General features: G+C 41.6%; 1 protein-coding gene, 2 long non-coding RNA genes and 1 other non-coding gene across 6 annotated transcripts; 1 reads left to right on the forward strand and 3 right to left on the reverse strand.

Annotated features, from left to right (window-relative positions):
* Window positions 1-1859: 1859 nt before the first annotated feature.
* On the reverse strand, window positions 1860-11898 carry LOC132430988 (uncharacterized). The gene is made up of 3 exons (XR_009520602.1): window positions 11764-11898; window positions 10965-10998; window positions 1860-2523 (listed from the first exon to the last, which is right to left on the reverse strand). It is a non-coding gene; the product is annotated as an uncharacterized lncRNA (long non-coding RNA).
* A 244-nt stretch (window positions 11899-12142) lies between these two features.
* LOC132430987 (uncharacterized) lies at window positions 12143-15904 on the reverse strand. The gene is made up of 4 exons (XR_009520601.1): window positions 15800-15904; window positions 15330-15532; window positions 13770-13800; window positions 12143-13178 (listed from the first exon to the last, which is right to left on the reverse strand). It is a non-coding gene; the product is annotated as an uncharacterized lncRNA (long non-coding RNA).
* Window positions 13644-13714, reverse strand: LOC132431457 (small nucleolar RNA SNORD93). Its single transcript, XR_009520758.1, has one exon. It is a non-coding gene; the product is annotated as a small nucleolar RNA SNORD93 (small nucleolar RNA).
* Window positions 15905-35858: 19954 nt separating the features above from the next.
* On the forward strand, window positions 35859-43639 carry TOMM7 (translocase of outer mitochondrial membrane 7). Of its 3 annotated transcripts, none has more exons than XM_060020397.1 (3): window positions 35859-36027; window positions 39609-39657; window positions 43395-43639. In XM_060020397.1, the coding sequence occupies exons 1-3, from the start codon at window positions 35925-35927 to the stop codon at window positions 43408-43410; spliced, it is 168 nt and encodes a 55-aa protein (XP_059876380.1). In that variant the 5' UTR covers window positions 35859-35924; the 3' UTR covers window positions 43411-43639. The 3 variants fall into 3 exon arrangements, with proteins under 3 accessions (XP_059876380.1, XP_059876379.1, XP_059876381.1); XM_060020396.1 differs by lacking the exon at window positions 43395-43639 and adding an exon at window positions 41249-43379; XM_060020398.1 differs by lacking the exon at window positions 43395-43639 and adding an exon at window positions 41261-43379.
* Window positions 43640-72089: the final 28450 nt, after the last annotated feature.

The raw sequence follows: 72089 nt of genomic DNA on the forward strand, positions 1-72089 counted from the left end.
AACAGCTATGTGGGTACAAGCCAGGTGACATGGTGTTGAAAGTGTCCTGTCTCTGGGTAAAAGAAAATCTTCCTGCTTGCTGTTAATTAATTTTAAAGAAATCTAAAATAAAGCACAGATTCAGATCTGAGGTTTATTCTAATTTTAAAAATCATCTTGTAAATATGTTCTTTAATGATGGTGGAATAGTTAAGAGAATAAGCTTTAGGGTCAGACTGCCTAGGTTTGAATCTCTGCTCCACCATTTACCTTCCCTGTGACCTTAATTAATTTCACTTCTTTATGTCTCAGTTTCTTAATTTGTAAAAGGGAGATACTACGGACCCCTTAGAGTTGTTGCGAGGGTTGAGTGAGATGAATATGTGTAGAAGGCTTAGAACTATGCGTGTGGCAAAGAGTATTCAACTATTTCTGTCCTTCGTCCCCTGTTTTTTCCCTCTCTGTCCTGTCAACGTGTGAGTCATAATGGCTATTAATACTATTGTTGTTCGGACAGTGGGATGTGATAGAAAGAGTGCTGAGACAGGAGTTGGAATAATTCCAAGTTACCTAATCTCTCTAGCCCTCAGTTTACTCCTTGGTTAATTGTTCAAATTCCAACAGAACTGATCTCAAAGGTCTTTTCCAGGTTGAAAATCCTATGATTAATCTATAGTCAGACTAAAAGGGATCTTTCCTGTTTTCACTGCCATTCACCCAGTGCGGGCTCACAAATCTAGCAAATACACGACATTAAATTCACCAGGAGGAGAGACTCATGCACTGAGTTGCAGTGTTTCCGTCCTGTCACTTACAGGGATGAATGCAGCTGTCTGGCGGCTGGACCAGATCATCAATATATCTGCTCCCCTGTTCATGGGCCAGGTGATGACATGGGCATCTCATGTGATCGGTTGTGGTTTCATTCTTGGATGGAGCTTGGTTTCACTTCTTGTTGAGTTTCTATTTCTATCCAGGGTTTTTCAACTAGTTCCCCAATTGGCTGTAAAACCCCAGTGACAAACGGGGGCACTTCCTAGAAAGGCGACAGGAGGCTGTGAACATTCAAGGCAATGCAAACTCAGAGACAGCGCTTGCTTTTTTTTTTTTCCCCTCCTTTATGTCAATGCTTCATTTCTGCTTTTCAGAGCTTGTGTCTAACTATAATCTTAATATTCTGTCTGCAAATGTGCCTCAAACAGTGAGAAGTGAGAAGACTCCAATAGTGCCATTTGTTATTCAGTTCATATGGTTGGTGGAAGCAGGGGGGTCTGCCATGTACAGTTACACAGATTGTACACTACACAACTCCAGGGGCTCCATTAAGTGAGTTTCCACTGTGAGTAGCACTCCCTGGGGACCGTGCAGTTTACAGCCTGCAAAACCTATTCCATGGTCCTTAGGGCATACTCCTTCCTATTTTATCATAAGCCTCTTTCCTAAAGACGCTAAACTAGAGAGACAACTATGTCAGGGAATATGGGCTGTTTTTTGGTCAAGACAATAGATAAATTGGCCATCCCTGCTATCAGCAGTGTTTTTTAAATCAGAAATTGCTTATCATCAGGATGAGGATGACAGAAAAGTAAACCTGCCAGTAAATATGACCCCATTCTCTCAAGATAAGAGCTATACCTGCCTATTGACAATGTTGCCCATCTGCCTGGGCAACACAGCCCAGGCATTGCTTCTGACCTCAGTTTCTCTTTCTGGAATTCTTTCTTTTTTTTTTTTGGATTGGTATATCTCTGAAAATGGATGCTCACTTTATTTATGGTTATTTTTACCTATTACTTTATTTTAAGCATGAGAATTTTAAAGAGAAATGTAATACAGTACCAAATGGGAGAACAATCATGGAAAAAATACAGCCAGTCGACTAATAATTTTTCAAAAATTGTATCTTTAAGCAATTTTGCTTTATTGTTGATTATGTGAAACTAAGTTGCAAATCACAGACATTTCAGGTAAGCACAGAAGTTGAGTTGGTAAAGTCAGTTTCAAACAAAAGCTAAGTTTAAGACAAATGAAAATGAAATCATATTTTTATCTCAATCAATAAACTCAAGAATCCTAAAAACAGATAGAGATGAGGGTCTTGCAGTTGTGATGTCTAATACTGTACTGAAAGCTAGGGTTGATTTTCTCAATTTGGCCAGTTTAGATAGCTTCCCATTATTCCCACATTCTTGATCCGTGGTCCCCAAATTGTGCTCTTAAGTGACAAGAAAAATCCTCCTTCTTGATGGTCTCCTGTCAGGCATGATTGAGTAAGCCTGGTATTGACACCTGACTTAAACTGGACAAGTGAGATTATCACTTTGGATAGTTGTAATTAAGATGAGGAAATTCTAATTCAGTTTGGTATAGTTTCTTGAGGAAAGATGGGTAGGCTTCTTTTACCGACTGTCCAGAACTCCAGAACTCCACACTCCGAGGCCCCCCTCAGGCTGTGATGCCTCTCCTCCTGCTGTGCAGGTCCTGGACTTCTTATAATTATATTTTCTCTCAAGTTGTTTTGCAATTAAAGCTCACCAGATCTCACTGTATGGATAAAATATAAGTATTTATAGATATAGGTGAATAGATATACATATTTAAGTGATGGATGGATGGATAGATAGGTAAATAGATAGATAGATAGATAGGACGAGCTATATCTTCCCATCTATAACTTTTAGTTGTGTGACCATGTGTGGCTAATTTATTCAAATTCGCTGTGTCTCACTATCTGTAAAGTAAGGATAAAAATAACAGAACTGATGGCAGGGAAGGGATTAGATAAGATAGTCTACATAAAGCCCTAGGGAAGCGATTAGATAAGTTAGTCTACATAAAGCCCTATTTCCTTCTGCATAGAGTAGAACTTAAGGCAATGTTGGCTGTTTTTTTCGTTGTTATTGTTATCTGTACAAAAAAACCCTGCTATGGCAATAAATTCTTTTCTATAACCAAATTCACCCTTCCCACAGTTCTTGGGCTAGAGTGGATTTAGCATACCTGACCCTCTCTCCTTCCTTCATGGCCTTATTTGGCTCTTCTAGTCCTTTTTGGAGTTTGTCTTAATTTGTGCTAAATACTTCTTACAACTTGTTATGTACTTTAAAAATCTGTTTGCAATCATTGCCTATTCTGTCCTGGAAGATGGAAAGGTATTTGTCATTTCCTTTTCATGAATATCTGCTTCTTCAGAAAAATAACCAGAGGAAATATCCACCACTCTTTCCGAGAGTTCATTACCACATCTCAAGCATGTGCAGTTTTGTCTTTTACTCTCTCCCGTGTCTTCCCTCTCCTGTCAATGTCCACCTTCCTGAATTTACTGTTTGTCTTAGTCTGGGTTCTTTCAAGAGCAATTCTGGGACTTCCCTTACATCTCCATCACCTTGCTCTTTTTGGGTGTGATCCTGGCAGGAATTGTGAGCGGTGGGTCATGTGTGGCACAGGATTCTGCAGCCTGTGATGTTGCTAAGTAATCGTAGAAGCATTTCATGGTCTCACCACTGTGTCATTGTCAGTCTTCATCATTCATTCACTAAGAACCCATATGTGACAAGAACTGTCCTAGACACTGGGGATACATGAGTGGTTTAATCAGACAAGGTCTTAGCCCCACTGAGTGTACAGTTTGGATGGGAGACCAAAGAGTGAGTAAATAGCAATGACCAACAACACAAAGTGACAGGAGCTATGTTAGAGAAGGACAGAGGATTGGAGACACGTAGGAGGGATACCAAATCTGGTCTTGGGAGCCGGGGAAGCCTTTCCAGTGGGAGGCACAATTAAGAGATCCCTGAAGGGCAAGCTCGGCAGGTGACATGAAGAGGGAAGAGTGCTCTAGGCGGGGTGGGAAGTTGTGCAAAAGCCGAAATGTGGAGATGTGGAGATCTGGGGAAGTGAAAATAGTTATTTCCAGGAGTCAAGCATGTAAATGCTACAAATGGCATCCACATTGAAGGAATATTTTGACCTGGGTCCTTTCCCCGTGGAAGTGGGATGGGGAGAGGGGAAAGAAGACAGCTTGGTGGCGCCAGAGCTTTCCTTAGCTGCCTGGGAAAGGGGAGGGAAATCCTTTCCCAGAGACAGGGTGCCTGACTCTGAACATCTGCAAGCTTGTCTCCCCTGAGAACTTGGTCTTGGAACTCTGCCACCAACCAAATGTCATTCATACCTGGCAGTGAGGACATATACGATTTGGTTAGGGTGTTTAAAAAATTGTTTTGGTCATTTTATGCCTGATGAATTCAGCAGCAACATATTGGGAATCAACACTGATGGGGATTAACAGCATATTGGCCCCGAGTGATTCGACCTGCAGATGCCCAGTCTGGGAAGAGTCTGGACCTTGCTCTTAGACATGGACTCCCTGTGATCCGGTTTCCACCCAGGAGCATCATTTCTTTGCCCAAGCCCTGCTCCCTCCCCTCAGTCCAACCTCAAGGCCACAGCTCAGAGCCAGGGGATCCCCCATCCCCAGAGCAAAAATGAGGGAGCGGAGAGTGTCGTGGCGGGTGGTGGAAGGAGAGGATCAAAGGCTGAACTGACCGTGTCTTCCCCCTTCATTCAGCATCTCCCTGCCTGCCTCTGCTGTGAACCTCAGCCCCGACTCCAGGTGTTGGGCTCCTGCAAGGTCCCTGCCCTCCTGGGGCTCAGAGCTTCCCCTTCTCACCCTTGGGCCCACAGCGGGGTGGGGGCATGGGGTTTGGGGATACCTTTCTGCTTTATATCAAGGAGACCCAGAAGCCCTTGGTCCACAGAATCTTGGGAATATTGGGAGAGGAGAAATGAGAGTTTTGTCAGTCCAATTCCAGAGGTTATAAAACCACGGGCTAGCTTGGGAACCTCTTTCCTCTGATGTAATGTGCATGTATGAGAAAGGAACTGTTCCTAATTCCAAATAGCTGATTTAGAAACCTGTTCTTTCATCTGGAGATGACCCAACCTCTAAAATATTTTAAATGAAGGACCTGACAGGTGAATTATCTTTTATTAGGCTATTTGACTTGTACTTCCCAGCCTTTAATTGCATGAACGACAGAGAGCAGGTTGGCCGTTTAAGATTTACACAATTCACATAGTATTATGATAATAAACTAGTTCTAAGGGGGGAAAAAAAAAAGAATTCCAACTGGCTCTTCCTGACACAAAGGAAACATCACATTTAGAGAACGTGAAATCTCATTGGCCATGCCTACAGTCTGGAGAAGCATTCAGTACGAGGGAAACTTCGGGCTTTTCTCTTTGGCAATAGCAGTTCTTTTTGCTGACCCTTGATAAGGATGCCAGACACACCACAACACCTTTGACACTCACAAGGGAGACAGCTCAGGATGTGGAGCCAGGCTGCCCATGATGTTCGCACGTTACCTAAGCTCCCTGTGTCCCTGTTTCCTTGTCTGTAAGACGGGATAGTAATGATAGTACCTACCCATCAGGGAGAGTGTCGTGGCGGGTGGTGGAAGGAGACGATCAAAGCCACAGGTATTGGAGCTATTTGTTAAAAATGATTATTAACTCTCATCTTCAGTCGTCATCATCATTTTTATATCTTGGCTGTGACTGTGGTGCTTTCACGAGCGTTGTTGTGTGAGCGTGGAGTGTGGTGTGGACAGTGAGATCGAGAACCACGATGCCGAGTGACACGGATGCTGACTGAATCCCGCACACCCACTGCCAGCGAATGCCATTCACATTTATTCCCAGCAGAATTACAAATCACTCCAGGGTTGGTGGTGTGGTCAAGACTGTACCCGATAAAAGTACCAGTGCCCCCAAAGGATATAGTATCATCCCTGTGTTAGCGTGGTTAGCATGGTCAGGCCTGGTGGCCGTGATGACGTGTGTCTCACCAGGACCAGTGGCCTGTGGCCACCTTGCTGTCTACCACAGATCCCCAGACACAGAGCTCACCCGAGACATTGGCTCAGTATATACTTGTTTCCATTCTTAGTGGAAAGGAAGTTACAGAACTCTGGCTACAGCAGGATTTGATATATTACCCCAAAGTCACTTTGCTTTTGAAAATCTAAGAACTACGACTCCGTATGCCCTCAATATACAAATAATTCTGTCAGTGCAGAATCAGCCCTCACTTCCAGAGCTGCACATTGTGCAGCTGCAGCGTTTTATAAATACCTCTGACCTGTCCGCACTGCTTGTTAGGGGCCAGGCGTGTGGGTTTTATAGGTGAGCTCCAGGTCAGAGTCCTTTGGCAGACCAAACCCTGAGGCTTCGAGGCCATGCCGGGTGGTTGGGACGGCCCAGAAGAGTGGGGAGCCTGGGCCAGGGTCCCAGGTGCGGGCTACCGCAGGGTGACAAGGGCAGCCTAGGAGGACAGAAGGCCTGGCCAATGCTCTGCAAAGGCAGACACTGGAGGACACGGCATATTCAACCCAAATAATTCTTGAGTTCAGAGCTCAGTCCAGAGATCAGGACAGAGGCACACGAGAGGCCTCTGCAGGGCCAGCGCTGGATCTCAGGGAGAATCCAGAAGGAAACCAACTATAGGCAGAAGCTGGGAGCAGGCACAAGAGCCCCCGGGACTGGCCCTCAAGGACAGCATTGCCACCTGGTTTCTGACTTATGTGGTGCCTGTACGGCAGGTCCTGAGGCTGCTTCTGAAGTGTAATCAAATGTAGCCTCTTAATGTGGTTAAAGGTGGGGGAGGGGAGAGGAAGCTCATTCCTCCTCTGCCAGATCAGGAGGGAGGAGGAAACACGCGGAACTGGAGCAGGAGGTGAAGCTCAAGACTTTGCTCTCTGTCCGAACCATTTTTGGAGTGGAATGGAGACATAAATAGATACATCTAAAATGAAGTTATATGGCTACCTAGTGATAATGGTGGCGATGGTGATTCAAAAATACAATTTACACTACCACAAATTATTGACCGTGCCAGGCATGATGCTGCCCACTTCACAGTACCGTCTCATGTAATCCTCCAGCGAGATGGGATCTGAAGAGTCCCATTTCACGGCTGAGAAACTGAGCCGCTGAAAGCTTCATTTACCCAGCGTGACCGTGCCAGTCAGTGCAAGAGCCAGAATCCTCCCCGAGGTCTCTGACATCTCTTTCCATTTCTTCTCCCCCCACACTGCTGCCCTGTAGGTCTTTGGTCCTTTGACCTCACTGTGACCCAGCTTCTTCAGGAGAACATTCTGGAAACAGAGCGAGGGGCTGTGAACGGTGTGCAGTGTTCCCTGAACTACCTCACGGACCTCATCCACTTTGTCCTGGTCACGCTGGCCCCGCAGCGTGTTCGGCATGCTGGTCTTCACCTCCATCCTGTTTGTGCTGTATTTTTTTAACGCAAGGAAGTGTAAGGTTACAAATGCCCATGCTCAGAAGACAGCGAAGAAGAGCACTTCAACCTGAGAGGTAGGCAGCACCTCTGACCACTCAGAGCCTTACTAACACTGGCCCCATCTCACTGTTTCCGGTGATTTCCCCGAGTTGCTACTGGGTGCTTACCTTGTTCCACTGCTACATTTGAGAGCAATCATGTCACCATCACCTTTGGCAATAGCATCAACTGCTTTAAATGCATCTTTGGGGCGATGGCTACTAGCCAGAGTTTGACTGGGGTCTGACTCGTGGCATGCCCATTAACAACTCAGATTCCACTCCAGACAACTTGAAGGGGCTTGTTTTCATTTTGCCAACACAATTCAACGTTTTCAGGTTTTTATTGTTCTTTGGGTTCTAAAATTAGGCAGGATCTTCTGGTCAGTATTAAAATTAGAGTTAGATCGCGGTCAGTGATGTTTGGTCTCAGTTCCTTGGGTTTTTGTTCTACAGCTGGTTTGTGAACATCCTTTTGATGGGCTGTGTGCCCCTCACAAGGACTGAAGCTATCTGTTGAATTCAATCATGGTAACAACCTTTGGGTGGTTTCTGGGGTCTAGCGTCAGGCCATGGATCTGAGGATCCCTCAGCTGACGTGGGCAGGCTTCGTCTCAGCAATCAAGCTAAGACATCCAGTTTGACCATCTCTGATTAAGAAAACCACTAGTTTGTGATGAGTAAAATTTGAGTTTCTGGCTGCTTAGAAGCAATCAACCAACACTAAAACTATCTTCTGGGGAGCCTAGAAAACCCATATAGCTCTTTGCTTTAAATAATGAATTGCTTCTTTGTAAATGCTGTGGAATAGAAATTCACTTAGCAGTGAGAACAATGAGGCTAGCAATGAAGGCTCCTCGGGCCTCAAAGTACAGAGAACCTTTCTGGGGGTCGTGGGGGAGTCACATTTGGGGAATAGCCTGTAGCACACTCAGTACCACCTTAGCAGGTTGGTGCTGTTGGGAATGATTTTCTAAGACAGGGTTTCTCAAGCTCTGCGCTGTTGACATTTTGGATTAGATACTCCTTTGGTGTCGAGGCTGTCCTGTGCATTGTAGGACACTCTGCAGCATCTCTGGTCTCTACCCACTAGATGGAGGGAGCAGCCCCCAACCACACACTTGTGAGAATCAAAGGTGTCTTCAGACGTTACCCAATGTCCCCAGGGAGGGTAAAATACTCCTCCCCCCATACCCCCTCTTAAGAACCACTGCTTAAAGGAAACGTGAAACCTAAAGGAAAAAATCCACCTATTGTTAAAAGACAAAAATGACCAAAAGTCATTCATAGTAAGGAAATTACAAAAGGGAATTTTACACAGACCTGCTTCTTAGAGCTGAGTTGAGTGAAAACAAGGGAAGGAGAGAATTTTGTGAACATGTTGCTTAACATAAGGTACTTTGAAAAAAATTGTGCTGTATATAAGTCCTGGTAGTACTTATGGTGCCACCTCCCCCAATCTTTCCTTTTCCAAGAAAAAATCTGAAAGGCTACGTTACTACACACACACACACACACACACACACACACACAACCAACTAGGTCGGGAAACCAGAACTGTTCCTCACATGAATTCTTCACTAAGGAGACTGTATTTTGAGGAGGTAGCACATCACGTCTCCTGGCCCTTGATTATCCCAATGAACACACAAGTACTTGCACAGGCGACTCTCGGAACAAGTGTTTAATAAATCCATCCTGAAGTCTTTTATTTAAAACCTCCAGAAGTGCTAGCAGCTTGAGTGTAGAATTTATGTCAAGTCTTCTATGTAGAATTTATGTCAAGTCTTCTAAGTACCACTGGCTCCCTACACCTGCACCTCCTGCCCTTGAAAAATTAGCTGCTTACCTGTAAATTCTGCATTTTAAGCGCAAATTTTACTCTTGCTTTTCCTCCAGGCCTTGTATAGTAGGACAGCAACATGTTTATATTGGATCATGGAATGACTATCTCCATGTTTCCATGAATATTTCATGTTTTAGACCAGTACTACCCAACAGAAATATAATGCAAATCACATTTATATAATTTTAATAATATATTTCTAAATATTATCATTTAACTTGTAATCAATATAAAACTGAGATTTTACATTCTTTTTATTGAAGTATAGTTGATTTATAGTATTGTGTTAGGTCCAGGTATATAACATAGTGACTCGGTATTTTTGCAGATTTTATTCCACTCTAGGTTACTATAAGATAATGGGTATAATTTCCTGTGCTATACAGTATATCTTTGTTGCTTATCTATTTTACATATAGCGTCTTGTATCTGTTAATCCCATACACTTAATTTGTCCCTTCCCACTTCCTTCTCCCCTTTGGTAACCACAAGTTTTGTTTTCTATATCTGTGGAATCTAAAAAATAATACAAATGATTGTAGATGCATCTTTAAAAAATATTAATTCTTCCAAAGCTGATGTTTCTTACACCTCAGCACGTCAGTTTGCACTAGATACATTTCAAGCGCTCAATAGCCACATGTGGCTAGTGGCTACTGTACTGGAGTACAGTTTGGGAATCATCTGTGATGATTCCCAAAGTTCCACATATTTCTCCACTATAGGAAGCCTATAAATGATACAATGGGCTCTCTTCTGCCGGGTAGTGGGGGTAACATGCCAGAGCATTTGTCCAACTGGAAAATCATTCCATCAACTACAACATTCTGATCTGTTTTCCAGAAACAAATCATGGTGACATACATCAACCTGAACTGACTGGATTTTGTCTGTTTACCTCTGAAACAGATTGATGTGCAGCTGTTCTGGAAATGCAGATGGCAACTGGGAAGGGTACCTCAAGATAATTGGCCCTTGCCGTACAGACAAACTCAAGCAGGGGGCTTTCTAGCCGTGGTTGCATAGTCCCAGATAAGTCACAATTTTATAACAAAATATCAGAATCAGAACTTTTCAGTTTATGAACACAAGGTAAATTTTGGAAAGGCAATCCTTATGAGTACAAAATTAAAATAAGCCTTTCATACACATCTCTGGCTGTTTATCTGGACACCTTCTCTGTTCTACTTCTTCCTTCAAGGTACTTCAGATCATGAGGGAGAAAAAGCATCTTCTCACTTGGGTTCCAGGGAGCCTAGAAGGTAAATGACCCTGCCCCCTCCACCTTGTCCATTTAAAATTTATATTCAAGTGCCAAATGACAAATTTGCCAACCGGATTTCCTCTGGCTCCTAGGAAGCTCAGAGCCAAACTGGCGGGAGCCTAAAGCATGAGGTCTAATGGTTTGGTTTTATACCCTGCTCTCTTCTTGCTGAGCTTTTATTCCCTCCTCTAATTATTGTACTGTTTGCCATTTGTTTATAAGCCACCCCAAGTCATTCTGGGAATGTGGTGGGGGTATACATAGATATAATAGTCTCTTTATAGTCTGTCCTAACAATTGAATCTTTCAGATATTGACTCAGATACTGAGTGAAGTTATTCCTTAAAAGAGAAGTTGAGGGAGGCACATTCTAACCAGCTTCATCTTACAAAGTGTCACAGATAAACCACACCGTGTAAGTTCCATAAAGGCAGGAATCATCCATCACAGGACTTAACACACAAGGGAAACATAGTAGATATTTACCAAATTATATAAATATTTGTTTGTGGAACCTCAAAAAAAAATACATACCTTAGTTTGGAATATTCTCTTGAACTATGAAGACCTGTTTTTTTAAAAAAAATATTTATTTACTTAATCGCACAGGGTCTTAGTTGTGGCATGTCAACTCTTAGTTGCAGTATGCATGTGGGATCTAATTCCTTGACCAGGGATCGAACCTGGGTATCCTGCATTGGGAGTGCAGAGTCTTATCCACTGCACCAGCAGGGAAGTCCCAAGACCTGCTTGCTTTTAAGAAATAAAAACTACTTGTCTTTAAAAATGGAGTATGCACATTCTTGAATCTAATTATATGACTTAATCTACCTGAACTGACATAGTGATGGCACTACTGCCAATACCAGGCAAGTCACATCTGGGGAGGTTAGTGACTGGAGTTCTTACATAAGATTTGACATTTTCAGTGAAACCATAACCATTGAATAGAATTATATTCCAATCACATTTTCTTTTATAGTCAAAGATTCTCTTCATGACCATAACTCCTCCCTTGGAACTAATAAATCCTCTGAAAACAGTTCATTCAGCTCCAGATTTGCTTCACTTCTCCTCTTTTGCACCTGAGCACAAAAGAATGGCCTGGTAATTTTAATAGTCATGCTGGCCATCTTTTCACTCTTGCTTTAGCTCTTCTCAACATGCAGGCATGTGCTATGCCAAGGAGGGCAAGCTGACTGCAGCCCTGGGACTGGCTGCAACTCACTTTGGTGACCCTGGGCTATACTTTAATCAAGGTGCTAGATAACTCTGTATTGCCACAGTACAGGGAAGGGAGTTGGGGGGTGATGGAACAGGTTAGGTACCACACCTGGAAGCACAAGGAGGCATCTGAAGGCACTGCTTCATCCTACAGGCAAGATGGCCCAAGGGTGGCCCATCGTTCTTTTTTTTTTTTTTTAAGGAAATAACATCTTATTTAACTGTTTATTGCTTTAATTTTTTTTTTTTGGCCACACTGCGCAGTATGTGGAACTTCCCCAACCAGGGATCGAACCAGTGTCCCCTGCGGTGGAAGCTCAGAGCCTCAACCACTGGACCACCAGGGAAGTCCCCATCCCTCTTTTCAAAAACACCCTTGAATATCCCCAGAGAAAAAGTAATCCATGTGACTTATGCATCAAGCTTTGAGATTAACCCAAACCCAATTACTCAGCACCTAGAACCTCACTTACTCCTTAATTCTCTCACTTAATTCCCTGTTTTAGCCAGTATCGGCCAAAGCCGTTCTAAATTTTGTTGGGTAACAATTTTCTCACTTCATTTTCTGCTACCATATCGCCACTAGTATACATTGTCAAGAGATGCAGAGAAAAGTGCCAGACCGCTCACATCCTGCCAAATGGATTGAAAATGCAGCTGTTAAGACAATGAGTATGTGCTGTTGCCTGAACCATCCATAGAGAGAACCTGTGCACCCTTGATAGGGGAGGATATACACTGATTGTTTCTTGAGTATTTACTTGTGCACGAGTCACTTACATGACCCCAAGGTAATTTGGATGTTTTTGCCACTCTAATCTCAGTAAGTCATTCAATTACTGACCTAAGACTGTCTTCCCACAGATTTCATTGGAAATGTCATTAAGATGCCAGAAAGGGTAAGTTTTTAAGGCCATGTTTATTGAAGTTGAATTTACATTCAGTAAAACTCACTCCAAAATTTGACAAAGGCAAACAGCACCATAATCAAAGTGTAGAGCAGTTCTTCAACACCCACCCCCGACCAAACCCTATGCAACAAACTCCTCCCTGATCCTTAGGAATCCACTGATCTGTCAAAGGGGTCAAACTTAATCAAAATAATCTATTATAGGAAAAACTGTAAGCACAAAAAAACAAGTCTTTAAAAGGATACTTTGAAACATACAATGTTTAGAATAGTCAAAAGTATGGGATTTAGAACTAACCTTTGTAAATTCAAGCAGCTGACAGTTTTCTTAAGATAGCTGTATTGATAGAATAGCTAGTCTAGTTACTATGTTGAGCTGCAGGCTGGGGCTGGCTGGCAGAAAAATGATTGTAAATAGTTTAAATGGAGTTGAATTCTACAGAAATTCTCTATGGGGCAGATACGTGTTCTTGCAGATATTTGGCACCTTTTCAAAAGTCCTCCCCTGCTACCACCATGAAAGGGACAGTAAGCGAAAACCTCTACTCTGTATATATCAATCGTCACATGTTCAAATACACCTTGTCTCCTCGAAAAGCTTTCAAGCACCAGCCCTGTAAGAGAAGTATCACAGTAGGTAATTAGAGCAGCAATTACTAAATAAGATGCTATTAAGAAAATACAGTGTCTAGACTATGTTCACAAAAGCAGTGCAGGTTAAGGAAAATGAATTCCCCAATGTACTACATATTGTCAACACAGGTATAGTAATGTTCTGACATAAAAATGAAAAAAAAATTTTTTTTCAACTCAAAATCCTAGTTTACTAATGCTAGCAATTCACCCTCTGCCTCTGGAAGATTCTAACTCAAAATGGCCACCATTGCCAAAGATAAACATCTTGAAAGATTAGATGCCAATCACTTAAAAATCCTCCCCCCCCCCACAACCACCTTTTTCTGGGCATAATAAAGTATTACCTATTTACTAGAGCCCCCCCCCCACCATTTTATTTAAAACATACTTTTTAAAGGTGGGGAGGGGTGTGATTGTACTTAATAAATTCCTACCTATCAAGTTGGCCTCAGGTAAATCCTTTAACCCATCAGAGCAGGATATCCAATCAGATTAGAGTTCTCATCCTTGGCCAAGAATTCTATTCGTATTTATTAACTCAAGCCAAATTCTTTCCATTTGGTCCATACCTGTTTGCCAGCATCTTGAACCGGACTGAGCCTGGTAGGAAATTGAGAAAAACAATGTTAAGAATATCATATGCTAACTTTTTATGGTTTTGTGTGTGTGTATATGTGTGTGTTTGGTAAAGAGTCTTTTATTGGGCTACCTACCAGCTACCTTTGATGAATAAAAAGCTACCTTTAAGTAGAGTTCCTTTAAAACAGCTACATTCTCCAAACTTCCTGACACTGGGAATCTCCTGTCATTTCCAGCCAGGAGTAAAATAAGTAGTGAACTAAGTGCCAATACTCTGGGAATCCATTTTACAGAAAGCCAGCAGTCACCAACCTTCCAATCTCCCTGTTACAGTTGCATGGAAAATTATCAATTTGGAAAAAATAAACATTACTAGCAACAGTATTTACCTAGGAAAGAGGGAAATAAACTTTAACATTAAAAAAAACCAAAGGAAGCCTGAGACTTGCTTACCCAGAGGCAGAGCCCAGGGAGTGTACAACAGTCCTCAGCACTTGCTCAGTTTCCAGTCCTTAAACAGACACTGGCTCAGGCTGCTGCTTCCTTGACCTGCTGCCTGGCTCTCTCAGCCCATGTCCCTCTCCCAGAGGCAACCATTTGGCTCAGCAGGAATCCCCAACATCTAAACCAATTGTAAGACAAAGCCTGAGCACTGCATTTCTCTCTGTGGTAGTGCCATTCACCAGAGATCCAGGTAGTCGGGGCAGGGAAAACTGTGTGCTCCCACCCCATATATATGGCTGGAAAGGGGGTGCCTAGGACAGTTTGCAACGCTGCTCCTTGTTTCCTCTTTAAAAGCAGGATAAAATTGATGTCCCATTTGGTTTCCTAATTAGTAAAATAAGTTATTTTCTGATCAGTAAAAGGGTCTTTCACCACTGAGGCAAATATGTAAAACACCCCACAAGCCTCACATTTCAAGAGAAGATTACTAAGCGGTACCAATGATACCTATAACGATTCCTTCATTTCATTCGCTCAACTCTAAATTTAGATCTCTACAAATTTTATGGAATTTAGAGAGTAATCCTTTCTATAGGAACGTATAGCAGTAAAACACAGTAAAAATGCCCACTGATGCCGAAGAGAGCCACACCGAAACTTAGAAACTCTTTTTTCAGACAAACTTTCTCTAGGGCAACCCTTCCTCTTTATCTTGGCGGACACAAAACCCCAACAGTGCCGACTTTTTCCCAGGACAGACAACCATGACGAGCCTCACAGCCTGAAAATGTTGGAAGAGGGTCCCCTGCTGCATAACGCACTGTCAGTCCTGAAAAGTTGGGGGAGAAAATTGCTCCCTCATTAAGGCTCACAGTAGTTAACCGCTTCCGCAAGACTCAACGCCAGACCTTTTAAAGAGCCCAACCGCCGGGAGAAGTGGCAACTGGAAGGCACTTGTGGCAGGGGAGTGTCTGTGTGGGCGAAATTCCCTCCGTTTCTCGCCAACACCGGAATTAACACTGCTCTGCCCTGAAGCTTAAAAGTGTTTCAGGCTTGTGATCTTAACCCGCTTCCTAAACTGGCCGTTCCGGGGTCGTCAGACCCACCGGGCGGGCGGGGGCCCCCGCGTGCGCCTAGAACACGGACACCGTCCCGGGCTCTGCGCCTCCGTCCTGGGTCAGTTTCATTCTCGAAGTTTTGTTTGTTTGTTGTTTTCTTTTTTCATTGCAAAGGAGCTTGAAGCTCCCTGTGGCCTGGATCCCTTGGGCGTCGGGGTCACAGGTACAGAAGGTGCCGGGCGCCTCGGTCCCTGGGAGGAAAAGGGGGTCTTTAGGCGCCAGGAGGGTCATTCCCGGGGAGGAAGGGTCCCCGGCACACTGAGGACGTCCCCGCCCCAGAGGGGCCCTCACAGGAGCTCCCCTGGGGGCTGGGAGGCCTCTCCCGAGGGGGTGCCGAGCTCCGCCCCGACGAAGCGGGCCCGGGGACAGGAGGGGCGCGCGCGCCCGGTAAGTGCCACTGGAGAGACCCCCAGGCCACGTGGCGGGCTCTAACGTCGAGCTGGTTGGAAACCACTTACCGAGTCGTGCGCCGAGGCCGAAAAGGGAGGGGAAGGGAGAGACCCAGTTTAAGAGGGGCCTGGGCGGTCAGCACCCAGCGGCAGCCAACCAAAAAGTTGCCCCAGCGCCCCGCCCGGCTCGGGACCCGGCCCAGCACCAGGCCCAGCACCCGCCCCGCCAGCGGCGCGCGGAGGCCCTCGCGCGTCCCCTGCCGGCGGCCTGGGGCAAGCGGGGCAGGCGGCGGCCGCCCGGGTCTACCCTAGCTCGGGCCTCGGGCCGACCGACCGAACTTTCGCCTCAGAGCCCTTCCTAAGCGTGGTGTCCATTTACCTCGCGGCAGGTTCGACGGAGCTCCTGGCACCCTAGTAATGTTAGATATTTATGCCCGTCTCCCCTTTCCCCACCTCAAGTATCCCATGTTCTCCCCCAGGGGGGTCTGCAAGCCACTAGAAGTCCCCAGCCTTGCTTTTTTTAAAACAACTATTTTTTAAAATGAATTTATTTATTTTTGGCTGCGTCGGGTCTTCGTTGTTGCACGTGGGGTGGGCTTTCTCTAGTTGCGGGGCGCGGGGGCTACTCTTTGTTGCCTTGCGCGGGCTTCTCACTGCGGTGGCTTCTCTTGTTGCAGAGCTCGGGCTCTAGGCGCGCGGGCTTCAGTAATTGTGACTCGCGGGCTCTAGAGGGCAGGCTTAGTAGTCGTGGCGCACAGGCTTCGTTGCTCCACAGCAGGTGGGATCTTCCCAGACCAGGGCTCGAACCCGTGCCCCCTGCATTGGCAGGCAGATTCCTAACCACTGTGCTACCAGGGAAACCCCGAGCCTTGCTTTTATATTTGGTTTTATCCTTAATCTGTCCCTGGAATTTTGAGATTTGAGGCTTCCTAGGTACTGGAGCACTTGAGAGCACTTTTGGTTGGAGGGACTGTATAGGGCAACAAATATTTACTGAGTGCCCACTCAGCGGTAGGCACCGTGATCCGTGCTGTGAAGTTGAATGAGAAACTGCCCCTGCCCTCAAGAAACATAAAGTGATAAAAGCCTATGCAACGTGCCAAGGGCCTAACACAAAGCCACGAAGCCCAGCCTGCTAAGGGGATCAGGGAAGGCTTCCTGGATGAGGGGTATACCTAGGCTGAGTCTAGCATTACTAGCAGGAAGTTGGCTTCACAATATAGAAGCCAAGAGAGTTAAAGAAGGATCATAGAGTAGAGGGACTTTTAGATCATACAGAGCTTCTGGTGGAGTAGAGCCCACCTTAGGGTGTTCTCCAAAAGCAGACTTGTCTTGATCATGGAATGTAAGCTCCATGCAGACTTGCTTTCCCAGTCTCCTGGATCCTCTGAATTCAGCATAGTGCCTGGAACATATTCAGGTAAGTGGGAAATGACTCCAGGGAAAGAGATTCGCCATTGAGCCCCTGCAGTAGTTGAATATTCATACTATAAAACTCTTCAAGGCTCATAGTGAGGATAGTGGTGGGGTCTTATCCCAGAATGTAGCTTTTTTGGGTCACCTTGAGTATGAATTTATCCCCGCATTCCCGGCACATGGCCTAGAGCTTGGTGCACTGTCAGTAATTGATAAAACCTGCTGTCTTTCCTTTCTTGGTGTGTATTTGGCCTGCCTTTCACACACGTGATGAACTACTTGTAGAACAGGCATCCCGAGCCCCCGGGAGGTGTTGGGCACTTCTCTGGCTAGTTTTGCTGCTGCTAGAGGGGAGCCCTCACCCCCAACCCCGGCTCCCCATGCCATGTCTCTTTGTGGAGGAACATCTGTGGGATAATGCCCTGAGCTTCTGTCCACCCTTTCCTCATTCCCTTCCAGCAGAGGAAGGCATTTCAATAAAATCCTGTTCTAACATGAATTTGGAGAGCATGCAAACCGGGGTAGGCTTGTTGGCATCTGTCCTCCACCTGTTTCCTGTTTTCAAGATTCTAATGTTCTCTGATGGGAGGGGGAGACGGGGGTAAGAAGTGACCATTTGGAATCCATTGAGGGTTTTCTTGGTTCAGTGTATAGTCACTCGGGAACATTAAGTGTCACTCCCTTAAACTTTGTGCTTTTTCAATAGTCCAAACTGAATAAAAGATAGTATTTCTTACTAACCCTGCGATAACATGGTCATGCATTTTACTCATTTTAAATTTTTGGCCCGCACGTATGTTACGGCAGGTGATATCCAACGGCTCATCTTTCTCAAAGAAGAGCAAGTCCATCAGAAGGCTGTGAGCTGCGAAGATTCGTGTTCTTTTTCTTCCCTCGCTGCCCAGGATCAGTATAAGGTAATGGTGACCCAACGTCCAGACGGGGAAAGGGAGTAGAACAGGCTCAGCTCTGAAGTCACTGTCTTGTCAGTAGTAAAGCTAACACCTTCATTTCCCTTCTGTATCTTATCTTGAGTTGGTTCTGAAGGTGGAAAGGGAAGAAAGCACATTATTTGTCACCCTCCCCCAACCCTTATTCCCAGGAGATCCTAAGACTCATTTGTTCTCAATGGACTAACATCACACACAGAGCTGGGACATTCGCTCTCACAGATTAATTGGCCCATCCATTTTCTCTTGTCTCTGTGTATATTGAGCATTTTATTGTGTCATTGTAGAGTCAGGAGATAAAGCAACTGCAGACATCATTTATGATTTAAACGGCAGTTCCAGTTGGGTAACATTTTAATTGGCGTCATTGGGCCATTTGCCACATGCAGGTCTCTGCCCAGCAGCCTGCCTTTTCCAAGCAGCTGTAGGCTTGTTTTCAAGCCAGAGAGAATGTCTGCTCTCACGGAGGCCTATTGGTTTCATTTGCCTAAATAGAAGTGGATGATGGCTGAAATGTGGCTGATTTTAGCAATCAGAGGGTGTACAGGTAAGCATCCTGGAAGCACTGGGATACAGGTGTGCTTGTTTCTGACCCCTTACATCGGTACAAAACAGACTATTAAAACAATGCCCTCTCGATTGCCATGTACTCACTACCATATTTAACATGAATAACCAACAAGGATCTACTGTACAGCGCAGGGAACTCTGTTCAATATTACGTAACAACCTAAATGGGAAAAGAATTTGAAAAAGAATAGATACATGTATATGTATAACTGAATCACTTTGCCGTACACCTGAAACCAACACAACAGTGTTAATCAATTGTACTCCAACATAGAATAAAAAGTTAAAAAAAAAAAATGCCCTCTCAGGTTTGTTGCCTACAGACCTGAGCCTTGTTGTTCACAAGACTTCTAGGAAATATAGGAATAAAGGTATAAAATACATTTCTATTTCGTATTTATGTTCAATATATCAAATATATCACCTTTATTGATAAGCATGATCTAGTTGTAAAACAAATAAATAAAAACATCCTTTAACTCCATCTTCTTCTGCAACTAACCCTTCATTTCTTTTTCTCTTGAAAAAGACTCCTCAAAAGCACTGTCTTTATTTGTCTCAACTTCCTCTCCTCCATTCTTTTCTGAATCAAATTATGTTGGGCAGCCTCTGAGATCGTCCCCAATGGCCCCATCCTCCTGCTCTTCATGCCCTTGTATAATTCCCTCCCCTTAAGTGTGGACTGGACCTGTTGAATTTCTTCCAATGAATAGAATACAGCAAAAATGACGGGATGACATACGAAAAGATGCTCCCTGTTTTATATCACTAGGGAATTGCAAATTAAAACAGCAATGAGGTACCATTATATATCTATTAGAATAGCTGAATTCCAAAATACTGACAACACCAAATGGTAGTGAGGATGTAGAACAATAGGAACTCTCAGTCGTTGCTGGTGGGAATGCAACATGGTACAGCCACTTTGGAAGACAGTTTGGGACAGAGAATAATTGCAGATGAGCTTTGTTTAGTTGTATACTTATGGGATTGTTCAAATCAACATTGCCAAGTTTAAGTTTCAAGAAGTAGAAATTATGACCGCTTAATTTCTGCATATATATTCCAGGCTGCCTGAACCTCATGTAGGAGGTTGCTAATACATGCCTTTCATACGAATGATGATAAATATGTGAAGCCACTTGACTGCAATGTCCTTTCTGATTAACACATATTTATGACCCACATTTGGAAGCCTGGAGATTGCTGCCAGGCCCATCCAAATCTGTGCTGGGTAACTGAATGCCGCCATGCCACAGACAGCTTCTCCTAAATCATGCTTTAAGCTTTAGAAAAATGGTAATGGAACAGTGCATAATCCTTTTGATCTCTCCAGTGATGTACTTAAACATGTGTTTCCTCCCTACCCTTTGCCGTGACTAAACATCTGTGCAACCATGACCGTACCATCTTAAAGGAAAGCAACAGATCCTTTTAGCTTCTCTTGCCGTTCATCCTGTGTCCTCTCTCCTCTCCTTCCCAAAGTAGCCTTCGAGTGGGGGGGCAGCAGCATCACAAATGCTCAGTCGAGAGCAGAGTCAGTCTAGCTTTTTCCATTGCTGATCTGCGTTCCCTTACGAGCCCGTGTCTGCTAGATAGGGCTCAAGGTGCCAAGGGGGTTTTACATTTTAGTCGAGTCAAGTAAATTTACTCAGATTCAATCATTTAAACAGGATTTTAGGGGGAATGTTGAGTCTATTTTTGTAGAAAGACCCCGTCTTTCTGGTTTCTGATCCCCTCCCCTTCTCTCCATGGCGCCTGGTGAATGCATGTGGGGAGGTGCTTATGGCCCAGGAAGGGAGGCAGATGACACAGATGGATCTTCTGCATTGCAGCTGGCCTTTGCTTGGACAGTGACCACTGTAATGGGACTGTTTCTAGCCCTGGTCTTCTCCAGGGTTTGCTGTTGAAGACCTGGGACCTGGTCACTCATGATCATACTTGCTTGTGGCTTGGCCAGGCCTTGGGAATCTGCCCTGGTCAACTCCAATGGCACCTGCCCTGGCCACCCTGTTCCAAGCCCAGCCCCCTCTCCCCACTGCTTTCTATTTTTTTTTTAAAAAAAACACTGCTTTCTATAAAATAGAAATAGATATATCTATAGTAGAAATAGATAGCATGTATCTATCTATCCATCTATCTTTCTCTCAGCTGGCTTCTAAGTCCCTTTCAAGATGATTTACGTAGAGGTCTCCTGTCCTCTTCTCTATCTCTGTCTGTATCTCCCTCTCCATCTCCACACCCAAACCTAAACCCATACCCATACCTGTACCAATCTATGTTGATTAAAAATATGGACTCTAAAATTCAACTTCCTGGGTGCAAATCCTTGTTCTGTTACTTATTAGCTGTGTGTACTTGGACAAGTTACTTAGCCTGCCTATGCCTTGGTTTCCTTATTTGTAAAATGGGGATAATAATAGCACCTACCCTATAGGTTGTGATAAAAATAAAATGAATTACTATATGGAAAGGGTTTAGAAATGGATCTGACACGTGGAAAGCACCACCTAAGTATTTGATGCTTTTTAAAAATTATTGATTGCCTCCCCAGCAGAATATAAAGTCCATGAAGGCAGAAACTTTGTCTTTTTTTACTGTTATGTCTCTTTGTCCATCGGCAATGCCTGACCCACAGCGGGTACTTAGTAACTATTTGTTGGAAGAATGAATAAATGAATGTATGGAGAAACAAAAAAGAACAACACAATCTATTTCAAAAACTGTTACCATCCTTTCACACTCCCTCTAGCAAAAGTTGATGTCCCTCTAAAGGTGACTTCCTCGTCTTTAGGGAAGCTGAGAACTAGGTTTTAGCTTTTGTTTTTGGCTGTACCACATGGATTATGGGATTTTAGTCTCCCGACCAGGGATCAAACCAGGCCCTTAGCAGTGAGAGTGCAGAGCCCTAACCACTGGGCCACGAGGGAATTCCCTTGGTTTTGGTCTTTAATGGAACTTTCTATCATCAAACTACCTTATCCCAGGGCCTCTGATCTTTTTTTTTTTTTTTTTTTTTTTTTTTTTGCGGTACGCGGGCCTCTCACTGTTGCGGCCTCTCCCGTTGCGGAGCACAGGCTCCAGACTCACAGGCTCAGCGGCCATGGCTCACGGGCCCAGCCGCTCCGCGGCATGTGGGATCTTCCCGGACCGGGGCACGAACCCGTGTCCCCTGCATCGGCAGGCGGACTCTCAACCACTGCGCCACCAGGGAAGCCCAGGGCCTCTGATCTTGTTGGATAACCTGGTCCTGGGGAAAGTCTCCCCTCTTGATCCTCAGAGGTTCCTCCTCTTTCTTCACAAAGTTTTGGCTACTTCCTCACATTGATACTAACACTATTCTTTCCTGCTCCAGGTGGAGTAGGGGGTACTTAGAGTTATCACATCTTGCACGTGTGTGCGCATGTGTGCGTTGTGTGTGTGTGTGTGTGTTAGTGAGGGAAGGCAGAGGATAATGAGCAGCTCTCACAGCTTAAAAGCAGCCATTTTCCCACCCTGCCTTCCTTCTTCCTCCTGCGATGGTATCTTTCTAGTTTCTGGCCTTACCTTGCCTGGCTTGAGAGAGAATTGGAGCCGGTTCTCCCTAGAGTCCTGTGGCATTAACCACTTAGCTCTCCTGATGCCCTAGGTCCTGCGTTAGTAGCTGGAGGCTTTCATTTCAAGTAAGCCCCAGATCACTCCAATAGTGGTGGGAGTTGCCGCTGATGGAAATGAGTTTCCTTTTTGGTTAAGAGGCTCAGAATTCAACTGAATGTGAATTGTGATGAATTCTACTCTCACCACTCTTTTTTCTGCTGGCTTTCCTCTCTCTGTCTTGGCAAGACACACCCCTTTGCAGGACTGGGTTCAAGATGACTTGGCTCTTTAATTTTTAAACTAGGAGTTTGTAATCAGCCCACAGGGCATGGAAGTGAGCCCCACGTGTAGTAGGGGAGGGTTTGACCACCATCTGGTCCCACCCTAGCGAAGCGTTAGGGCTCTACCTTCTTGGGCATTAAGGGTGCCAATTCTCTTAAGGGGTGTCCTGGGGCCCAAAGGTGAGCTCACACATGACAGTTTGGAAAGGCTCAGCAGAGTCTTGGTGCATGAGTGGGTTTTCTTCTGCTGGAAAAACCACGGGCATGATGCAAGCCCCTGCTGACAGAGGCCCTCGCCCTACAGCAAAAAAGGAATGATTACATCGACTTTTCCATCCACGTGCTCCCAAGGGCGTAGGCTGGTTTGCAGATGTTGGCCTGCTGTTTAGGTTCATGTGGCCTGAGCTGGAGAGGCCCCCCTCTTCTCGTTGCCAGGGTTTTATATTGTTAATTAATTGGTTCTTTTTAAGGCATTGAGAGAGGGATTCTCTGGGAGAAAGATATATAAAATTTTCTGCCATTAAGAGAACATTTTTCTCTTCTGAGGGATTGCACATACTTGCTACTGGGAGAGATTTCCATTAGAAGATGGAGTAATGGTTATTTAATAAGACGTTACTCATGCCAGCTTCTTAGCTCTCTGTTGAGGTCACTTATGTTTCAAAAGTCTGAGTGGTGGAGAATCCCTGCCCCTCCATCTCCCTGTCTTAGGAGGGGCAAACAGAGGGTCTTCTGTGGTGGAGCTCTGTGGATGTGACATGGCCACTGCTTCCCATCGGATGAGGTGACCCAACCTTGTCTTTTAAAAACCAAAACTGCTGACTGTGTTGCCTTCTAATTTCAATGTTGCTTTCTTCATTTGGCGTCCTGAAAGGGGAACTTCCAGTAGAAATGTTACTCTGTAGCAGACATGCAGTAGAAGAGAGAGAAATGTATTAGTGATGTTGAAGAACCTTTTATATTTTTGTTCATCTCCCTTAGTTTTATTAGAAACAGAAAACAGGATCTTAGGAACTCTGGTGGCCATGTATCCCCTGACGTGTACTGTGTATGTTAGGAAAGTAAATAAAATCAGGGAAATGGACTCGAGAGAGATAGAGGAGGGGGGTTCTATGTTAGACAGATGGTCAGGGCATGCCCTTCTGAGAGACAGTATTACTGAAGAGACCTGAAGGCAATGAGGGGCTGAGCCATGGGAGGAGCATTCCAGGCAGAGGGCACAGGAGCGCGAAGGCCCCGAGCTGGGAAGGTAGGAACACGATGATCTCCTGATAGGATCCCTGCAACCCGGTGCCCCAGAGCAGGCCCTCTTTCCACTAAGTCAGGGTTCCTGGCCCCCATCTCTGACTTCCTTCCCCACCCATCAGACCTTGTCCGGGTCTCCTGGAAGCCGGGCCTCTTCCTCTTCTTCTCTCTCCCAGACTCCACTGCTTTGGTGTTAGCTCTGTACCCTGGTCCCCCTCTCCTCCCCACACCTGATTTCACTAAAGCACTCGTGGAAATTTTTTCTAAATACCTGAAGTCGACTGTTGCCATTTCTTTTTGCTTCAGCCGTAACAATTGTGCTTCTCTTTGAAGCAGTGTGATTCTCTACACCCACAAGGCAAGGGGTGGGAGGTGGACATAAAGAATAAGAGTTGGGGCTTCCCTGGTGGCGCAGTGGTTGAGAGTCCGCCTGCCGATGCAGGGGACGCGGGTTCGTGCCCCGGTCCGGGAAGATCCCACATGCCGCGGAGCGGCTGGGCCCGTGAGCCATGGCCGCTGAGCCTGTGAGTCCGGAGCCTGTGCTCCGCAACGGGAGAGGCCACAACAGTGAGAGGCCCGCGTATTGCAAAAAAAAAAAAAAAAAAAAAAGAAATAAGAGTTGCCACTTTGGCTTTTCACCCCACTCTCCACCCTTAGTGCCTGGAGGGCTGGTGTGTGTACCTTTACGCTGACAAAACTGTCTTCTGGAATTGGGACCTGTGACTTTCCAATTTCCACGAGCAGTCGGTTTGTTCTCAGTCCTCATATGATTCACGTGCGGAATCTGACACTGTAAGGCTTCCGGAAAGTGCCTCGCCGACTAACTGGTTGACTTGTTAATTCACAGTGTGTACGTTGAACGCCAGCCATGAGAGGTGCTGCTGCAGACCCTGGGTATGGAGGTGAATTACACGGTCCCCGTTCCAGGAGGATTTATAATCCCAGGGTGGTCACAGCCAGCCATGGGGCAGTGGAGCCGACAGGAGGTGCTGAGGGAGTGCATGGAAGGGGCCCCTCGCCCGGCTGGGGGGCTGGGCTGCGAGGATCTCCCTAGACCTCTGAGTGCAGGCGTGCTCTGACTGATTTCACACAGCCCCGGTTCTCCCCATGCCTGAGCTTCCTACTCCACCTGGCTGCCTCTGTCTCATTGTCCTAGCCTCTCAACTGGGCATTGAAAAGAATTATTTTATTCAAGTATAGTTGATTTACGATGTTGTGTTAGTTTCTGGTCTATGGCAAAGTGATTCAGTTACACATATACATACACATTCTTTTTCATAGTCTTTTCCATTATGGTTTATCACAGGATATTGAATATAGTTCCCTGTGCTATACAAGAGGACCTTGTTGTTTGTCCCTCCTATATATAATAATTTGCATCTGCTAATTCAGTTGGGCATTTTATGTGAGTCCTTCTCTCTCTGCCTTCTGTCCCTTGCAGATCTTACCTTTTCTTATGACTTCTATGCTGGATGAGGCCCACGTCCCTGTCTGGGGTCTCTCCTTATCTCCGGAGCCAGCCTCTGACTCACCTGCTCTCTCCAGCGCCTCACTTTTGCGCTTCTACAGTCTCCTTTCTTTTGACTTAATTCCACCTCAATTTTGAATTCACCCTGACTGAAGTTTCCATCCTGGTTTAAAAGGGTTGTTGGAAGAGAGCATGTGCCATGGGCACTGGGCCTCCCCGTCTGTTCCTTCTGAGAATGCCAAGAAGGCAAGGCCCCGCTGGCTCTTCGTCCAGGCCATTATTCAGGGTTATGTGTGCAGCAAGCGACCTTCAGGGAAGAGGCAATGCCTCCTCCCAGACGAAGGTTTGCTACTGCTCACTATGAAAACAATGAATCCCTCCAGGTCAGTGTTCCTCTCCCATGGCAACCCTCTGCATGTGCAGGCATCCTGGATGGGTCCTTTGCGTCATCATTGTGGGATTCGGGGGACATGGGGAACCACTGCAAACCAACACAAAGCTCTGGCTACTTCTTTTGCCACATGTAATAAAATCCTCAGTCTCTGGCCAAGAGGCTCATGCCTCTTACCAGTGTCCATGAAAGAGTAACTTGCAAGCTTGGAAATGGGGTAAAACTTTAGACCCTGCACAGTTTTTAACAAGTGTTATCTAAGCTTCTAACTCCAACCTACCATTTGATGTCGCCAGGTAACCAGGTTGCTTCCTATGTCCTGAATGGTGCTGAGCACTTTTTTTTCTATTATATCCTCCCCCCCCTGCCCCGCACCCCGCAACTACCAGCATTGTTGGCCTGCTTCAGTTCTCTTCTAGGGTTAAGCTGAGTATTCTCCAATTATTTCCTGTCCTGGCATCCTGCCCCTTAAACTCAACTTTGAACATTCTCTAGGAAACCCAGTGTGAGCTGTTGCTCAGATTTCCTCTGATCTGTTTACTTGTCTGCCTGCGTGTCCAGGCCCTGGTGTGGCTTAGGCTGCCTAACTGGACTCTTCCACGCTTGCCCGAAGGTCCCTAAGTCATCCCTAATGCCTTGACCTGGAACTAGCAGTCACGGCAAGTAGTCCTGCCTTTCAGTTGGCTAATAATAAGAGCTGACATTTATAGAGCACCTACTACGTACCACCTGAGACTCATCCAAGAGTTCGTAGCTAGTGAGAGCTGCAAAGCTAAGGTTTGCCCCAGCAGTCTGATTCCATGTGCTATAGTGCCTCCTGCTGGGAGGAACTTTCATTCCTATGTCTTGCCCTCATTTCTAACTCTTGACCTATCTTGATTAGAAAGGAAACCATTTTGGGACTTCCCTGGTGGCACAGTGGCTAAGACTCCGTGTTCCAAATGCAGAGGCCCTGGGTTCAATCCCTGGTCAGGGAACTAGACCCCAGGTACATGCCGCAACAAAGACGCCATGTGCATGCTGCAACAAAGATCCTGTGTGCTGCAGCTAAGACCTGGCGCAGCAAAATGAAAGAAAGAAAGGAAATCGTTTTAAAATGCTATTTGGTCAGTTACCTGAACAACTTGTCAACCTCCATAATCACTTTATGAAATCAATATTTTTAAATAGCAGTGTTTCTCAGGGAAGAATCTGACAATGAAATGAGAACTTAATTTATCAATAGGTCAATGAGGAAAGGTCTGCAAATCAAACCTATTACATCTTGGCTTTAATCCAGTTTTTGTATATTTTTATGAAACAATGGACAGTATGGTGTATATATGAAGTTCACTGGCCTTGAATTTTAAGAGCCTGGATCTGATAAGTCTTGCTAGATGGCCTTCACCTCTGGGGACCTCGCGTTTTCCATTTGTAGAATGAAAACCAGAAGACCTTCAGGTTTGTGTTCAGATGTGATTCTGTGTCTAACAAAACATGTTAACTCTCCCACAATAGCAGAGCCCTTGTTCCAGGACTGTTATATTCCTCTTTTCCCTCTTTCCTTTCTTTTGTTTTTCCCTCCCTTTCCTTCCTTCCCCTTTCTTTGCTATTTGTGTTACTATCACCAAATACCATCACCCAAACTTGAAATCTCATAGCTGATTTGAATTGCCGCCTTTCCAGTCAATGTTTCGTTCAATAGGCCATGCACATCCTCACTTTCATTTCCATTCCCAGTGCCATGTTCAGTTTTATGTATTTATCACCTCATATTTCCACATCTACTTTTTCTGCTCTGTTTTCTCTTCTCTTCCAGCCTTTGTCCATCTTTAGACATATTTTGTATATAGCTGTAACCCCGGTGCTCATAAAATTTTGCTTTATCCTTGTATCAGTTAACAACTCTTTAATCCTGTTGCTACACGGTCTATGTAATCTGTGTTTTAAAAGGCTGCACACCTGTGTATGGCAGCACTGACAATGATTCTTCTGCCACTGAGCATTGAGGTTGCTTCCAAGTCTCAAATCATGCTGCAATGAATATTTTGGTGAGCTATTTTCCAGTTAAATTCTTTAGTTGCAAGAGACCAATTCAGGTTATCGTCAGCCTTTTTTTTTTTTTTTCCCCTTGGCCGCACTGCACGGTGTGTCTTGTGGGATTCCCCGACCAGGGATTGAACCCGGGCCCTCAGTAGTGAAAGCACGGAATCTTAACCACTGGACTGCCAGGGAATTTCCTATCGTCAGTCAATTGATGGACTTTTGATGATGATAGAGGGAGTGTCACAGAGAGGGAGGAAAGGCGAGGGGCCCAGGGAAAGGAATGGACTCTGTAGCCAGGTGGGCCTCTTCTGGGTGTTTCCCTCTGGGTGGGCTTCATTTTTCTCCCATTGCCCAGCTTCTTCTGTTATTCAAGCCCCATGGTGGGAGAAGATGGGTCCCTTTGCTCTTTCAACATTATATCTCTATCTTACAAGAGTCTATTTTTGACTGAAGTGGAATCTCTTTGTCCCAATTCCAAATTCTGGGAGAAAGACTCCGACTGGCTCTTTTTGTGTTGGGAATCTATGCTTTGTCCAATCAGCTGGACCAGTGGTGGGTCAGACTGGATAGAGCTGCTGGCTGCTGGGGACCCATCCCTATAGGTGGGGAGTGCAGCTAGGATGATCCGTAGTGAGCAGATACCTCCCTTAATGCGTCCATCCTTTCCTTAGGGTAAATTCTGAGAAGTAGAACTCCTGGATCCCAGGGCATAACCATTTACCTGGTTAGTATCATCAGTTCAGTCCCAGTGAACAGCAGGCCATGGAAATTTAAATAAGCTGGTGTTGCCACTGGGATAATAGGCACCCACTGTGAGCAGGCTGTAGGCAGCAAGCAACTGCACAAGGAGCCACACATTTCCTCAGAAAAAAGGCATTGAATCTTTCCCAGTTCTGCTCCATAGAATACTGAGGAGAAAATGTTTAGCTTGAAAAATTTAAACATAGGTGTTGGCTACATTGTCTGGTTCTTGGAGAAATTCAACATGAAGTTCCCTTTCAGGGAAAACAAGAAACAAAAATAAAACCTGCACTCTGCTTTCCAGCCCAGGTGAGCCAGTGTGGGTGTGTCTTTTGGTGCTATTCTGATTGGTGGAAGCTAATACTTTGACTATCGCCCTTGAGTGAGACCCCTTTAGAATGTCTGGGTGTTAACTAAAATTGCTTCTTGATGTGTCCAACAGGATGATTTACCTGCAAAACGTACTAATACCAAGAAGCCAACCTGTTAGATGGATTATTAAACTGTACATTGAAGTGAGGCAGAATGGCTATTAAATGCAAAGGTTTTATTTATCATTATTACTGTGTGGCACCCCCTCTGACAGTCATTAGTGACTGGATTAGAAAACAGAAGCGCTCAGGAAATAATTTTATTTTAAATCAAAAATAATATGGGGTAAGACGCAGCTTTCTTTGGCACTCAAAGGGAGACTAAATCTGCCATGAGATAACTCCTATTTCTTTTTTTTTTATTGAAGTATAGTTGATTTACAATGTGTGTTAATTCTGCTCTATAGCAAAGTGATTCCATTTTACATATATGCATTCTTTTTTATATTCTTTTATATTTTTTAAAAATTTATTTTTTATTGAAGTATAGTTGATTTAAAATGTGTTAGTTTCAGGTGTACAGTAAAGGGATTCAGCTTTATATATATATTATGTATTATATATATAATATATATGTGTGTGTGTATATATATATATATATTTATTTATTCTTTTTCAGATTCTTTTCCCATATAGGTTATTACAAAATATTGAGTATAGTTCTCTGTGCTATACATTGTTGTTTATCCATTCTATATATAATAGTTTGCATGTGCCAACCCCAAACTCCCACTCCATCCCTTCTCCACCCCCCTTCCCCTTGACAACCACAAATCTGTTCTGTATGTCTGTGGAGATAACTCCTATTTCTGATTGTAGGTAGAGGATTCTGATATAGGTGACAGTCATACTTGCCAAACTTTTATTTTTATAGTGGATTCAACTTAAGTAAGTCATGTCCCATTTATCATCTTGTCTAACCCTCAAGATAATTGAAAGGTAACCAAGGCAGGTAATCCCAATGTTGCAGATGAGACAGCCAAAACAGGAGGGTTAAGTGACCTACTCCAAGTCAAACATTAGTGAGCAGAAGAGTAGGATGAGAACTGCGTGCTCCTGATTTCCCAGCCCCTGATTTCCCACTACATCCTTTATGGTTACATAGTTTGGTACCTAGCCCACTCTTAACCATCGAGTCAAAGTCTGAGTACACACGGTTGGACACTGTTATTAAATTTCAGGAATTTAAAGGAAATCTGAGATATTTGGCTTCACAGGGGACAAGTTAAATATTTTATTCATGAAAAGTATGACTATGCATCTGTAAATAGGGAAGCTATTTATGTACTGATCTGAAATAATTGCCAAGAAATATTCTTAATACTTTTTATTTTGACATATTTTAAGACTTCCAAGAAGTTCCAAAAATTGTACAGAGAGTTCCCGTGGGTCAGGAACTCTCTCTTCACCCAGCTTCCCCCAGTGATAAGATATACATAACCATAATCCATTGTTAAAACCAGAAAGTTGAGATTGGTACAGTACCGTTAATTTAAGTAAAGACTTTATTTGGGTTTGTAAGAAATATTTTAAAATAAAGAAAGAAGGTGAGATAGTGTATATTATGCATCCTATTTGTATATTTTTAAAGGGGTGAGGAGGATGTGTGAGTTTGTGTTTATTTGTTTCCATATGCGTAGAATATCTCTGGAAGGATGTATATGAAACTAGAGACACTGGGTTGCCTCCAAGGAGAAGATCTGAGCAGCAAAGTGTAAAAGAAATAGAATTATGCTCTTTTGTACCAATCCATCTATTTTTTAAAAAGGTAATGAGAAATCTTTTTATGTGTTCATATAAAATAATCTTTAAATTACATTTTTAAGGTAAGTAAATCTGACTGTATTCCATTTGCAAAACATATGCATAGATATCTTTGGAAGAATATATAGGAAATCGGTAACATTGATTTGCTTGCAGGAATAAAAATGGGCAGCAGGGGACAGAAGCAGAGGGAGACCTTTCACTGAGTACCTTTTGTACCTTTTAAATTTACACGATGTGAATTTATTTCCTTTTCAACAAAATTAAGAAAGCTGAAAAAATTAAACCCTAAAAATAAATTGCTTTTACCTTGTAATTTTTTTTTTTCCTCTAAAATATTCAGTAGCTTTCTAGCTACTCTCTGGCTAAAATCCAAATTTCTTAACATGACATTTACGTTCTTTTTATAACTTGGTCTCATTATTTCCTGCCTGGAGCTTCTGTTCCACCTAAATCGTTTTATTACTCTCTCTTTCCAAATCCTGCACCTTCTGGCATTTCTTTATTCTTGTCTCCCTCTTCCTCAGCCATCAGAAACTAGCTCAGGCTCAGTTCTGTGACGTTCCCCCCGAACAATCCAGCCCTCTGTGGCTTGTCTCTCATCCAGATTTCTATAACAGTATACTGTCTGCCCTACACATTTGGCTCTTATCCCATACTCTCTTGTCTTTCAAGGGTATGTGCACTCTGTCCCCAAATAAGATTCCCAAATCTTTGCGGGCAGGAGCTGAGAAGGACAGTTTTCTGAAACTCCCTTTTCCTGGCAGAACCCTACACTTGGTAGATGTCCCAGTGATGCTTTTTGGCTAATCTCTTCTTTGCAGAAATTTATTCCATGCATATGCTCGCTTGATATGCTGAAGAATCCCAAGCTGTATCATGGCAGTAAGAAATTATCCATCCACCCAAAACACCCTAGCAGAAAAAAAAGAGGACAAAGTAAGAGTTAAAAACTCAAGAAAGCACATGGTGTTTGAATACTGATATATTTTTAATATACCATTTCTGGAAAACCAGATGCATGCTAAATTTTTTTCCTCTTTTTCATTTTGGTGCATATATTTGGCTGCATTTTGGAAAATAGGCCCTGTTTTCCTGGTAACCATGGTGAATTAACTAGTTTTTCTGATATATTATCAATTAGTTCTTGCAGTTCTTGTTTTGGGGAAATGGCAGAGTTGGATTCAAAGGTTGACAAGTCTGCTGTCAGATCCACGTGACTTCTAACTCTGTGTTCTTTTTTTTTGCGGTACGCGGGCCTCTCACTGTTGTGGCCTCTCCTGTTGCGGAGCACAGGCTCCGGATGCGCAGGCTCAGCGGCCATGGCTCATGGGCCCAGCCACTCCGCGGCACGTGGGATCTTTCCAGACCAGGGCACGAACCCGTGTCCCCTGCATCGGCAGGTGGACTCTCAACCACTGCGCCACCAGGGAAGCCCTGTGTTCTTTTCTTTATAGCAATGGATATATGTTAGGCTCCCTCCATGGCACAGCATTGTATTCAGATTTAATGGGCACAAAGCATAAACTCTCTTCCTTGAGGAGCTTACATTCTGTCGCAGGTTGTATTAGTCTTTGTGCACTCTGTAGCTCTGTATGTAGTAGGTGCAGCCAGTTCCTGGAAGGCTGTTGATAGGTAGCCTTAGAACTAGAGAAAAAACTTCTGAAAAAGGTTGATCTTTGAAACAGAAACCAGTAAGAACGAAGACGCAAACAACAAACAATAATAGAAATAGCTTACCTTTGCCTAAGTCTTTTAGTTAGGGCCCATATTTCAAGCATATTATCTCTTCAACTTTACAGTAACTGACTGAGGTGGATATTATTGTTATCTTCTTTTGCAGATGAGAAAAGAGACTCAGAGAGGTTAAATAACTTGACCATGATCACACAGCTAAGTGACAGAGCCAGGATTCAAATGCAGAGCTTCTGCCCCTGGGTCCCTGTGTTTAACCTTGATGTGATGTTATTGTTTTTCCAAAGATTAGTCACATGGACAAGTAACTTATTAATATACTTGTCTTACTCTCTCTAACTAGATCACAGAGTCTCTAAGTGGAAGACTGTACCTCATTTTCTTATGGGTCTCCACACATAATTATCCATAGCACAAGGAGCTGGACATTGTCAGTACTCAATACTCCAGAATGAGTGAATGCATAAAAACAATTATGGCTTATAAATGTTGTGTTAATAAGACCATGATGTTCAGATTCAAAATTCAACAAACCAACTACACACCAAGCAGTGTGAGAGGTGCAAAGAGCATGAAGTTTTGGAGGACTGGAGATGATGTCCATGAAGGGCCTGGCACAGGGAGGTGCCCAATACATGGTACTTTTATTAATACATTAACATGATCTAATTTTCCTTACACACAACCCTGTTAGGTAGTATATTAGTCTGCTCAGTCTGCCATAACACAACACCACAGACTGGGTGGCTTAAACAACCAAAGTTTGTTTTCTCACACTTCTAGAGGCTCAAAGTCCTAGATCAAGGTGCTCTCTTCTCACTGTGTCCTCACATGGCCTCTCTGTGCACGAGGGTGTCTCTTTCTTTTCTTATAAGAACAGGCCCTATCAGATTAGGGTCCACTCTTAAGACTTCATTTGATCTTAATTACCTCCTTAAAGGTCCTTTCTCCAAATCCCTCCAAAGGGGGTTGAGGCTTCAACATATGAATTGGGGGGAGGGGGACAGAATTCAGTCCATAACAAGTAGTTATTCCCTTTCCATTTTACAGTTGTGGAAATAGACATTTAAAGGAGTGGTTCCTGTTTTTCTGTGAAGCCTGGCTGTGCTGTCAGAAATGTCTATCACCCATATTTCTGTAGGTTTCTTTCCTCTTAGCAACTTAAAGCGTTCAACCATCTAACCCTCTCTAGAGGTTTTTTTCCTAAGAAGACAGAGTTAGTATTATCTTTTCTCTGGATGTTGCCGGTGAAATCCTGACAGTTGATTTTTTCCCCTGAGTTTCTCACCTTCATGCCTTCACCTCTCTTCTGTTATTTTATAATTAGCTGAGACCATGGGGGTTATCATGTAATTGATTAGTTCCACTTCCTTCTACGTTACAGAACAGGAACCATGGCAAGGCCAGGCTTACCAACTCTGGAATAAGGCTGGGGAATGGAAGGCTGTTCAGCCTACAGCAAACTCCAGGTATTGCGCTGTCACCAGAAAGCATGTGTGACTTCCCTGGTGGTTCAGTGGTTAGGACTTCTCGCTTCCGCTGCAGGGGGCATGGGTTTGATCCCTGATCGGGGAACTAAGATGCCAGAAGCCCCATGGCAAGGCCAAAAAACAAACAAACAAAAACAAAACAAAACAAAAAGCCCCAGAAAGCATGTTATTCTTTACCTGAGGGCTTTAATATCATTATAACTCAATATTCTCTACTTCACTCTTTCTGCCTACTTGTACCTTCTGCCGCTTCATGTCTTCTATTCTCTCTATCTTACCAGCTTTGGTCAAATTGTTATTTCTATCTTGAGTTCAAAACTCATTTAGGGAGAGTCTGGTTGGTTCAGCCAGTCAGCATCCCTTTGGGTCACTGGCCAGCATTTGGTCTAGTCGTATGTGTTGCTTCAGTACAATGGAAAGAATTCTTTTATCTATCACAGCATGAGGAAAATATTTTTTGAGAATATACGATTTCTTTTCTTCTGGTCCTGTGTTTACTTCTCGTCTATAACGCAGTCTAGTGTCATGGTTAACATTCAAGTTCTGGAGTAAAAGCGTCTGGGTTTAGACACTACTTCCACCACTTACCAATTCTATGAACTTGGACAAATTTACTTCACTTCCCTGTGCCTCAGTTTTCTCAAAATGAGATTGTTGATACAGTCCCCATCTCACAGAGTTGAGAGGATTCAACGAGTTAAGGCATGTGAGCAAGCACAGTGCATGCATATAGTAAGCACCCAGTAAGTATTAGTTATTTCTAATTGGTTGTCTGAGTGTAGTTGCCCTCTTGGAAGGAGAATGTCAGTTCTTTTGCCAAGAATATCTCTAATCATAAATTTACAAATAAGCATTTTAGATACCTGTTCTGTGGCTGATTAAGTAGCATAATTAACCAAGGCTGTTAGTTCCTGATGACATTCATTCAACAATTCCACAAGTGTTACATATACAGTAACTTTTGTATTGAAACACTTAACACAGGCAGAGTAGACAGGTTGTTATTATCATGATGATGAGCTAAGCACAGGAATATCCAGAAAGCTAGGGGAAATTTTTATGTGCCATTGGGCACCTTAAGAATTTAAAAGACGGAGCACTTCTGGTTTGGAACTGCTCGATTTAAACAAATTTTTGCTCAAATAAACTAAAAAAAAAAAAGAATTTAAAAGAAAATATGATGTATCTTGAGGGTGAGCCAGGAAAGGCATCAAGGTCAAAGCCTTGGAAATCTCTTACAGCCTTAGAAATCAAGAAGTCCTCGACCTGGGGTCAAAAACTCAAACACCAACTGCGGCCAGGCAGTTACTGAATCAGAAGTTGGGAACTTCAATGGTAAACCAAAGCCCAGGCCCCACCCCCAAACTAATGATAATTCGTAGGATTTGGTACCCAGCAGCAGTAGGTCCAGCAAGGAGTAAGCCTTTACAACGCCTCACTGATTCTATTGTGCAGCCAGGGGTGAGAACCACTGCAATTCTAAACCAGCGAGGGCAAGATGGGTGTTGTTGCAATGAGATTCGCCAACTTCTCTGAAAAAGTCCAGATCTGCATGGGAACTTTCCCAAACTTTAAAATGTTGGCAAGTAATTTAAAATGTAAAAACTAAATAAATAAAAAAAACAAACACCCTGGGAGTCAAAGAAAACATGGATAGGGGCTCTGTTGGGCGTCAGTTTGTAACCTTCCTTGCAGTTCAACCTTCAGCTTGAAGAAGCAAACTGATACAGAGATAAGTTAAATAACTTGGCCAAGATTAAACGGCGAGTCAGAATAACTGAGTTGGGACTAAAACCCGGTCCTTTTGAATTTAGTTAATGTTCCTTCTATGTTAGGTAAAGAACACTTGGAGATACACTTTAAAAAATGGGTAAGACTGTGGGCAGAGAGAGGGCGTTCCGGGCAGAAGGAATCCCAAGACCAGTGCCCCCAGGCATCCTGCAATCAGCGAAACTGAGCGATTCCTAAATAGACGAAAGTGAACTTGGGCCTTTGAACGAGGAGAATCAACCACGCATACGCCTCCCACAGGCGGGGCCGCGGAGAGGCAGGTGGTAAGGTGACGAATTACGACCTCCGCTGGCGACGCTCACGTCTCCTGCCGTAAAGGCTGTGTGTTTGGCGCATGCGCATCTCGTTTCTTTTTCGGATTCCCGACGCGGTTGCTGCGGTTGCTGTAGTTTCCTTAAGTGTGTTCCCCGGGCCGTCGCCATGGTGAAGCTGAGCAAAGAGGCCAAGCAGAGGCTGCAGCAGCTTTTCAAGGGAGGCCAGTTTGCCATCCGTTGGGGCTTTATTCCTCTCGTGATTTACCTGGGTCAGTATGAGAAGAATCTGGGAGGAGTCGGGAGGGAAGCGGGTGCGGAGGCCGAGACTCCATTTTTGGTTTGGGGCGGGAGAGAGAAACGCGACCACGCCGCGCGTGCCGTTTGAGCCTGTCTTGTCGAGTGGGGTCGTTCTGAGTTCGAGTTCTTGTTCTGCCCTTTACTTTTTTTTTCGGGGGGGGGGGTCTTTAACATGTCACGTAATGTCTCCCGTCCTGTTTTTACATCTGTAAACTAGAGGTGACCTACTTTTCTGACAGAGTTAGGACGACCTGACGTATGTGAAAACAACGAATTCACTCTTTGGCACTAGGTAGGTTTTCAGGGCGTTAAACCTCACCTTTCCAGGTGGGCCTAAGTGGAAAGAGACCGGTGAACCTCGTGGGTATGCCATTGCTTTGAGGCATGATTAAGACAATGGTTATTGGTTGCCTCCTCGTTCTCACCAGGAGTAACGGGTTTACTGGTGAGGAAACCGAGGCGTAGAAAAGTTCTGTTCCTTGCTGAAGGCCACACAGCTGTCACGTGGGGGAGTTATGAACTCAAGCATTGGGGCATCAAGGCCCATACTCTTCACCACTATGCTGTAGTGCAAAGATTTGTAAGTGCTCAGGCAAATATTTTCACCTAGGGCTGCACATTGGTAATTTATCCTGTTTCTAGCCTTGGATAGTCTTTTAATTTTAATCTGCCCTATTCAGGCAGTATTGTGGAAAGGAAAGAGTCTCAGCTCTGTCAGTTTGACATTTTCTAAAACACAGGTTCATATTTCAGAATCCTATGATTTTAACTAGGTGCTGCTTCTTGTTTTTCTTGCCTTTTTTTTTTTTGGTGTAAGATAAAGTACATTCACTCAGTCTTGACAGAGTGTTTGTGCTGGACATTCTCTAGGTAGCTTTGGCTCCCATTTCCCCATGAGTTGCAAGGCAACTGATAACTTGGAGATACTTCAGTATGCAGGACTTTAACAGATCCTTTTCCGCCCTTATTTCTAAAATATTTTTTCTAATATTCTCCAATTGGAGAATTTTAATAAATCTTTTTTTAAAAAAGATTTATTATTTATTTATTTTATTTATTTTTGGCTGCGTTGGGTCATAGTTGCGGCATGTGGGATATTTTGTTGCGGTGTGCAGGCTTCTCTCTAGTTGTGGTGTGCAGGTTTTCTCTTCTCTAGTTGTGGTGCGCAGGCTCCCAGGGCACATGGGCTCTGTAGTTGTGGCGCGTGGGTTCCAGAGCGTGTGGGCTCTGTAATTTGAGGCCAGCCAGCTCAGTAGTTGTGGCACTCGGGCTTAGTTGCCCTGTGGCATGTGGGATCTTAGTTCCCTGACCAGGGATTGAATCAGCGTCCCCTGCATTGTAGGGTGGATTCTTTACCAGCGGACTGCCGGGGGAGTCCCTCCCTGAGTTTGAACGCATTTTTAACAGAAGCATTACTTTGCCAGATTTTAGTGACTTTGTATAGGTATCAAAGGTTAGGGCAGGTAATTGGGACACCCTGCTCTTACAGGCTGTTATTCCCCTCTTTCTTCCAGACTCATCCCCACCTCAGCTTTCACTTAATGGTAGAACGGCCCAGTTTGACTAGTCAAGCACTGGGAGGAACTCTTCTTTTAGCTAAGGAAGGTATGGGGGCTTTGATGCTTCCCCGTCTTTGTGCCATCTCCTTTTTCCATTGTTGTGTATATCCGGTTCGGTTTTAGTCTGCTCTTGCTTTCTTTGTCCCTGTGGTTTCTTTGTTGCTCTGTAAGTCTTCCTGTACCTTTCCCTCCTCTCCTTTTTGAAATTGCTTTTCTACTGCCAGAAAGCTGTAGCTGGTTGTTACATCTGTGTAGGTGGTTGTTACAATCTGTGTATCAGAGGTTTTGGTCGGAAGAGTAGTTAATGCTTTCCTTTTCCACCTCATTTTCTTTTTTGTGCACACCAGCTATATTCTCTTTACTAGGACTGTCATTATGGTGATTTTTGGTACCCTAGTGTCCAACTCAGGTGGAGATTGATGTTAAGGCTATCTTTTTGTGCTTCTTCCTTGTTAGTCATTGTCTTTTTCCTTATACTGTATCTAAACTTAATTTCATGTCTAACCTAGTTCCCATGCTTTACTTCTCCACCTTAGCTCTCACTAAAAGCTGCAACTGCAGATTGAATTTCTTGTGTAATTTAGGTTCAAACATACCTTTTAGGGCTTCAGGGAGTATAGTGGGAATGTAGTGCTATAATATTGGACCGCTAGTGACATGATGATAAAGAATGTGTTTGGACAGTTACCAACAAAAGGATTTTAGTGAGTTACCTGTTGGAAGACAATTCTCCATAGTATCTTGAATTTCTACAAATCTGGTGAGCAGAGGCAGTGACCACCCTTTGTTCCGTATCTTTAAGGATATTGGTAGGGTGAACAGCCTTGGAAAATAGTTCCAGGGCAAAGGGGAGACATGCTCACTGCCCATTATGAAAGATTCTGGTTCCCCAATCTCAGGGTTCGTCTCCTAAATGGTAATACTCTGACTGTAGCTGTTGCTGGGAGTAATAAAGTGTCCTTGTTTCTTTTCTCTTTTTTTTTCTTAATAACTAAACTTTCTCCCTTAACATTTTTTTTTAAAAATTTTATTTACTTACTTTTGGCTGTGTTGAGTCTTCGTTGCTGCGTGCGGGCTTTCTCTAGTTGTGGCAAGCGGGGGCTACACTCTTTGTTGCGGTGCGCAGGCTTCTCATTGCCGTGGCTTCTCTTGTTGTGGCGCACGGGCTTAGTTGCTCCATGGCATGTCGCATCTTCCAGGACCAGGGATCGAAACCGTGTCCCCTGCGTTGGCAGGCAGATTCCTAACCACTGCGCCACCAGGGAAATCCTGTCCTTGTTTCTGACTTGGAATCTTGTATCTTCTACCAGCATTTGTGAAACTGGTGGGCCAGTTTGTTGTCTTGAAAATGGGGTAAAATTTCATACTCCACAGTTCTTAATGCCAAGTCCAATTTTAATCAGTTATTTCAGCAAATTAGTATATATGTTGTCTAGTTAATTGATATATTTTAAAAGGTAAAAGTTTTATTTAATCGTATTTGTAATGAGTGTTGATTTAATTAAAAATAACTTGAAATTTTTTCCCCCTCTTTCTATCACCAATCTTTGGCTGCTTTATGAAAAGAGTGGTTCATAGGGGATAAAATAAGATATCTTCAATTGTTTCTTTTAAAAAGTATAGTTTAAAAAAAATCTCTGTGCTCTTTGTAGTTCATCCAGTGTGATTTGGTTGTTGTGATATCTTTTTTGTGGGTAATGACTAATAATGAAAGAGTGTGTGCTAAGGGTTGCTGTGCTAATTGTGTGTATTATAGGAATAAGGTAGTTTTTCTTCCCTACTGATTAGTTCTGCACATAATCACATACTCTAGTGAAGATTCAAGACTGTTCTGTTGCGCAGGTAAATCTAGGTAATTCTGGTAGATCTGGATATCATTCTAGCTACCCTAGATTGATTTAAAAAGAAAAAGTCTTGATTGTAAATTTTTTGTCTGCTAGGGTTTTAATTAGTTTTTATTCTCTTTCTCTTTCTTCCCTCCCCATCTCCCTCAGGATTTAAGAGGGGTGCAGATCCCGGAATGCCTGAACCAACTGTTTTGAGGTACTGCTCTTACAAATAAGCATTGCAGGGCAAACATTCATACATTAGTACTAAGTCATGGCAAGCAAAAGAGAAATAGTGGTACGTATTGTAACAGAGCTTTATCAGTCAAGTGTAGTTTTGGGCTGTTGGAAAACTGCAGCAGTTTGCAGACCAGTCTAACTTATGTTATCAGATAACTGCTTTCTCTCCCCTTCCTAATTTTTATTGGATTGGCCAAAAAGTTCGTTCGAGTTTTTTGTAAGAATGGATAAAGCCAGACGAACTTTTTGGCCAGCCCAGTATATACTGCATTGGTGTTATAACCATAATGAAGCACATTTTAAAAGGAAAAGAACTAACTTATCCTACCACTTTAAAAGCTGAACTGTTTTTAATACCTGTATTCCTGTCTTATCCTTATTCAGATAAATACGGCCTTTTATGTCATTCTAACAAGAGTACAGAGAATTTTGTTTTTTTCACCCAATGTTAGAGTTGATAGCCCATATATTTTCTAGTTGTTGATCACTTAGGTTTTTCAGTTTTTTAGTATTTCAAATAACAATATAACAAACATTTTTACGTGCATAGGTTTTGATTTATTTCCTTATCAAAGTGTATGAACATTTGTGACTCTGAAAATGCATTGTCAAATTCCTTTCTCTGAAACAACCTTGTAGTTGTTGGATAAGCACTTGTGAAAACTTCCACACACACAACACACACAGATATACGGAGTATATATATTCATATACTCAGACGTACGTGTGTGTGTATGTATATACTTGTGAAAGCCATATGTATGCGTGTGTGTGTGTATATGTGTATGTGTGAAGGCAGAATCTGGAACAGGCAGGATTGCTCTGTAGAAAGGACTGGCACTATGATGACTAGGACCCCTGCACAGGTGCTGTGGGATTTCAGCTTTACCCTCTGTCTTAAGACAGTTATTGATTGTCCTAACAGACTTTTCACTGGCTATTCTAGGTCTTCAGCTTCTTCAGACTTCTAATCTAAGCCACTCTTTTCTAGAATGAGCAGAAATAATAATAGTCATGTTACTAACAGTCATTTACAGTGTGTCAGCCACTGTTTTAAGTGCTTTATGTGCAGTATCTCTAATTGTCACTTCAGTCCTTCAGAGCCGATCACACAGTCAGTAGGTGGTAGAGTATGTCTGTCTCCAAGGCTTACGCACTTTCCACTGGGTCATGTGGCCTCCCTAGGTAATATGACCTGTTACTTAGCACAGTGCCATCTGATATGAATTTCCTCCATCTTCTCTGACTTGCCGGTCTCTCCTTTCTCAAAGCAAGGGTTTTTCCTTCTTAAGGGTTACTGCCATGTGTGCCCTCTTTGTGTCCATTTGTGCTGTTACTCTCTTTTCCCTGATACAGTCCTTCAGTAAATGGTCTTCACTCACTGCTTCCTTTCTTCACTTTTCTCTTTCTTTAACCTTTTATGGTAGAGCTTCTTAAAACTGCTTTCAAAGGTCCCCACCAAGCTCCTTTTTTTAGCCTTTACTCTTTGAACTATCAGTTTTCTTTTTTGTGAAATGGGGTTTCAGGTGATGTACCTGCTACTGAGTAGCCGATTGACCTCAGAACAGTTATTTCCTTAGGGAAACAGTACCTTAGGAAACATTATCAGAGATGGAACTACCTGGTCAAGCTGTGTGAACATTTTCCAAGCCCTGAAAGTTACCATCAAATACTTCTTCCCAAGAGGCCATTAACCTTTTCAAGATAAGTTTTCTCTTTTATAAGTTGGGCATACTATCTACTTTATAAGATTGCGATGAGGATTGAATAAGAATATTGTGTGTAAAGTATTACAGTGCTTGACAAGTAATGTTTGAGCAGTAAACTATTAATAATAATTTTTAATCTTTTCGATGTCACCTCATTTACCCCACTTCTTTCTCCTGTGAGAACTATGCTCTAGCTACATGACACTGCATGCTAATCCCAGAATAAACTGTATTTCTTCGTGCCTTTGTATGCTTATTCTCCCTCAGCCTGGAATGCTTCTTCCATTCAGTTTTCACTTGTCTAGAAAAGCCCAATCTCAAATGTCACCTCTTCCCTAAATCTTTTCCCCCTTCTCCTGACTGAAATTGCACCATTTTTTGTGTTCCTATAGTATTCTTTTGTGTCTGTCATTCTTTGCTTTGTATTATGCTTGTTGCTTATTTGCATTCTATGTTGTCCTGCAAGTACCTAAAGTAGCTGCCAACTACTTTGGCAACACTTTTTAAATGTTGAATTAACTTAATTAAATGATCCTAACCTCTTGGTGGTCTTGGAACAGGAACTGATACAGCATTTCCTCCTGTACAGTTTTTAGACTAGACCTGCATCCTGAGAAATAGTGTTTTTTGAGCCCCAGGTGATCCAGGATCCAGAGGTGGTGCTAGATGTACCCTTTTGTTGTACTGGCTTCAGTTATCCCACCAAGAGTTGACCCTTGAAAGTTGCAGACTGGATGAAGCAGCCACCCCCCTGCTTTTTATTTCTTCACCTTACTGTCATCTCAGTGCTCTTGTCATTGCTGGTGCTGATGATCATTCTTTTCTGTCATTAGGAACATTTTCTGATTTCTTTCCAGGGATATTTGTGATTTAGGAAGGGATTGAGGAATGCTGATAAGAGTTATCCTGTTACAGAATTTCATATACTGTGCTGCTTGCACTGGAGAGACTTGACTGAGAGGTCTTCCTGGGTTACCTGGTCTGTACCCTGAAAGGAATAGACTTGTATCTGCCAGGCTTTTCAGTAATGTAAATGTTTTATTAATATAAAACTTATTTAGCAATATAAAGTTTATTGTTTATATATAAATTTATATATATCACACTTGTGGAGATAATATGGTTCATGATTTACTGGTCTGTTTCCCTTGTTAAGTTGTTAGATTCCTTGGGATTAGATCCCCATTTGTCTTAGTGTCCTCCTCTTTCACTCAGGATGGTGCATTGTACGTGGTTGGTTGATATGAATGCCTTATTTAAAATGCAGAATTTAATGAATAAGGGACAATATCTTAGTAAAACATTATTTAGGCAAAATATGTGAATACTAAGTAACTGAGAGAATGATTGTTCCCATTATCTTTATAAAGCCAAGGAAGATTTTCTTTTCTCTTTATCTTAGATGCTCATTACCAGTGAGGAAGAGACTTCGATAAATGAATAATTTGTTTTCATAGCTTAACTGTATGCAAAAATACTTGGGGTTTATTGTGAGATTTTAATACACTTTTGAAAACTGGGAATAGATGCATGTTGGTTTGTTTTATATGTAGAGGGAAAATAATTTCTAAAAATTAAAAATGCTCAGATTGTCATTTTGTAATGCAATTTTATTTAAGTTGACATACTACTAGAAACTACATTTTTAATCAACAGGACTTAGAAGTAAAGCACCTCTTGTCTCTCTCCTGAATCTAATAATGATACAGCTTTATTTTCTGGGTTCATCAGTCCTTCATATCAATATTTTGATTGACCTCAATTTATGTTTTCCTTTTTACTTATAATAGGTAACTACAATAAAAAGTAATAAAACTATATTTCTTTAAATAGGTCTCTATGTTTGTTTTTTTTTTTGCCCAGTGAGATTGATCCTTCTGCTAACTGAATTTGATAGATGAGTAAACACAAACATAAATGTATAAAATCTTCTAATTCTTAAGCTATGTTTAAGAAGTTTTTACTTTGGGGTTTAATTTATTTTTCCTCTTCACAAACATTTTAGCTTACTTTGGGGATAAAGGACTATTTGGTCATCTGGTTTTGGAAGCAATCAATGCAGAGGAACAACATGGAAGGTGTGCACTCTGGCTGGGATAAGAGATGGGACATCGTTCAGACGTTCACCAGTTGGATGGCACAGGGCTCTTACTTCTCAGATGCGTCTGTGGCAGAGTGGAACCTCTACTGACTTATTTATGATAGACTGTATTAAAATAAATGTTTTTTTAACAATGTTATGCCTTGAGTCCTTCTTGAATTGAACATGATAGGACTGTTAGGTAAAAATTTAGCCTTTTGGTACTTTTTCAAAACAGGGAATCTATGTATGTGCCTAGGTGCTACTTTAAAAAAATACGAAAGTTATTTCCTGTCCATTCACTTAACAAATGGATTCCAGTTTCCCTTTGCAGTGAATTAATAACTCCTTCTGAGATGTTCTGAAGTAGTAAAAGTAGAGACAGCTCTCTGTGACAAACTGAGTCCTTACTTCCTGTACTGCACTGGAGTAACATTCTCATTAAAAGAAATAGGGTTCTTTGGCTGTGTTGGTAGGGAATGGGCGTGGCATTGGCGAGTTGTGTGTATGATTTGTGAGTTAAACGTGAGTCTAAGATTTCCCTCAGTACTGTTAGGAAGCTAGAGGTGGCTGGGCAAGAGCCCATAGTGAGCTACACAGAATAGTAACACTACCTATTTTCTGATAGAAGAAAAGGCATTTGATGGAACTAGTTTTCAGTTCTGCATCCTGGTTTCCTGGGACCTTTATCTGTATTTGAAGGCCCCCCCCCCTTTTAAACTTAGCTTTTTTTGTAATTCTAACAAAATAGATCTATTTAGTTAGTTTTGGGAATTGTAATTAATTATAGGAAAGTAGGCCTGAAACAAAGTATGACACGGTTTGGGAGGTGCCCATTGGATTGAATGTTTCTAACATCCAGTGTTAGAGAATGATCATGAATGTAATCTCCGGTAACTGGAGCTATCATTCCAGAAATACCTTATTTCTAATGTAAAACCGTCCTAGCTATTTAAGACTATTTCCTCAAGTTTTGTTACCTTTGCTTAGGAGACAAGGAGACAAGACTATTGGGGAGGCTTATTGCATAAGGGGGTTTTAAAGTGGAATTCTGGAGAGCTAACTGCAGGGAAACCATTTTTGGTATGCACTTAATGTAATTGCTTTAACATTTCCATGAATCGGTACACGTATGATTTTGCTAAAAGCTCTGAGCAGCTTTTAAATCCCCGTAGAATTGCTTAAGATTGTGGCCTTTTTCCCCCACGCCCTCATCCTTTCTACTAAACGTGTTGTCAGTGAATTTTTGTTTAGTTAGTATTTTGGTGCACATTTTTCCTTTTCATTTAGGGTTTCCAGAAATTGAAATAAAGCTATGGCAAGTGTCCACTTTGATAAAATACTAACATGGATAGGAAATGTAACTTTTTTTTTTCTTTCAGGAGCTAACTTGTAGCTGTTTATAAAACCCCAGAAGATTTTAAAGGAAGAAATCTAGAATTAAGTGGAAAGGGACCAGTTCCTTTTTCTCGCATCTGAGGAAGCTGAGGAACAGAGTTTAAGCATTTGTTCAAGGCATAGGATAAGAGCTGAGACTAGTACCATTTTAATGTCTGTATCTCTGAAGGTTTGTGAAATGTTTATAACTAAGCTCCTACATTGTATTGAATTTTAGATTTCAGGGCAGTGCAATCCAGTTTAGCAAGCATTGGTCTCTGTTCTGTGCTAGGTACTAGAGAGTCCTTACAAATAAGATTATTTCTGACCTTGATTTTGCTTAGGCAAACACTGAGCTGATAGGACCTGATTTGAATCCTGGCCCTGCCGCTTAGTTCCTACTACCCTTGGTAGAGTAGTCACTTACTCTATAGACTTGAGTTTCTTCCACAAAATAGGAATAATATTTGCCCCAATGTGTTATTCACTAAACCAGTGGCTGTCATAGCTGATCCCAGACTAGCATCACCTAGAAGCTTGTTAACAATGCATGTGTTGAGGTCTTCTTGAATCAGAAACTGGGGATGAGCCCCAATGGTCTGTGTGTGTGATTTAATTACTTCAACCATTGTTTTGAATTAAACTTGTTGTTTTGAGTTAGTTGTAGAGTTGAATGCAGTGTAAGAACCCATACAGAAAGATCCCTGTAAACTTTACCTAGTCTCCTCCAGTGGTAACATCTTGTAAGTCTGTATACAATATCAGGATATTGACCTTGATACAGTCAGAACTTTTCCATCACCTCAAGGATCCCTCAGGTTGCCCTTTTAATAGCCAACCTTCCTCCCTCACACCCCATCCCTGTCCCTAACCCCTGGCAACTAGTAATCTGTTGTCCATCTGTGATTTTCTCATTTCAAGAAAGTTATATAGGGCTTCCCTCGTGGCACAGCGGTTGAGAGTCCGCCTGCCAGTGTAGGGGACGCGGTTTCGATCCCTTGTCTGGGAGGATCCTGCGTGCCACGGAAAAGCTGGGCCCGTGTGCCACAGCTGCTGAGCCTGTGCTCTGGAGCCCAGGAGACACGACTGCTGAAGTCCGCGTGCCTGGGGCCCATGCTCCGCAACGGGAGAGGCCACCGCAATGAGAGGCCTGCACACCGCAACGAGGAGTGGACCCTGCTCACCGCAACTAGAGAGGGCCGGTGCGCAGCAGAGAAGACCCAACACAGCCAAAAATAAATTAATTAAAAAAAAGTTATATAAATGGAATCATACAGGGAGTAACCTCTTGGGATTGGCTTTTTAACTCACCTTAATTCTCTGTAGATCAATTGAGGTTGTGTGTTCATCCAGTTTATTCCTTTTTATTGCTGAGTAGTCCGTGGTGTGGATGTACTTAGAGGACATTTGAGTTGTTCCCAGTTTTTAGCTGTTATGAATAAAGCTGCTGTGAACATTTGTGAACTTCTTTTTGTGTGATCAATCTGTTTTAGAAAGTCCTGTAGGTGGCGGATACAACTCAGATTTGAGAATACTGTCCTAGACTTGCAGTAGCCCTCTTGCTTTCCCATATGCATTAAAGTCTTTTCCACATCCTTTTAAAAGCAAGATCTCCTCATACCCTAATCAAAACTTTCCAGTGGTTTCCTATTTCACTGAGGGTAAATGCCCAAATCCTTTCTATGACCTACAGAACTGTAATCTGGTTTATGTGCCTTTGATCTCTTCCTCACCTAGGATTCTTCATCCATGTTCACTTGCACTCTTGCTGTTTTGATCTCTTGTCCTTCAGAAAGGCCAGGCATGTTCTCACTTTTGAGTCTGAGTTAGCCGTTTTCTCTCCTGGAACTCTTTTTCCCAGATAACCATATGCATGGCTTTATTCTATTCTCTGCCCAAATGCCATCTTGATAGAGATGGCTTCTCTGATCCTTATGTGAAACAGCAAACCCTACACCAGTCTTATGTCCATTCTTTTTTAATTTTATTTTTTTAAAATTGAAGTAAAGTTGATTTACAATATTGTGTTAGTTTCAGGTATACAGCAAAGTGATTCAGTATACATATATATATTTTTTGAATTCTTTTCCATTATAGGTTATAACAAGATATTGAATATAGTTTCTCTGTGCTATACAGTAGGTCCTTGTTTATTTTATATATAGTAGTGTGTATCTGTTAATCCCAAACTCCTAATTTATCCCTCATCCCACCACCTTTCCCCTTTGGCAACCGTAGGTTTGTTTTTAAAGTCTGAGTCTTTTTCTGTTTTGTAAATAAGTTCATTTGTATCATCTTTTTAGACTCCCCATGTTAGTGGTATCATATGATAGTTGTCTTTCTCTGTCTGACTTACTTCACTTAGTATGATAATCTCTAGGTCCATCCATGTTGCTGCAAATGGCAAAATTTCATTCTTTTTTATGGCTGAGTAATATTCCATTGTATATATATACCACATCTGCTTTATCCATTCATCTGTCAATGGACATTTAGGTTGCTTCCATGTCTTGGCTAATGTAAATAGTGCTGCTGTGAACATTGGGGTGCATGCATCTTTTTGAATTAGAGTTTTCATCTTTTCCAGATACATGCTCAGGAGTGAGAGTACTGGATCATATGGTAGCTCTATTTTTATTTTTTAAGGAATCTCCATACTGTTCTCCATAGTAGCTGCACCAATTTACATTCCCATCAGCAGCATAGGAGGCTTCCCTTTTTGTCACACCCTCTCCAGCATTTATTATTTATAGACTTTTTGATGATAGCCATTCTGACTGGTGTGAGGTGTGATACCTCATTGTAGTTTTGATTTGCATTTCCTGATGATTAGTGATGTTGAGTATCTTTTCATGTGCCTGTTGACCATCTGTATGTCTTCTTCAGCCCATTCTCTCCTTTAACCTTGTCTTACTTTTCTTCAAAAAACTTTCACCCACCTGGTTTTCTATATGTATATAAATAATTTTATCTCACCTTTAGAATGCAAGCTCCATAAACACAGGACTGTATTTTTAGAGGCTAGCACAGGTACTGACATAGTAGATGTTCAATAAGAATGAATGGGTGAGTTATACGATTATATGTGTTAAGTGTGAAATGCTTTGAGAACTGTAAACTTTTATAACATGAGTCATTGTAAAGGGCCAGTATTTTTCTGTGTTAGTCATAACTGGTAAATGAATCCTAGCCGAAAGATGACATCAAAAGATGTTGGGAGGAGATAATGTTGGAAAGGGAATGTTTGCTCTGACTTGGCACTTTTCATTTAGTTACCACAACGATGCTGTGAAGTAGGACATTATCTCCATTTGACAGATGAAACAGAGGCTTGGGTCATTTTCCCCAGATCACAGAGAAAACTTGGATTTGAACCCATGTCTGCTAACTAAAAGCATATGATGTTATTACTGATACATGCCACATTTAAAAGTAATTTATACAACGAATGAAATGGTATAATGGATGTTTGCAACACTACAAAATATTAACATTTCAAGTTCCATAGAGAGGGCCCAACTACTTTATCCAGTATCCAGGGCTCTATACACAATAGCACATAGAGTAGTCAAATTCACATTGTAAATTTAACTTGCTTGAAATTATTATGCCAGCTATAGTAAACTAAACTTTTTTTTTATCTTGAATAGCTTACGTTTCTATCGAGGTATATTTTATATAAAGTAAAATGAGCAGATCTTAAGCATACAGTTTGATGAGTGCTGCCAATTGTTTATGCCTTGTAACCACCATGCCAAGATAGGGACCAGGATCTCCTCGAACTTGGGATCCTTAGTGCATCATACATGGTAGGTGTTCAACAAATGCTTTTGAATTAAATGTAAAACACTTTTTTGAGGTAGACAGAAACTGTATTGGGAAATTTGAGTTGATGTTCTCTTTCCTGTAAGAAGCAAAGATATTAAAAGTTAATAATAACTGGAATGATGAAAAAAAGGTACTGCAGCATTTTCTTTCCTCTTACATCAAGGACAGTCCAGAAGAGGAAGTAAGGAAAAGGGCATGGAGATAGAGAGGGAGAAATATATTTTTTTCCTGAAGAAAACTGTGCCACTAACAGGAAGTGAGCTAAGAGATGTCAGTAGCTCCCTGGTGTTCCCTAATGCCTACTGAGGATGAGGCCATGGGCAAGAAAGAAACTCCTAGAGAGCAAAATTAGAGGGCCCAGAAGGAGTTTCCATGAAAGCAGAACTGAAAGCCCCAGATACTGTCAGGAAAGGAAGTCTCTGTTTCTGCCCCATGTAAATCTGTATTGCTATAGTATAGACCAGTGACCACTGCAGGTTTTCCTCTCTCCCCTTTTCTGAATGGCAGTGTTAATGTGATTATCTTGGTCCTGTTTTACCTTTGTATATTGGGTAAATTGGGAGCGGTTAACTTGTCTTTAAGTTCTTAGATTGCTGGACCCTGGAGAGCCATCCAGTCCAAATGGGAGGTGCACATTTCCCAGAATTCCCGAACTATGACCTGGATGCAATATCTAGATGAGACTTGAGAATTAGTGTGTATGAATATTTGGTCAGCAAATAGTAGACATGTCAGAGAATGTTAGTTGCCTATCAAAAATCCATTTTCTGTTTCTCAAATTGTGATATTTAGCTGCTCCTATTGCAATCAAGCTAAAAGGCTCCCAGACTCCTTGGCAGTTAGGTGTGGCTCTATGACTAATAATTTGATATTTGAGATGTAAGCAGAAGTGTTCTGTGGTACTTCTGGGAAGTCTTGCTAAAAGGGAAGTATCGATAGTTTCTTGGATCTGAAATAACTGGATCACAACTGTTCTGGACCATGAAGATAAAGGCCATGCCCTAGGAATGGTTGAGTGGTGTGCTGTTAGGAGTCTAGTAGGTCTCTGAAGACTAAGCCCCAGTTTGCTCCCAGCTTCACTGCCTTGTGTGTTATCAAATTTTCCGTCTTTCCAAACAGATAATGGTGTATTGTCCTTTAAATATGGTGTATTGTTCTTTAAATTAGCATTTTTCTTATGAGTGCGGTAAAGCATCTTTTCATATTTTAAATAACCATTTGTGTTTCCTTTAGCCCATTTTTCTGTTAGAGTATTGATCTTTTCCACATTGATTTATAGGCACTTTATATTTTAGGGAAATTTTATCTGTGATATTAGTTGTAGATATTTTCCCCTGAGTTTTCATTTGTCTTTTGACTTTGCTTATGACCATCCTTGCCATGCAGAAGTTTTGAATTTTATTAATCAAGTCATTGACTTTTAAAAATGCCTTTTGAGTTTTATTTCATACTTAACAAAGTCTTTTTCTGTCTTGAGACTGGAAAAAAATATTTTCCTAAGGTTTCCTTTGGTATATGTTTTTATTCTTATTTATTTGTTTGTTAGAAAACATAGTTTTTATTTTTAATATAAAAAATTAATTATTTTTTATACAATTTTAAAGGTTACACTGCATTTAGTTATTATAAAATATTGGCTATATTCCCTGTGTTGTACAATACATCCTTGTAGCCTATCTTATACTCAATAATTTGCACTTCCCACTCCCCCATCCCTATTTTACCCCTCCCCTCAACTGGCAACCCCTAGTTTGTTCTCTATATCTGTGAGTCTGCTGCTTTTTTGTTATATTCACTATTTTGTTGTATTTTTTAGATTCCACCTATAAGTGATATCGTATAGTATTTGTCTTTTTCTGTCTGACTTATTTGACTTAGAATAATGCCCTCCAAGTCTATTCATGTTGCTGCACATGGCAAAATTTCATTCTTTTTTACGGCCAAGTAGTATTCCAGTGTGTGTGTGTGTGTGTGTATGTTTATATGTATATATACCACATCTTCTTTATCTTTTGGTATATTTTGGTTTACAGTTTTATATTTTGTTCCATTTGTAATTTATAACTAATATAGTTTCTCATTTTACTTCACCACAACTTCTCTTAATTATCTTATTTACTACCCTGACTTCAGGTTCCAGGGAGGAGATAAGATCAAATAGATCTTATCTAGAATAGATAGGATCAACTAGAGAAGGTGAAGTGAAATGAGAAGAGGTTTTAGTAATAAATTCCAAAAGGATCACATTAGTTTCTTAGAGTCATACCCTCTCTTGCCTTTGGACCTCAACAAATGCCAATTAATTCTCCCTCACTATTCCTGCTCCCTCTCTCAACCCTCCCCATTTTCCTGGCTTTCTTACCATAAGGGGAAGGACCTAGTTGATTTGTTTGCTGCTATATCCCTAGCACCTAGAATAGTACATGGCACATAGTGGGGTCTCAATATTTGGTAAGCAAAGAAGTAGAAATGGCATAGAATGTTAGTTGCCTACCAAAAGTAAATTTTTGTACAACCTCTGTCCTTCTGCTCAGCTCAGTTCTCTGGTCTCCCAGTAACTGTTCTCTGCTGGGTTTCCTGGAGTCTCACTCACCCTGTGTTCATACAGCTCAGGACCAAAGATCTGGGAAGAGTTTCTGTAAAGATTCATCACTGGATGCATTTTTAATGAGAGGTATATGCAAGAAACAGGCACTGCTGTGATGTGAGGAGAACTGTATGTGGGGACTGTAGTTAGATGTGGTGGATAAGTTTGATAGAAGCAGATAATAGGGGGTCTATTATGTTAGAAGAAAGAGCTCAGATGTCTTCTGATAGACAGTGGAGAGCTATTATTATTTAGTTGAAAACTAAACTTTATAGAAGAGCTACAAGTGCATTTTAAGAACTAGAATAAAACAGTTTGTGAAATGATTTGTTCAACAAGTATATGATTATAAGTTCTGTAACATTATGTATTTACTGTCTTGAAGAACTCCCTCCTCTGTGATAAAATTAATGCTGAATATCTTTTAACAGGATCATTCTCCACAATTTAATTTTTTTCTTTTACTTTTTGAGTCTTCTAAGTAATAGATTGAAGGAAGGTAAGTAAAATACCTAAGATTATGCATTTACATTATTTCTGATATTGATGAGTTGTTTAAATGCCATGTGGATCAAGAGTTTATATGCAATTAGAGCAAATAGCAGAGGTATTGTCATTTTTGTTATCATCCTTCTCTTCCTCCTCATTACTGTTATTTAAAAAAAAAGTGTCTCTATCTAAAGTACTGCCATACTTAACTTGCATGTCTTAGAGTACCAAATTCCAACCTCAGTAATTTACTTCTCTGCATTATGTGTTGTATTTCCAGGATTATTTTGTTGAATGGTAATCTATAAGGGCTAACAAGTGAATTGCATTATGTTAATTAGCATATCAATTTGCTCAATATCCAGAGCTTGAGGGAATGAGACACAGAGTGAGCACCTTTTCAATGTAGGGTCTGTAAAGGTGATACAAACAGATGGAGAGATATACCATGTTCTTGGATTGGAAGAATCAACATTGTGCAAATGACTATACCACCCAAAGCAATCTACAGATTCAGTACAATCCCTATCAAACTACCAATGGCATTTTTCACAGAACTAGAACAAAAAATTTTACAATATGTATGGAAACACAAAAGACCCCGAATAGCCAAAGCAATCTTGAGAAAGAAAAACAGAGCTGGAGGAATCAGGCGCCCAGACTTCAGACTATACTACAAAGCTACAGTAATCAAGACAGTATGGTACTAGTACAAAAACAGAAATATAGATCAATGGTACAGGATAGAATGCCCAGAGATAAACCCACACACATATGGGCACCTAATTTATGACAGAGGAGGCAAGAACATACAATGGAGAAAAGACAGCCTCTTCAATAAGTGGTGCTGGGAAAACTGGACAGCTACATGTAAAAGAATGAAATTAGAACACTCCCTAACACCATACACAAAATTAAACTCAAAATGGATTAAAGACCTAAATGTAAGGTCAGACACTATAAAACTCTCAGAGGAAAACATAGGCAGAGCCCTCTATGACATAAATCACAGCAAGATCCTTTTTGACCCACCTCCTAGAGAAATGGAAATAAAAACAAATGGGACCTAATGAAACTTAAAAGCTTTTGCACAGCAAAAGAAACCATAAACAAGATGAAAAGACAACCCTCAGAATGGGAGAAAATATTTGCAAATGAAGCAACTGACAAAAGATTAATCTCCATAGTTTACAAGCAGCTCACGCAGCTCAATATCAAAAAACCAAACAACCCAATCCAAAAATGGGCAGAAGACCTAACTAGACATTTCTCCAAAGAAGACATACAGATTGCCAAGAAACACATGAAAGCATGCTCAACATCACTAGTCGTTAGAGAAATGCAAATCAAAACTACAATGAGGTATCACCTTACACCGGTCAGAATGGCCATCATCAAAAAATATACAAACAATAAATGCTGGGGAAGGTGTGGAGAAAAGGGAACCCTCTTGCACTGTTGGTGGGAATGTGAATTGATACAGCCACTATGGAGAACAGTATGGAGGTGCCTTAAAAAACTAAAAATAGAACTACCATATGACCCAGCAATCCCACTACTGAGCATATACCCTGAGAAAACCATAACTCAAAAAGAGTCCTGTACCACAATGTTCACTGCAGCTCTATGTACAATAGCCAGGACATGGAAGCAACCTAAGTGTCCATCGACAGATGAATGGATAAAGAATATGTGGCACATATATACAATGGAATATTACTCAGCCATAAAAAGAAACGAAATTGAGTTATTTGTAGTGAGGTGGATGGACCTAGAGTCTGACATACAGAGTGAAGTAAGTCAGAAAGAGAAGAACAAATACCATATGCTAACACATATATATGGAATCTAAAAAAAAAAAGGTTCTGAAGAACCTAGGAGCAGGACAGGAATAAAGATGCAGATGTAGAGAATGGACTTGAGGACTTGGGGGGAGAGATGCATAAGCTGGGACGAAGTGAGAGAGTGGCATGGACATATATATACTACCAAATGTAAAATAGATAGCTAGTGGGAAGCAGCCGCATAGCACAGGGAGATCAGCTCGGTGCTTTGTGACCACCTAGAGGGGTGGGATAGGGAGGGTGGGAGGGAGACACAAGAGGGAGGAAATATGGGGATATATGTATATGTATAGCTGATTCACTTTATTATAAAGCAGAATCTGACACACCATTGTAAAGCAATTATACTCCAATAAAGATGTTAAAAAAATCATTAAGGTTAAAAAAAAAATGTAGGGTCTGAGACCAAATTTTGGAAGAGTGGGCAGTCCAGTAGAGGTCCTGAACTTGTTGAAGAAGAGTGCAATGGTTTGGCTTTTGGATTCTGGATGTAGAGAGGGTGGGGGCTTTGAAAGGGGGAGATTTGAATTGCCCAGTCATTCTTTCTGCTTAATTTTTGTGGCCAAGCCTAATTCTTAATTGCAGACTGTCTTCCACACCCTAATAAACCCATCGTAAGTTGACAATAATTAAAAAATGCATTTAATACACCTAACCTACCGAACATCATAGTTTAGCCTAGCCTACAGTTGGGCAAAATTATCTAACACAAAGCCTATTTTATAATAAAAGTGTTGAATATTTCATTTAATTTGTTGAATATGGTATTGAAAGTGATAGACAGAGTGGTTGTTTGGGTATAGAATGGTTTTAAGTGTACTAGCTGTTTATCTTCATGATGGAGTGGCTGACTGGGAGCTGCAGCTTCCTGCCTCTGTCCAGCATCACGAGAGATTATCGTACCACAGTTCATTAGCCCAAGAAAAGATCAAAATTCTAAACATGGTTTCTACTGAATGCATCTTGCTTTCACACCATTGTAAAGTCAAACAATTGATAAGTTGAAACATTGTTAAGTCAGAGACTGTCTTTATCATGTAGCTATTTCTCACCTGGTATGTATTCTTTTAAATCTCAATCTTACCCTACTTCTCTCAAAAGTAACCTGTTTGGGGAAAAGGAGAAGAAAAAGAAAGGTATATAAGAGAGTATCTTTCCAAAAATGGATTTTAGGTGACTTGTTTTTTGTATTATTATTTTTTCTCTTTCCTTGCTTCAGTGTGGATATATTTACTTGGCCAGTCTTCAAATTCATTAATTGTGTTTTCTGTTGTGCTGTTAACCCATCTGATAAATTCTTAATTTCTGATATTGAATTTTGCAATTATTGTATATCTACTTGATTTCTTTTAAAAAAAAATCCTAATTCTCTGTTGATGAACTCCCTCTTGTTATCTTCACTGTCAATCAACTTGTTTTACTTAATGTATTAATTATAGTTATTTTGAAGTCATCTCTGCTAACTCCAGTATGTGGATCATCTCAATATTCTAACTCTTGGCTATTAGTCTCTTTACTTTGATTCTTCTCATCTGGTAAATTTTTGTTTCATGTGAGAAAATAAAGGAAACTTCATTTAAAATGGAATCAGGAAGCCCTGAAGGGGGCGCTCTCACCCATATATCACTCACCACAGCTTACAGACCACAGTAGGAGGAAAGATTTCCTTCTGACCCATCAACAACAGGCTGCCCACTGCCTGCAGCCAATGAAGACCCACCATAGCCCTCTCCAGTTACGTCCTAAAAACCTAATAAAAGCCCACCTTCCCCTTGTGTCCTCAGACTTGCCTGTGGCGTGCTGTAGTTTGCATTCCTGAACAACAATTCCTTTGCTATTTCCGAATAAACTCATTTTCCTGGTAAAATAACTGGCTGTCTTGTTTTTTTTAAGGTCAACACAAGCTAGATATTGTAGATGATAATTTTAGAAGTTCGGATAGTATTATCTTCCTCTAAAAATTGTTGAATTTTGTTCTAGCTGCCAGTTAATTTACTGGCAAATCACCTTAATTCTGATGAGGATTGGATTTCAACTGTTATGGTGGGTTTATTTTAGTTTTGACCTTTCTCCCAGGGTATAGTCCTTATACCTAGAGCATGATCTTTTTTTGTGACTCATATGAAAGTCTAGGATCCAATATCCATCTAACCAACCATTCTGGCTGGTTAGATGGCTAGAACTCCACCATCCTCCCAGTACTGTGCTGCCTCTGAAATTTCTTCCCAGCTCTCCAGTATCCCAGCAGTTATTCTCTGCTAGGATTCTGGGAGTCTCACCCTGTACTCAGAGAGGTTGGGGTCAAGGATATGGGAAGAATTTCTATAAAATTTCATGAGATCTTTTCCCTGAAATTCTCTCCTGTGCAGTTCCCTCCTCTTACGCCCGTGACCTCTGAATCCCTGCCACCATGGCAACCTCCAACTCCAGTTTGTTTCCTTTGTCCTTTGAAAAGGAACTTCTTCTTGGACTCAACTTCCCAAGCTGGGTGAAATGTGAAGCTCATTTTGCTTTCCTTCTTTCAAGTATGATAGTTCTGTTTTGATTGGTGTCCAGTTCTGCAAATTGTTTTTTTTATGTATTTTGCCCAGAATATGTCAGTAAGGCTAAGTCTGATATCAGCTATTTTGTCATGGCTGGAACTGCAAGTCCCAGACTGTTTTTTTTTTTTTTTTTTTGCGGTACTGGGCCTCTCACTGTTGTGGCCTCTCCCGCTGCGGAGCACAGGCTCCGGACGCGCAGGCTCAGCGGCCATGGCTCACGGGCCCAGCCGCTCCGCGGCACGTGGGATCTTCCCGGACCGGGGCACGAACCCGTGTCCCCTGCATCGGCAGGTGGACTCTCAACCACCGCGCCACCAGGGAAGCCCCCTAGACTATTTTTTTTAATTGACACAGTGGTTAATGAGAGGTGGAGTTGGCATATATGCTTGGCTTAATCTTATTTTTTCTTGCTTTTTTTTTTTTGTTACACTTCCTTTTAAGTAAAAAGAGGCTCTAATTAAGAGTACTGATGTGGGCGGGTAGCTAGATTATTAGAATTTTCAAATGCTTTGAAGAAAACTCCCACGAGTTATTTTACATTGAAAAGGTCTTCATAGAACTATTAGTTTACTTTCTTTTTCTTAAAGAGCAAGATTGCTGTCTGAAAGGCTGCAGCTGTAGGAAATTCGGCATATGTCAATCCCTTTTAAAGAACTTTGTTGGAAAAAAGTATATTATTGGCTTTCCTTTCTGATTAGATCAGAAAATGCCTAGGGTATGCATAGATATAAAAATGATGGCAAATGAAATAGGTCTAATCTCAAAACAAGTTTTTGAAATACAACAAACTAGGACACATCGGGGTGATTCTGAAAGTCTTTAATGTTCTGTAATCTGAGATTACTTAAATTTTGAAGGTTTAGGAATGTTAATTCTAGCAATTGACATCTTTGCAGGTGACAGTGTAAATCACAGAGCTTAAAATTTCCTGGATACAGATTTATTGGAGATTGCTTAATGGCTGTCAGGCTACTTTGCCATGGAGGAGAGTGCCAACTGTATTCTTTTCTGCAAAAGCAGAAGTTCGTCTTAAAAGATTGTTGCATAAAAGGGCCTTGACAGTAAGCTAGGCCAGGGTCTTCTGTGGCAGCTTCTAAAATGGCTTTCAGTGTTTCCCAGCCTCCTGGTATTCATGCCTGTGTTAGTTTGCTAGCGCTGCCATAACAAAATACCACAGACTGGGCAACTTAAACACAGAAATGTATTTTTTCACAGTTCTAGAGGCTGGAAGCCCAAGATCAAGGTCTCGACAGGTTTGGTATCTCTCGTAGGGCTTTCTCCATGCCCTGTAGATGGCTGTCTTCTTACTGTGTCTTCACAGGGCCTTTCCTCTGCCTGCGCATCCCTGGTATCTCTTCCTCTTCTCATAATGATACCAGTCATATTGGATTAGGGCCACACCCATATGACCTCATTTAATCTTATTACCTCTTTAAAGGCCCTGTCTCCTAATGCAGTCATATGCTAGGATACTGGGGGGTTAGGACTTCAGCATATGGATTTTATGGTGACTCAGTTCAGTCTTTAACAATGCCTTTGTGTAATCCCTTCCCCTTGAGTGTGGGATGGACCTAGTGACTTGCTTCTAATGATTCAAATATGGCAAAAATGATGATAGGTTATTTTTGATATTAGGCTTAAAAGATTGTGACTTCTGTCTTGTTCAGTCTCACTCTCTGGTTCTTCTTGCTTGCTTGTTCAGATGGAAGCGAGTTGCCAAGTTGGGAGTTGCCCTATGGAGAGGCCCACTTGGCAAGGAACAGAGGGTCTTACAGCCAGCAGCCCCAAGGAACTGAGGCCCTCTGTCCAACAGCCCAGTAGGAACTGAATCCTGCCAATAGCCACATGAGTGAGATTGGAAGCATATTCTTTTCCTCTTGAGTCTTGAGGTGACTGCAGTCTCAGGTGACACCTGATGGATAAGAGACCAAGCCAAGGGCCCAGTTAAGCTGCACCTAGATTTCTGACCCATAGAAACTGTGAGATAATAAATGTTCTTTTAAGCCACTGAGTTTTGAAGTAATTTGTTACACAGCAATGGATATACTCTCTATAAACTCTATATAAAATGAGGGCAGCTAATATATTCTCATTTTGTCATTGTTGAGAACAAATAATAGTTACCACTTGTAGACTATGTGTAGTACAATGCTGTTTCTTTCCATATATTATCTCCTTTCATTGTCACAACAACCTGTTTTTATCCTCAGTTTACAGAAAAGAAAGTAGGTTTAAAATGGGTTCAAGGGACTTCCCTGGTTGCACAGTGGTTAAGAATCCGCTTGACAATGCAAGGGACGTGGGTTCAATCCCTGGTCCGGGAAGATCCCACATGCCGTGGAGCAACTAAGGCCGTTCGCCACAGCTACTGAGCCTGCACTCTAGAGTCGCGAGCCACAACTACTGAGCCCGTGTGTCACAACTACTGAAGCCCATGCGCGTAGAGCCCATGCCCCGCAACAAGAGAAGCCACCACAATGAGAAGGCCACGCACCGAAACGAAGAGTAGCCCCCACTCGCCACAACTAGAGAAAGCCTGCGCACAGCAATGAAGACCCAAGGCAACCAAAAATAAGTAAAAATAAAGTAAAATTAAATTTAATTTTAAAAAATATTAAAATGGGTTCGATAATATGTCCTAGGTCATGTTCCTAAAAAAGTGGTAGGTGGGGATTTGAACCCATAGGCCCACTCCAGTCCTGACACCAGGACAGGCTCCATAATTTGTGTGGTCCTGTGAAAAACAAAAATGTGGGGCTTCTTGTTTAAAAATTGTTAGGAATTTCAAGATGGTAATAGCAGAGCATGAAACGAAGTTCTTGGCTCTTTTGAGTGTAGGGCTGTGTGTGCCCACACAGGTTGCTTGCCCATTAAGCCTGCCCTGGCTGGCATTCCTACCTACTGTGCAATAATGCCTTCTGTCTCTATTTAGGAAAAATGTTACAGATGAAGACCCTGAAGCCATTAGACAAATGTCATAATTAGATCAGGTGTCCTCATTCTGAGCCTGCAATTCCTTTCTCTCCATCACACTGCCTTCCTACAGCAGTAATCCTATGTTCTATCGAACAGAAGCTTCTGCAAAGTCCTCTTCCCACTGATGGACTCTTCAGCAAGGATCGTAGGAACACTGTTGCCCTTCCTGTTTGACAGCCATATTTTAGTATCTGTTCTACTGAGTGCACACAGAACCAAGGAGCTCTGGTTCCATTACTATCTGGTGAGCTTTTTCATATCTAGGCAACTGTGTCCTTAATGGCTTCTCGTGTAGTAATATGATCAACTCATCAGGCCTGTGTTGTCCAAATCCCATACATTCCAAAGAAAGGTCTTTAGGACTGGTACTTGACCATCACCTGAATGATAACTTCTAAGCCCTTGAAATCTCCTGCCTGATAAGAGTGTATCTGTATATCTGGTGTCTTGGACTACGTCAGATAGTTTACACTAACAATGTGATCTATGGTGAGCATCTGATTTTGTTTCCCTGGGGCCCTGGGCCACACTGTATCAGCTTGACCTCTGGAGAGGACTGAAGGCTAAATAGCTAATATCAGTCATGTGGGCACTCTATAAAAACCCTGGATATCAACTCTTGGGTGAGCCTTCCCTGCTAGGCCACACTTCACGCATGTCGCACTTCATTTCTGAGAGAATTAAGCACTGTCTGTGTGACTCCACTGGGGAGGACAACTGGAAGCTCGTATCTTGTTTCTCTTGGACTGTGCCCTATGTGCTTTTTCCTTTGCTGATTTTAATCTGTATACTTTCATTGTAATAAATCATAACCATGAGTATGGTTATGATTTGGCTTTTCTGAATCCTGTGAGTCCCTCTAGTGAGTCATGGAACATGAAGGTGGTCTTAGGGAACCCCAAGCACTTCCCCATTCCATTCCTTTCAACAATTTAAATATTTCACTCCGTTCTCTTTTTGCTTGCATGCTTTCTGAAGAGATATCTGATATAATTCTTATTTTTCTCTATAGGTAAGATGCTCTTTTTCTCTGGCTTCTTTCAAGATTTTCTCTTTGTCCTTTATTTTCTGTAGTCTGGATGTGATGTGCTTAGGTGTAGGACTTTTCTTATTTATCCTATTGTTCTCTGAGCATCTTGCATTTGGGGTTTGGTGTCATCAGTTTTGAAAAACATCTCAGCCATTATTAATTCAAATATTTCATTTACCTTCTCTTCTGGTATTCTCATTACATGTAATGTTATACCTTTGGTAATTTTCTCACAGTCCTTAGGTAATTTGTTCCACTTTTCTTTCCTTTTTCTCTTTGATTTTCAGTATGGGAGGTTTCTATTGATGTCTTCAAGCTCAATGATTCTTTCCTCAGCCACGCCCAGTCTGTTGAGGAGGCCCATCAAAGGCATTCTTCACTTCTCTTACAGTGTGTTTGCTTTATAGCTTCTTAGAGTTTTTATCTCTCTGATTACATTATCCATCTGTTCTTGCATATTGTCCATTTTTTCCATTAGAGCACTTAGCATATGATCATAGTTATCTAAAATTTCTTGTCAGATAATTACAAAATCTCTGTCATATGTCCTGATGCTTACTTTGTTGTTTGACTCTTTTTTGTTGTTTTTTTTTTTTTTTTTGCTTTCTATCATGTTTTGTAATTATTTGTTCAGAGCTGGACATGATGTATTGGATTAAGGGAAATGAGGTTAATAGGATTTTAATGTGAGGTTGTATGTTTATCTGGCTGGGAGTTAGGCTGTGTTTACCGTTCGCTGTAGCTGTGGCAGAGCCTAGAATTTCCTCTAATGGCCTGCCTTTGTCTCCCTTGTCTTTTGGTTTCCTAAAAGACTCCTACTCAAATAGGGTCTGAGGCTGGCCGTTCTTTCAAGCTGTAATCCCTTGTTATTACACAGGGGCCCTGTTTTGTGGTTGTAAGGTGGGGATATGGGGATGGGAGGCATTCTACAGTACTATAGTTAGTGCGCCTGTGCCCCGGGGCTGTGGCCTCCACAAGTGCTTCTCAGCTTTCTTTCCTGCCTCCACCTCCCCACCCCAGGTGAGACAGGTAGTCTAGAGGGGGTTGAAATCGGGTATTTTCCTTTTCCCAGATTGGTTAGGCTCTTGTAAACCCCAAATTTGTTAGGTTAAGGTAAAACAGTTTCCCTTGAGGGCAGGCTTTAGTTAAGGAGAGCAGAATTCTCTGTGTGTATTTCAAAATAATTATATTTCCCCTCCCCCTGCTGGAAGCACTTGGGAATTTTCCTCCAGTCTTCATACTGAGAACCTAGTGGGGCTCTTAGAGGTAAAACTCATGAAAGTATGGGAGCTCTCCTAAGACATGACCCCTCAGAGTTTTTAACTTTCACGTTTGTGTACAATGAGACTCCAGCAATTCATCGATTATAGTTTACGTGTTCTTACTGGTACTGCCTCTAGCAGTGGGCTTTCTGTTCCTGGGCTTCTGTTCCTGGTAAGCAGTGATTCTCTATATTTGTTTGTTTTTCCAATTTGGGGGCTGGGGTTTGCCCTGTGACCTTAATTCTCTATGGATCTAGGAAGGGTTGTTGATTATCAGTTTGTTCAGCTTTTTTCTTGTGATGACTTCTAAGCTTTTAAATGTTGGACTGCAAACTAGAAATCTCCATTCACTTCTAAATTAATACAGATTAATTTCTCAGCTTGTCTTCTTAAAGCAATATGGGTTATGAGGGAACTCTTCCAGATTTTAACAATGGGAAAATATTTGTAATGATAAGCAAAATAAAACAGCAGGATGATACACACACACACACACACACACACACACACACACACACACACACACACACACATTCTAATCTTAACATGCCTCTTGAAAAAGCACAGAAAGAGGAATTCCCTGGTGGTCCAGTGGTTAGGACTCCAGGCTTTCATGGCTGAGGGCCTGGATTCAACCTCTGGTCGGGGAACTAAGATCCCACAAGCCACACTGTGAGGCCCCAAAGAAAAAAAAGCATAGAAAAAAGACTAAGACTAAAAAAGCATAGAAAAAAGACTAAACATATTAAAAAGACTACCCAAAATTAATGATACATGCATATCAATCATGGTACATTAGATCATGCTTGCTATTTCTTTTTCTTTTTTAAAAATAATTTTGTGAAGTTTTTTTTTTAATTTTTTTTTTTTTTTTGGCTGTGCTGGGTCTTTGCTGCTGTGTGCGGGCTTTCTCTAGTTGTGGCGAGCAGGGGTACTCTGCGGTGTGCAGGCTTCTCCTTGCAGTGGCTTCTCCTGTTGCGGAGCATGGGCTCTAGGCATGCGGACTTCAGTAGTTGTGGTGCATGGGCTCAGTAGTTGTGGCTTGTGGGCTCTAGAGCACAGGCTCAGTAGTTGTGGTGCATGGGCTTAGTTGCTCTGCAGCGTGTGGGATCTTCATGGACCAGGGCTCAATCCTGTGTCCCCTGCATTGGCAGGAATATTCTTAAGCACTGCACCACCAGGGAAGTCCCATGCTTGCTATTTCTTTTTTCTTATTTTCTACATTAAACACGTATGACTTCAAAAGAACAACTTGCCAAACCCTGAAAAGTGTGTTTTTGTGTGAAGTTGTTATGTAATAAGCATCTTAATTTGGGGCATATGCTTGATGAGATAGCTTATTTTAATATATGTTAATTATTGCATATGTTAGATAGTGTGCTGAAGGCAGAAGAACCCCATCCTTGCTGTTATGAGTTGACCATTCCATAGTGTATTTGTCTTTGTTTTCTCAATTTAGTCAGTGGGGTGAATAATATTTGATGAAATGAGAAGGTTTGATTTGCATTGGTTGATTTCCAATCTACCTTGAAAAAGCAGCAGGGTAAATTCCTCATTGTGCAGGATGATCGTGGAGTTACAGGCAGATAAGCTTCTGCTCTCAGGTAAACATATTTTAAGAGTAATATAATTTGTAACACGTTATGGAACTTTAAAAGTCAAAAGCAGGTATCGAAGTATATGTTTACTGAATGCATATTGCGGAGATTTATTTCTGAAACTCACCTACTCAGATGCTAAGTAATTCCACCCCACCCCCCCACTTTTTCCCTATTAATTCTAGAAGTCTGTAAAAGAAGCACTTTACAACTTCATCTCGCTGCTTCTGTCTTTTTGAAGATTACTTAAGAACAGAACCGGGCTTCCCTGGTGGCGCAGTGGTTGAGAGTCCACCTGCCGATGCAGGGGACACGGGTTCGTGCCCCGGTCCGGGAAGATCCCACATGCTGCGGAGTGGCTGGGCCCGTGAGCCGTGGCCGCTGAGCCTGCATGTCCACAACGGGAAAGGCCACGACAGTGAGAGGCCTGCGTACCGCAAAAAAACCCAACAGGACCAATTTGAGCTTGTGACATTCTTCTGATATTTTTTCTTTGGTATGTGTAAAACCAAGTGATAATATGTGGCCCTCTTTCTTCAATACTCTGATTGTAATGCTTTCCATTTATATTTTCCCCTTCCTTTAAGTCCCTTCTCTCCCCCTGCCCTTGCCAAATCATTTCAAGCCATTGTCTCTATTTGGCAATCAATTCTTTCCTGTTTTCACCTTCATTCTTCCCATATCTTGCCATCCTTCACATTGTCTTCAGTAAAATTCCTCAGACAGGCAGCTCACAAACCTTAGATGGCTCATCATTGCCTGGCTATAAAGTTCCATTCAACAGAACCCTATGGTGTCCAAACCTCTCTTTCTAACCCTCTTCTCTACTCTGGCACCTCATCCCATACTGCAGCCAAACTGGAGTCCTTAGTGTCCCCAGAACCTCTATTCCTCTGCGTCTTTGCCCTCACTCGTTTCGGAGTCTGGGAGGCCCTCTCCTCATTTTTGGTGCCGCAAATCTTACTTGTTTCTAGGACCTGGTTCGATTGTGAACACACTCAGGAGGTCATCTGTGATTCCTGTCCCACTCTCCACCTCAGACAAAAACCAATTTTTCTTTCCTCTATGATCCCATTGTTTTTTTCTGTAAAACTAAATATGCCACTTAAACTCTGCTTTGAAACATAGTTATTCTCACGCAGGCTTATTTCATCCACAAATTTATAAAATTCTGTAAGGATCGAAACTAGCATTGCCATCTTTGTCTCTTCAAAATGCCAGGCAGGTGTTGTCACTGATGAATTAATTAGCAGCGCACCTCATGGTTTACAAAGTGCTTTGACACACATCTGTTATCTCATTGGGCACAGCCAGCTCTTACTAGTAGACTGTGCAGGTATTATCACCGTTTCATAGGTAAAGTCACTAGGGTGCCAAGAGGTTGGGTGCCACTTAGAGGGCACTGGAGAGAGAAAATTGTTGGATGCCTGTCAGGGCCAGGCTGTACTACAAGTACTAGCTCATATAATCCTTACGGCAACCATATGGGGGCGAATGTTAACATCACATGCTATGGATGAGGAAACTGAAACCCAGGGAAACTCAGAATAATTTTCCTAAAATCAAATAACTTTTTGCACTGAGGGGTGCTCCCTTTCTCTAGTATGGCATTGACGTTAATGAAATGTGATTAGCAAGTGTGGCCTCTCTTTAAAGTTTAGTCTATACATTCTGAGGTGTAAATATGTGTCAGACCAGCTGGCCTGGGGCTGTGGACTTTGGAAGAGTTGCAGCAGCTACTATATATCCAGCAGGGGACGTGGGAGAGCAGCACTTGGCTGGTAAAAAGGTCTGAGCTGCACACACAGCAAGATCACTGTTGTAACCTTTGCTGTCTTAGTATTTTACTTGGCTTCTAGCTTGTAGTTCAAGGTCAGTGCCTTGTCTTTGTTTTTCTTTTGGGAAAAGAATTGCCTCTGACACTATTGTCTTAGAAGGGGCAGGAATTGATGTCATAGAGAAACACTGTTTTGGATCCCATTATACTTCATAGGGCAGGTAGAAGCCCTATGAAAAGCCACGTGGGTTAAGGATCCCATCTTAGAAGGAGTGGCCAAGGTGGCAGAGTAGGAAGACACTGAGCTCACCTCCTCCCATAGGTACACCCAAATTACAACTACTTACAGAGCAACTATCTATGGGAATGAGCTGAAGACTAGCAGAAAATATCTTCTACAACTAAAGATATAAAAAAAGGAACCACAACAAAATGGGTAGGAAGGGCAGAAATGTAGTATGCTCAAGATCCACAACAGGTGGTAAGTGACCCACAAAGGGGGGTAAAATCTCAATTGCAGAGGTTTTCCCCCAGAAGTGAGGGGTCAGAGCCCTATATCAGGTTCCCCAGCTTGGGAGTCCTGTACCAGGAAGACAAGCCCCCAGCATGTCTGGCTTCGAAGGCCAGCAGGACTTGTGTACAGGAGAGCCAGAGAGCTGTAGGAAACAGATATTCTGCTCTTAAACGGTGCATGCAAAAGCCTCACATGCTCCAAGTCCCAGCACAGAGCCAGTAATTTGAAAGAAGCCTGGGTCAGACCAACTTGCTGATCTTGAAGAGCCTCTCAGGTGCAGGAGGCAACTGGAATTCCCCCTGGGGACACAGACATTAGCAACAGCAGGTTTTGGTAGCTCATTGTATCACAAGGACACTGGTGCTGGCAAGGGTCATTTCAGAGTCTTCCCTCTAGCCTCGTAGCACTGGGGGTTTACCTGACCAACAGTGGGCTGGCACCAGCCTAGGACACTCTGAGCACCACAGCCAGCCATACTGGGATCTGACATTACCCACCAGTGGGTCAGCGGCCACCACATGAGGCAGGGCCTGGCAGCCAAAAGGGCTGGGGTCAACTCTGCCTGTCAGCACACCCACGGTAGTCAACCTCACCACAGCAGGAGGGCCCACACAGCCCACATAGGGGACACCCTAAAAGCATATAGGTCTGGTAACCAGAGGGAGTGTGCTACTGGGTCCCATAGGATGTCTCCAACGTAGGGCCACTTTTCCAGGTTTGGGAAATGTGGTGATATACCTAATACATAGAAATAAACACAAAGAATTAGGCAAAATGAGGAGACAGAGGAATATTTTCCAAATGAAGGAAAAAGACAAAGCTTCAGAAAAAGAATGAAATGAAATGGGGATAAGCAGTAGTCCCCATAAAGAGTTCAAGGTAACAATCATAAAGGTGCTTAACTCAGGAGAAGAATAGATGAACACAGTGAGAATTTAACAAAGAGTTTGAAAATATGAAGAAGGATCAAACAGCTGGAGAATATAATAACTGAAATAAAAAACTAGAAGGAATAAACAGGAGATTATTTGATACAGAGGAATGTATTAGTGAATTAGAAGACAGAGTAGTGGAAATCATCCAAGTGGAACAGAAAAAAATAAAAAAGAATTTTAAAATATTAGGATACTTTAAGAGATATCTGGGACAACATCAAGCGTACTAACATTTGCATTATAGAGTTCTCAGAGGGAGAAGAGAGAGAAAAAGGGATAGAGAACTTTTCTGAAGTAAAAGCTGAATAGTCCCCTAACCTGGGAAAGGAAACAGACATCCACTTCCAGGAAGCACAGAGTCTTGAAAAAGATGAGCCCAAAGAGGTCTACACTGAAATGGCAAAAATTAAAGATGAAGAGATAATCTTAAAAGCAGCAATAGAAAAGCAACTAGATATGTGCAAAGGAACTTCCATAAGATACCCAGCTGACTTTTCAGCAGAAACTCTGCAGGCTAGAAGGGATTGGCACAATATATTCAAAGTGACGAAAGGAAAAAACCTACAACCAAGAATGCTCTACCTGGCAAGGCTATCGTTCAGATTTGAAGGAGAGATAAAGAGTTTTACAGACAAGCAAACAATAAAAGAGTTCAGATCCACTAAACCAGCTTGACAATACGACAAATGTTAAAGGGACTTTTTTAAGTGGAAAAGAGAAGACCACAACTTGAAATATGACATTTATGAAAGGAAAAGTTTCACTTGTAAAGACAATCATACAGTAAAGGTAGTAGATCAATCACTAATAAAGCTAGTAGGAAGATTAAAGACAAAAATAGTAAAATCATCTATAACCATAAGAAGTAGTTGGATAAATTCCTGGAAATGTACAATCTTTAAATACTGAGTCAGGAAGAAATAGGAAATATGAACAGACGAATTACCAGTAATGAAATTGAATCAGTAATCAAAAAACTCCCAATAAACAAATGTTCAGGACTAGATGGCTTCACAGGTGAATTTTACCAAACATTTAAAGAAGAGTTAACACCTGTCCTTCTCAAACTATTCCACAAAATCAAGAAGGGAGAAATGATTTCAAATATTTTATGAGGCCAGCATCACCCTGATACCAAAGCCAGACAAAGACACCACAAAAAAAGAAAAATACAGGCCATGTCACTGATAAATATAGATGCAAAAAATCTTCAACAAAATATTAAACTGAATTCAACATTACATTAAATGAATCATGATTAAGTGGGATTTATCTTAGGTATGTAAGGAGGATTCAAATCCACAAATCAATCAATATGATACATCACATTAACAACCCAAGAATAAAAATCATATGATCATCTCAATAGATGCAGAAAAACTTTGGACAAAATTCAACATCCATTGATGATAAAAACTCTCAATAAAGTAGGTGTAGAGGAAACATACCTCAACATATTGTAATAAAGGCCATAGATGACAAACCCACAGCCAACATTCATACTAAACGCGGAAAAACTGAAAGCATTTCTTCTAAGCTCAGGAACAAGACAAGGATGCCCACTCTCCCCACTTTTATTCAACATTGTATTGGAAGTCCTCACTGCAGCAATCAGACAAGAAAAAGAAATGAAAGGAATACAACCTGGAAAGGAAGAAGTAAAAGTGTCATTTTTTGCAAACAACATGACACTATGTATAGAAAATCCTAAAGATGCCACCAAAAACCATTAGAACTCATAGATGAATTCAGTAAAGTTTCAGGATACAAAATTAATATACAGGAATCTGTTTTGTTTCTATACGCTAACCACAAACCATCAGAAACAGAAATTAAGAAAACAATCCCATTTACAGTTGCAGCAAAAAGAATAAGATACCTAGGAATAAACCTAACCAAGGAGGTAAAAGATTTGTACTCTGAAAACTATAAGACATTGATGAAAGAAATTGAAGACAACACAAAGGGAAAGTTATACTGTGCTTATGGATTGAAAGAATTAATATTGTTAAAATGACCAAGGCAATCTACAGATTCAATGCAATGCCCATTTTTACCAGTGACATATTTCACAGAACTAGAATAAATAATTCTAAAATTTCCATGAAAACACCAAAAACCCTGAATAACCAAAGCAATTTTGAGAAAGAAGAACAAAGCTGGAGGTATCACACTCCTTGATTTCAAATTGTACTACAAAGCTACAGTTATCAAAACAGTGTGGTACCAACACAGATACAGACACATTGATCAATAAAACAGAATAGAGAGCCAGGAAATAAGCCCATGCTTATATGGTCCATAAATCTACAACAAAGGAGGCAAGAATATACAATGGGGAAAAGAACATTTTCAGTGAATGGTGTTGGAAAAACTGGACCACTTTCTCACACCATATAGGAAAATAGGCTCAAAATGGATTTAATTGTAAGAGCTGAAACCATAAAGCTCCTAGAAGAAAACATAGGCAGTAAACTCTTTGACATTGGTCTCATCAATGTTTTTTGTTTTGATCTTGTCTCCTCAGAAACAAAACCAAAAATAAACAAATAGGACTACATCAAACTAAAAAGCTTTTGCACAGGGAAAGAAACTCAACAAAAGGGCAGCCTACTGGATGGGAGATTTTTCAAACAATGTATATGATAAGAGGTTAATATCCAAAATGTACAAATAACTCATACAACTCAACCTAAAAAAAAAAATCAAGTAAACTATTTAAAAATGGGCAGAGGGCTTGAATAGACATTTTTCTAAGGAAGACACATAGATGGCCAACAGATACATGAAAAGATGCTCAGATCACTAATTGTCTGGGAAATGCAAATCAAAACCACGATGAGATACCACCTCACTCCTGTCAGAGTGGTATCATCAAAAAGAGAACAAAAGGGACTTCCCTGGTGGTGCAGTGGTTAAGACTCTGCCTGCCAATGCAGGGAACATGGGTTCGATCCTTGGTCTGGGAGGATCCCACATGCTGCGGAGCAACTAAGCCCGTGCGCCACAACTACTGAGCCTGCGGTCTAGAGCCTGCGAGCCACAACTACTGAGTCCGTGTGCCGCAACTACTGAAGTCCGCGCACCTAGAGCCCATGCTCTGCAACAAGAGAAGCCACTGCAATGAGAAGCCCATGCACTGCAACGAAGAGTAGCCCTCGCTCGCCACAACTAGAGAAAGCCCGCGCAGAGCAATGAAGACCCAATGCAGCCAAAAATAAATAAATAGATACATTTATGTATAAAAAAAAGAACAAAAAACAAGTATTGGCAAGGATGTGGAGAAAAGGGAACCCTCATACACTGCTGGTAGAACTGTAAATAGGTGCAGCCACTATGGAAAACAGTATGGAGGTTCCTCAAAAAATTAAAACTAGAACTGCTGTATTATCTAGCAATTGCACCTCTGGGTATTTACCCAAAGAAAACAAAAACACTAATTCGAAAAGATATATGCTTGTCAATGTTCATTGCAGCATTGTTTATAATAGCCAAGATATGGAAGCAACCTAAGTGTCCATAGATAGATGAATGGATAAAGAAGATGTGAGATAGATATATATATATATATACACCATATATATATGAAAAGTTACTCAGCCATTAAAAAAATTAAGTCTTGCCATTTGGGACAACGTAGATGGATCTAGAGGGGATTATGCTAAGTGAAATAAGTCAGAAGGGAAAGATAAATACTTTATGATCTCACATATGTGAAATCTAAAAGATAAACAAAACAAAACAAAATGAAAACAGACTCAGGGATACAGAGAACAAACAGGTGGTTGCCAGATGGGAGGGGAGTTGGGGGGCTGGGTAAAATAGGTGAAGGGGATTAAGAGGTACAATCCTCCAATTATATAAAAAATAAGTCATGGGGATATAATATACAGCATAAAGAATATGGTCAATAATATTGTAGTAACTTTGTATGGGGACAGATTGTTAGTAGACTTATTGTGGTAATCATTTCATAATGTATGCAAATGTCAAATTACTATGTAGTATACCCGAAACTAGCATAATATTGTACATCAACTTTACCCCAATAGAATATAGAATCAGAGTATATGTTATATTAAGTCCTTTCTGGAATAAGAACAGTAATAAATTAAGAAAAAATAAAAAGAGGAGACAATGTAAATCAGTCTTTTCCTGGCATGTTACATGTGGGGAGACTGGGCCCCCAGGAAGCAGAGTGTAGAAAGCAGATGGTAGAGATGGTCCAGGAGAGCTGTACTGAAGTGTAGAGGCAGGCTGATGAAGCCACGGGGGTCCAGGAGGGTGACAGTGGGCTGAATGACTAAGCAGTTGCTACTGCATGCCTTGGGAGCTTTGTAGATCCGGTTTGACCTGCAGAGATGAGATTGGAACAGAGCTGGTATCGATGCAGTTATGGCTGAAAGCTAAGACTAGCTGGGTAAGGATGCAAAGGTGAACCAAGCTCAGAATTGTGACTGAAGTTTCACAATTCAGTGAAGTGGGAGTAGGGAGTGCAAAGTCTGGAGACATGAATGGGGGCCTGGTCTTAGGCTTGTCAGGGTAGGAATGGGGGAATATTTATGGGATATATTTAGGGAAATATTATGGGATATTTATTTATATTTATCCAGGCAGTGCCTGGATGGAGAGAGCAGACACATGTGTATAACAATCATATATATTATCTCATAGATGAGGTATTTTGGGATAGGGAGCCATGCTTTATACCCCTTCAACTGTGCATTGCTAAATATCCTATTACTCGGGAGGCTGTCATATGAAGAAAGGGGCATTCAAGACACCTGGTAGCCGTCTTGAATTGTCTCCCAGGAAGATCTGATTTCTTTTTTATTTTCCAGTTTCTGGCACAAATGCATTCTTCTCTTAACTTGTGGTAGGCTAAAAAGAAATGATTAGCTTTCTGCTCCTTCTATTCCTGACTGAGATTCAGGCATATGTTCAACCTTCTCTGATGACCTGGGGAATGGTTCCAGTTATTAGGTGGAAATAAAGTAACTGTTTCAACACATGAGTTCCATAGGATTTAGAAGGGCATAGTGCCAAGAACCTATTTCCAAATAGCTGGTAGAAACATTAATCATTTTTGGCTATATACTGATACTAAATTAAGAAACTAACATAAGCCAAGACTTATCATTGTTGGCTTATCAAAATCATAGTTTTGGAAATTCGAAGTATTGAAAATATTTTTTTACTAAAACAAATCTGAAGAAATATGTATAAATGAATTTTTGTGCTACAAAATTTATGGTGTGCTTTAAAAAATAACACTTTTCTAATTCTAAAAATGGTAGATGCTCATTGAAGAGAAAATTAGGAAATGTAAAAGTACAAAAAGAATAAAGAAAATATCACCTATAATCTTCTACTTAGAGATGACTACTCTTAATATTTTAGTGGATTCTTTCTGGGCTTTAGTTTTCAAGGCATGTACTATATAATTTACATAGCTGAATTTGTACTTATAATCCAATTCATAATCTGGTTTTTGTTTTTGTTTTCTCTTCCACAATGCTATATGTGAGCATTTTCCAACATCATTAAGATTATTTATATATAAACATGCTTAATGGCTGCATAATTATTGTATGAATGTTCCATTACTTAATTAAAAATTAAAAAAAAATTTTTCATCTTGGAATAACTTGTTTTAGCAAAGGTTATAAAAATAATACAGAGATTTTCAGCATATCTTTCATCAAGTTTTTATGAATGCTAACATCATACATAATTATATATGATGGTCAAAACCAGAAAATTAATTATGATACAGTACTATTAACTAATCTCCAGACCTTATCCAAATTTTACCAATTGTTTTGCAAATGTCCAGGATCATGCATTGCATTTAGTTGTA

The sequence above is a fragment of the Delphinus delphis genome, chromosome 9, assembly GCF_949987515.2.
Source record: "Delphinus delphis chromosome 9, mDelDel1.2, whole genome shotgun sequence".
Classification (NCBI taxonomy): Eukaryota; Metazoa; Chordata; class Mammalia; order Artiodactyla; family Delphinidae; genus Delphinus; species Delphinus delphis.

Excerpts from the sequence above, each read along its gene's own strand:
- TOMM7 (XM_060020396.1), top strand. The coding sequence starts at position 35,925 with ATGGTGAAGCTGAGCAAAGAGGCCAAGCAGAGGCTGCAGCAGCTTTTC. Across the intron at positions 36,028-39,608 it reads TCCTCTCGTGATTTACCTGG|GATTTAAGAGGGGTGCAGAT; the intron begins GTCAGTATGAGA and ends CATCTCCCTCAG. Across the intron at positions 39,658-41,248 it reads CCTGAACCAACTGTTTTGAG|TTATTTCCTTAGGGAAACAG; the intron begins GTACTGCTCTTA and ends ACCTCAGAACAG.